Source organism: Ornithorhynchus anatinus, chromosome 8, assembly GCF_004115215.2.
Source record: "Ornithorhynchus anatinus isolate Pmale09 chromosome 8, mOrnAna1.pri.v4, whole genome shotgun sequence".
Classification (NCBI taxonomy): Eukaryota; Metazoa; Chordata; class Mammalia; order Monotremata; family Ornithorhynchidae; genus Ornithorhynchus; species Ornithorhynchus anatinus.
The window spans coordinates 20,878,182-20,939,129 of record NC_041735.1 but is presented as its reverse complement, the minus strand read 5'-3'; the positions used below and the strand labels follow the sequence as shown (position 1 = coordinate 20,939,129).

The following is a 60,948-nucleotide window of genomic DNA, read 5'->3' as shown; positions in this document are numbered from 1 at the left end:
CCCTGGAATTTTGATAAACAATCTCTTCCCCTTTTTCTACTGCCTCCCCATCCATTCTGGGCCGAAGGTGACACCTAAAGGGGCAGAGACTCTTGCTGATCCCCTGAATTTTTTTTAATAATAATTGCAGTATCCATTAAGTGCTTACTTTGTGCCAGGCTGGGGTGGATACAAGCAAATAGGGTTGGACACAATCCCTGTCCCACATGGGACTCACAGTCTTAATTCCTCCTTTACAGTTGAGGTAATTGAGGCACACAGAAGTTAAGTGATTTGCCCAAGGTCATAAAGCAAATTGCGGAGCCAAGATTAGAACCCAGTCACTGACTCACAGGCCTGTGCTCTATCCACTAGACTATGCTGCTCATATGTTGGATGCTTCACAGTAGATCTGTTTTACAACCCAAAACCTATTCACTCTCAAATCCTCAATAATCAAGAGACTGATTTGAAAAAAAAATCTTTTATTTTAAATCAAAATACCAAGCAGATACTGGCAAAACAATTTACAAAATAGAACTCAAAATATCCATTCTCCTTCTAGAATCATCTCTGAGCAGGCACTGTTAGGAAACAAGTACTCGTAGCAAAACTGAACTCTTAATCCTATCTTTTCTGGGAAAATGAAGAAGCCTGTCTTCATATTTATTTGTAGTGTGCATTTTCACTTTATTGCCAACCTGAGCTTTGTACATGGCTCCGCAGGGTCCTTGCTTCAAGCTTCAAGTCAAGAGGTTTGCTAGGTTTAGACCCACAGAAGAAAGAGCAGAAAGGAGCAAGCCACACCAAGCCATGACCAGCTCCTGAGGGACAACTTCTGGGACTCTGATAGTCTCTCACTTATGAGATTTTCCCATAACATTAACAGATCTGGGCATGAGAAGCCAGTGATTAGAGGATCAGCTCCATTGTTGGGAAATAAAATTATACAGCATAAACAGGGGGGTGGTTTGTGAGACACTGTAAAAAAGTTAGATTCAGTGAACTGTAGGAGCAACTTCGAAAGGCTGAGTTGTTTTGTTTTTCTGGGGGGGTGGGGTGGGGTGGGGATGTGGCTTTCTCTCCTGAAATATTTTCTGGCCATTGCAAGGACGTCCAGACCAGCCCCTGACACAATTATACTTATGTTTCTACCCCCATCCTCTGACAAACACCACCTTTCCCCCTTTCCCTGGCCTTGTACTTCAAGGTAAAGCTGAAGGACTATGTGGAAAAAAAAAAAACAACCAAAAAAACCTCCCAAGACTGAAAACGGCAGTGTTTTCTTCTCTTTTTCAGGTCAACTTTTATGATCCATATTAAACTTCCAGAACATAGACAAGGGATCACTGCCACATCTGGGGTTCAAAGATCATTGCCAAAAGAAACCCCTAATGGGACAATAACAGGGTCACCGAATTATTACTTCTTAATTCGAGCATTTTCCAGTTATGCCGAAAACACACACTTGCCTGCACTAGTCGGTAAGAATAGGAAGTGAAACCGAAACACCTAATGCATATCCGGCTTTCAAGTTTCATCTAGCAGACCGATGTTAAAAGTAAGTAGGCAGGATGAAAAGGTGCAGGGCAGTTGGTTTTTACAATTCAAATCCACCTGCGTCTAAATGGCTGTTAGTCCAAAAATAAGGATCATTTTTATTAGCATCGTTATTTTTACTCCAACAATGCCCTTTAGGAAATAAAATGTAAGGGCGGTTATTGTGCTTGATTTCCCATGAATAAACAGATTCCTGAGGACAAACAGCACCGGACTACAGGGGCTGAGCAAAAACTTTAGAGTGGTTGGTCCCTTAAATCAACGGTCGGGTGTATCTAGCGCAAGTGAATTGGAGGGTTGACAAATTACTCTTTGGATTGACTGGCTCTACGTAGACAGCACAGAGAGATCATTCTAGCCAAATGAAACTGTTAGGTGTCTTCTCTCGCCTACGGTACTGAAAACATTTAGCCTTTGGACTTGAGTTTTGTGTTACGTCATGCATTCGATCATTTGAGTCAATACCACCACACCCTGTTTGCTTTCTGCTCGTTATGCCGAATTCAATCGAGACCGCTGCTTCTAACATGACTCATGACCCGAACTAAGAAAAAATTAAAAAAGGCTCTAAATAAATAACAATATACAACTGGGAGAACAGCTGACTCACGGCAGCAGCACCAAGTCTGTGAGCCCCATGTCCGAAAGTGAAACCAGACCACCACGCAGGTTTCAGTAAACCGACCAAATTCTGAGGTAGCAGGACTAGGGTAAATCGAAACTAACACACACAAATTGGACCGTGGAAAAACCTACGGGTCCTGCTTCGGGCATCAATCGGACATCAAACAGGGATCAGAGTCGATCAGAAACATAGGGTGGCTCTCTCAGATACGCTCTTCTGAAACGGGGGCGGGGCAGGGGGGTTAGGGGGGCCTGTTAGACAGGTCCTGTTTTCCGAGGAGGCCTCTTCACCCAACAAAAATCAAAAGATGGAGCAATTGGGCCCTACATTATAGCATCACCTAGTGGGGACAATGAATTTGTTGGGTGATTTCAGCTGAAAGAGTAAACAGAGCATTTGATTTGGCCTGCATTATCTTGTAGGTATCAGGGCAGCAACTGGGCTATGATCAGTTTCTTTTTCTCTCTTTCATACACACACACACACACCCACACACCAGTTTCTCTCTCTCACACACACACACATTCTCTCCCCTGCCCCATCCCTTCCCCCCACGCTATTCACCACAAGAGAAGAGATAGGTAAGAAAAAAACCCCTTCAACTACTTCTTCTTTTCTTCCTCCTCTAAGGAAGTTACCTTCCTCTACGGAGTTACCTTTCGGCATCCTCATCAATAGGCTCCCTGATAGAGTATGTACTGTGTGGCTCCTGGGAATGGAAATCTCACTTCTGGTCTTTCCTGAAGAGGCCGGGGAAAGTAGGACAGCAAAAAGAGGCCCGAAAATTTTGGAAATACACACATCCCTAACACTTAGTTCCAAAAATTTCCAAATCTTGGTTTATTCAGTCTCTGTTTTCTACCCATTTAAATAACAACAAATTTATTTCCCAAATTTCCTTGGACTTCATCCCCACCTTCTAAAATCCTCTGAATTACCATCCAGTAAAAAAGGGTTGTGTGGATCTCTAGACTTACACGAAGTTTAAGGTCAAACACACCCACTGAAAAATGATTTTGACTTTTCCTTTCTAGTGCCAGTCTGTAATGCTGTAATGCTTTCCTTTATGGAAACTCCAGTATTCTGCAATTCCATAGCTCCTTTCCTAGAGAAAACAGCATTTCCCATTTTTGCTTCCCCATTCTACAGCAGGCTAAAGCCACAGAAGTAAACAGCACCCAGAAAATCAAATCCCATTTCTGGGCTCTTACCATGCTGCTCTGCTCTACTCTGGCATCCCTGACCCCACCGAGACTAAGGCCGAGGATATGCTCCCTATATCAGATGCTTCTGAGACCACCTCCTCATGATGCTTAGGATGGCAAATATATCCTCTTTCACTTTACTGACATGACAGGCAAATCCCAAGTGGACTGCTCTCTTGGGCAGGTCTTGGGGCATTTAATTGGTTAAATGTGGGTCTTCCCTGAAATCTGTATACAGAATGTGTTCCAGCTTCCAGGCTTTTAGTGAGGTGACTCACCACCCGAACCCCAACTCTGTGTGCAGTTCGGAATCCTTTTTAACCAACTGCATTTTTCTGCCCATCTTTTCGACAGGACCGGCCCTGGGTTGTTTTGTGCATTCCAAATCATCCGACTCCCGGAAGGATATGATTAAGGCTGATTTTTAGAGCACTGAGCTGTTCTCTCAAAGTTGCAACTTTACAAATAAAAAACTCGGACTAGAGTCAAAGTGCAGCGTCTTCCCAACTGTTCTGTGTTATGGTGTGGTAGAGGCCCGTCGGAGCAGTGCAGGGGAATCAGCAATGACTCAACCTTGTCTCTCAAGGATGATCAAAACTAAACATTCACACCTAGATTACAGTATTGGGATACGTTCCCGGGATCTATTACTGCTACCTCCAGAGTGCTGACCGGGCGCACTTGAAGAGTCAATGAGTAACTTCCACCTGAGATGCCATGGCGGAACTGGCTGAGGCCCAAGTCATAGTGAAGGGGAAGTTTAGGGTGACTGGAAATGGCTGTGATGAGACTCTGCACAGGATTAACTACATTAACAAAGCTGCGTGTGTGGGATAGGCAGCTGGTAAGACAGAAGCACCGGGAAAACTCTGAATTTGAAAGGTGTGTATGCTTTACACTAGCCCAGAACTGCACGTTGGACTTCGCTCTTAGCCGCCAGGTGTAAAGAAGTGAGGCGTCTGCCGCGACAAGATCAGGTTTTATTTACATTTTAGAGCAATCCTTCTGGAAGCTTTTTTATTGCTGTAATAACACGTTTGCTGCTCCTCAATGCCCTGGTGACAGGTGACCTTGCTGGGCCCCTAGATCTAGATCCAGATCTAGAACCCAGTTCTGCATAAACACAGGAATCTCCCGGTCTTTGTTTCTGCACCCAGTGCGGGCCGTGGGCTGCAGAAAAGTGAAACTGCCCCTCTACTTGGAATTTCCGAGATTTACCCAAATCTATTCATGAGGCTGAGAGAGAGCCTACCTCTTTTTTAGAAAACACAGAAAAGCCTAGGGTGTCTCCCTAGGAACTTGCTAATAATACATCAGCTTTCCCTGAACAATGGAGGATTGAGCCATCAGAGTGATTCTTTTTTCAAATTCTCCAACCACCTGTACAGTTAGAGTCAGAATGAGAACTCGAGTTTTCATAGCTGAGGGAACATCTGAACAGATGGGACTTTAAAGGGGTTGGGCCCCCCGGATTAAATTCACACATCCCTGGGTGATACTGATCAACTTTTAATAGAAGAAGAGCTGTCTGACCTAAGAGGTTTATTTTCAAGACCAGAGGGGACTAAGTCTGAGCATAGTCCCTTGTTATCACCTTGCTTTGATCTTGGAATCCCCTAGCCATGGCAAGGTCTCTCCAGCCAACCAGGACTACATCACCCCACTGTGGTCACCACGTGCCCCGCGTGGCTTGTTCGGGGTCTTTAGATTTCACCTGAATCTTGAAGCTCCCCTCTGCCGTTCTGGAAATCTTCTCCAGAACCTAACGATGTGAAAACAAAGCATCAAAAACTAACACTTATGGGAAAAAAAAAATATGTGGGAAGACACCAAATCCATAGGATCTATGGGTTTTCCACATCTAGGCATGGTCCCGACAACCTTCACCATCTCCCCATTTTCCCCTCAAAATTTCTCCAACTTCAAACTAGGACATCAATTTGAGTGGGGAAAATACTGGCACATCCAAGTGCCAACTTCCACAAGCACTGTGTTGCCTGTGCCAGTTACCCCAGGCACTAGTAAATGGCATACATGAAAGGGCCTTATGTGGTGTGGAGCTGCTTTAAATTCAACTCTCCCAGATACCCTTGCACACTTCTTTATTCTCTCAAATCTCAGCTTCGGCCTCTTTCCTTTCCGACTCACTCTACTATTCAAAGGAAAGGACGGGCGGCAATGTGCCTTCCATTGCCCCAAACACAAGAATTCAGGTAAAATTTCGGCCTGAGAGCGCCAAGGCAGATTCCCAGGCCCTTCTGGGGCTCCACCCGCCTGAATGCTTCCTTGATCTTTTATGTCCTCCTGCTTCTTATCCACCCTGATGTTTTATCTAGGTTTGCTTCTCGTATCACCTCTGTTTTTTCTGTGGTATCTAAACACGATACGGCGTTGACAAGCAATGGATGGAAAAGCATACGCTCCAGGAAGAGAGGGAGAAGAGCTTAGAATTTAAAAACAGGTTTTCCGTGTTAACGCCATTCATCTCCTCTCCCCGGTCCCGCTCCACCCCCCATCTCCCCTTTTTTGGTGTTTTTCTCTCTCTTTGGTTCACCAGCCCCATTTGTTACCCACATCGGTCGAGCTATTTCCAAGTTTCAATTCCGAGTACCCTCCCTTTCGCTCTTTCCCTGGTCCTCGGCACAAACTGCCACGAGGCGGCGTTCAGAGCCACAGTCTGCTGTCGCAGAGATCCTTCCCAGTTCGCCCTTCCTTCTCTTTATTTCTGGTCGGGCTCTTCTGCCACAGTGGTCACCTCGATGGTGGTGGCGTGCTCCTCTGATACCGCTGCACTTTCGACAGCGCTAGATGGCACGGTCACAATGGTGCTCCCGCTGGGAGACACCTGGGTCACGTTCTGAATGGTGGTGCCCAAGCCGGGCAGGGTGAGCAGTTGGAAGGGGCTCACCACTTTGACCACGGTGCTGCCGTCCTGCATGGCCGCTGTGCTGAGGACTGTGAGGTTGGAAGCGTCGGGATGGATCTCTACCGTGCCGGGGAAATTGGTGCCTGAAGAGGCCAGTACGGTGTAGCCGCCTAACAAAGGCGAAGCCGGGGAGTTGGCGGGAGAAACCTGGGTTGACCCTTTCCCCAGGATGGAGGACGGAAGAGTGGACACCACTTTGCCGAGTGGCAGGTTGGCAAGCTGAGAGACCGGCACTCCTTGGGTGAGGGCTATCTGTGCCGTCTGAGTCAGTACTTGGGAGGCTATGGCGGCCGGGCCAGACGTGGCTCTGGTGAGTCGGGGACGTTTGATGGGTGTTGGGAGGGAGACAGGGGTCAAAGTCATCAGAACGTTGTTCAGGTGTTGCGATTTGTGCTTCAGTTCCTTGGCTCGTTTCCGATGCTCATCACACTGCTGTTCCAGGGCTAGGAAGGGAAATGGGAAGAAATAAACCAAGAGACAGTGGCTAGTGGCAGAAAACTCCTCGTGGCCCTGACGGTTATCCTGATCTAATCTTTGACAGTACGCCGTCTACACGTAAGTTGTTTTTATTAACGTGGCGCTCTTTGGAGCTGGCTTCACTTGAGCTGATATGAAGAAGAGCTCGCTCTTTAGTTTCAATCAGAAAGTGACCCAAAAGCTTCGTGGAACAAGGTCAGGGGATAGGAGCACACAGTGTAATTAGATCTCTCCGATACAGCCAACCATATAGCACAGTGCCTGGTGCATAATAAATGTCATCATTATTATACGGAGTGGAAAAGACAATGACAGTCTACTGGGCCTCCCATAAGGGGAAGCAGAAACGCCAGAAAGGAAAGCCAGTGGTCCTTCACTATCTTTCTTCTTGAACGTTTGAGGCCTACTGCCCCCGAGTGCTGCAACACAAGTAACGTATGTAACAGCACCCAACAATGAGAAATAGAACAGCACACAATCCCAAACTAATAACCCACTTCTGAACTCCTCCACAGGTTTGGAAGGAAAGGTCCACTGTGCAGTTACTTAAACTGTGAGCCCCATGTGGGTCAAGGATTGTGCCCAACCTTATTAACTTGCATCTACCCTAGTTCTTAGAACAGTGCTTGCCAAATAGAACGCGTTTAACACATGCCATAATTATTATTTTAACAAAGTTTTCTTTCTAACAACGCTTCATGGACCTCCTCACCATTACAAGGCACGACACATCGGCTCGACAGCTGCATCATGCTTCAACTGTGCAACGTACCTGCCAGATCTCGGGTGTACTGTTCTCTGGAGCGGTCCATCTGGCACTTGTGGCTAGCCAGGACTTTCTTCACCAGGTCCAACATCCCGAAGTTTTGCACTATGTTGTTGAGTAAGATGGCGTCTTAAAAAAATAAGGCAAGAGGGCAACACTGATCTTTGATGGAGAAAGAGAACTTCCTACAGGAGACGTTCCTTCCCCAGGGTAAAGTAAACAGGAGTCAAACACACAGTTTTATTGAAAGCTATAATAACCAAATTAGTGATCTTGGCATGTCCCTAACAGAAGCAGCTAGCCAAAGAACCAACGAAAACTAACTGCCGAGTAATAGCTTCTGGGACACTAGCGATACTATAATAGCTAGGCTACAGCCTAGCCCCCTCTAAACTGTGAGCTTGCTGTGGGCAGGGAATGTGTCTACCAATTCTGTTATCCTGCATTCTCCCAAGCACTTAGTACAGTGCTCTGCACACAGTACTTGCTCAATAAATACAATTGATATAGCTGCTTTGTATTTTAAGGCTTGTTGTGTAGTCAGATGGGACTTGGATGACATTAATGCACTGCAAAAGACTTGACTGATAAGAGACAGAGAGAAGCAGGGTGCAGTTCTCCGTCCACTAGCAGAAAGCAGCTTAGTTCGAAGTCCTTCCCCAGCTGGCTGCACCAGTAGGCGTTCTTAGGAACAGCTGCAAAACTAATCAGAAGACAGTTTACTAATTCCAGATTTGCAGCAGAGGGTCGAGTGGCTAATTCACAGTGGGCAACCCCTAGCAACAGTGATCCCATATCCACCCTTTACCCAAGAGGGAAAATTGGGCCATCGGAGCGGAATTTACCAGGCATCTGGCAGTCCCTGAATGGCCATTCACTGGCTCCTGCAGCCTGGAATCGGGACCGAGTTCTCACCTCGGAGTTGTAAGGGAGGATCCTGAACTCGGTGCTGTAAGCCTTTCATGGTCTCCACCAACTCTTGGTGAAACTCCTGAATCACTTCTTCCAGCAAGCCAGCATCTTTAAGTCCACGCCAAAAGGAAAACGTATCATCTGGAAAAAGATAAACCATAAAACAAATCTCTAATACCTTGGGGAAATGGCAACATGTTTCACTTCAATCGTTAGCGTTTCCCAGCCCACAGGACTCAGTGAATTGGTCAGGCCCAACCCCAGCCGACCTGGAAGAGTGCCTTGGATTTACGTCCCGGAGGACACTTTCACTCACGCCCAGCTGTCTCTCGGTTGACCAACGGCACTCAGTCTCAGAAACCCTTGGGGACAACTGGGTAAATGCAGCGGTCCCTTAGTCTTCAAGGTCTTAAAGAAGGGTGAGGAGATCCGGTGAGACCATCTCATTTCAGTCGGAGGTTGGCCCGTACTCGACAGTTTTTTTCTGACACAACCCAGGCAGACTTATGACTCCCAGGCTGACCCAAATCTTTGTAGATTCTATTTCTTTGGAGTGGAGATGGGAATTTATCCAGGGGACAGATAATTGAAGACATTTCCTTTGGTTGATGGATCTGTGTGATGAGAATGGGGTATGGGAAAAGGAAGAAGCAAAACCACCTTGGGGAGTCCAGGCAATAGAATGGTTTCAGTCTAACAGGCCCTTGAACTCGCTGGCTTAGAACTCTCTTGTTAGTGCTTACTTTGCACACAGTAAACGCCCAATAAATATGACTGATTTGAATGACTGAATGAATGGAGATGTTTCATCCCAGCGAAGCTACAGAGCTTCCATGCACATAAGCCTCAGCACCAAACTAAACCAACTGAAACCAGCCTGGTAAAGATTCAGGTTTTGCAATACGCAAACAGCATACTAGCTGTACAAATTGGAGATAAAATAAGGTTTCTGCTCCAGGGGCTTACCATTGAGAATATTGCATAAAGTACTTTCCTTTTACTCTTCAAGTACCTTTCTCATGAGCCTTTCTAATTAAGAGATCAATGGAGAACACAACGGAAAACACTCGAAACCCTTTGTCCTTTGGGCTTCTTGCATTATACCTCCAATGGTGGTGGTCCAATCCCCAGCATCCTCACAGGTTTCTATGGTGATTGTCGCTGGAGAGCCATTCACTGTGGTCAAGAGTGAAACATCATCAATTACTCAGGTTTTCAAAACAGTTCCAAACAGTTTCAGATAATCCCTAGAGTTCATCGGAAATGTCAAGGAAAATAAAAGCTTCGCTGACTATATTAGTTTCTCCCTGCCCTATTGATTTTTAGAATTTCTACCACTGTATCCCTGTCTTGCTCTCTTGATACTGAGATGCTAAATTGACTTGGTCTCCCACTGACTAGTGTCTACTCCCCCATTCTGAAGTTCCTATTTCTGTAGAAATATTCCCACTCTGCTTCTGATTAGCAGTTGATCCCCCTCAACCAAGTATAATTGGCACAGAGATGGAGGAGGCAGAAACAGCAGGGGGAATTTCCAGGAACAGGACAGTTCAAAATCTTAGGGAAGATGTATAAATCGGACAACACCTGACTACTGAAATAGACAACAGAAGCCTCTTTAGGGGTTGATGCAGTCCAACAACAAAGTTGGTAAATATGAGCAGGTGCTGCTATATGTAGCTAAACTCACTGAAATTTTTAAATCTTAGGTCTTGGATTAGGTTATAGGAGAGGCCCAGGGTACACAAGCTATATTATTCCACTCTCTATTCAGTGGAGTTACTATACAAAAACAGGACTTTTTTTTTAAGACTTTTCAAGGCTTCAAGTCAAAGGGTCTTTGCCTAGTGATTCATTGGGTCACTCTTATTTCACTAACCTGATCTACGCATTCTTTATAATAGATAGACCACTCCATTTTAAACCAGGGCACACATTTTAAACATCAGTGTGCAACGTTTTCATCAGCTTTCTCCACACATACCAGAGTCACAGCAATAGCACGTACGATAATAAACAATATCAGTAACTTGAAGGACAGGCGAAGCAAGCAGTTTTCAAAATTTACTAAATCCATCGCTTGTTTAATAACCCAATTTCTTTAAGACCTGAACTGATTGCATTTGATCGTAGACTGATTTGTTACAGGCCTGCGGTTTGTGTGCACATCTTTACTTTCACTACTGTTACTGACAAACACCACTGAACAATCAAGCAATGGTATTTTTTGAGTGCTTACTAAGTGCAGAGCATTGTAATAAGCACTTGGGAGAACTGGCAGATACAATCCTCACTCGCAAGGAGCTTAAAATCTAGCAAGGGAGACAGACATTTAAATCAATTACAGATAAGGGAAGCAGCAGATTATAAGGCTATAATCATAGGTCCTGTGGGGCTGGGGTATCAAACTGCTTAAGAGATACCCACCCAAGAGCATAGGTGATGCAGAAAGGCGGGTGAATAAGGTGGGGAAATGAGAGGCTAATTAGGGAAGGCTTCTTGAGGGCGATATGATTTTAGTAGGGCTATGAAGGTGGGGAGAGGGGTAGTCTATCAGACATGAAGTGGGAGGGGGTGCCAGGCCAGAGGGAAGACACGAGCAAGGGGTCAGCCGTGAGGCAGGCAAGATCAAGATGCAGGTAAGTAGGCTGGCGTTAGAGGAGCAAAGTGTGTGGCCTAGATTACAGTGGGGGAAGAACAAGGTTAAGTAGGAGGGGAAAAGAGCTGACAGAGTGCCATAAAGCCAAGGGTAAGGAGTTTCTGCTCGATGAAGAAATAGATGGGCAACCACTGGAGGGTTTTGGGGAGACATGCACAGAGCGTTTGTTAAGGAAAAAATGACCTGGGCAGCAGAGTAAAGTATGGAGTGGAGAGGGGCAAGGCTGGAGGCAGGGAGGTCAGCGAGGAGACGGATGCAGCAGTTGAGCGACAAGTGGTCCAAGCAGTTTGGATGGAGATTAAAGGGATGATGTTTCCCCACTTGGTCTAGGGAATGGGGCTCACAGCGAAATTCTGGAAATCCGCTACAACTTGCTGAACTCGCTTAGTTAAATTTGGATAAGTCACTTAGTCTACCTCTATCTAGGTAAATAAATAAAACATTTTAAAATCCAATCAAAATTTCAGAGAAGAGTCGATTCTTCAGGGAAAAAAAAGGACAAATAACATAGCTCGGGGAACCCTGGGTGAAAAGTCTAAATTATTTAGTGGAACTCGACTGCTCGCTGTGAAAGGCGGCACAGCACAGAGGTTCCAAACTCTGACTTTGGCAGCGAGGAGATTACACTGCCCTTTGATATGGGCAATGAGCAGGCAACAGCTAGGAAGAGTCTGATGCTGAAAGAGAAACATATTGCGGAGTGGGCTGAGGCAGGAAGCTTCACCTCCGACCCTGCTTTTGCACAAATTCTGGAGAAAGAGAGTGCGCTGAAACTGAACACCATTTACCCATGATGCCCAAATGGTCTTAGACCTCACACTACAATGCTTTGGAAAAGCAAGCAACAGTGATGCAGAAACAAAATGACGGGCAAACCAAAAAATAGAGACCTGCAATAAGAAAACAACAGCAGCATACATTATAAGTATTGCTTATAAGACAGAGCATCTTAAATTGGTTCGGGTAATGAGGGTTGGGCAAAAAAAGAAACGTACCATCTGCAGAAGCAGGGGTTATAGGGATGTACTCTGTTGATGTCTGACTGCTAAGAGACACTCTGGCTCCCGACAGGTCAATTTTGGTGCTGCGGCAGGTGTTGGAACAGACCTTGTCATGCTGGTAGAAGTCTAGTTCCCCAGAGTCCATAATTTTCCTGTGGCGCAAAGATAGGCCATGAGAACATATTCCCCTGAGGGCAGAGAGAAGCAAACCCCCAAGGAGCTTTATCTTCCCCATCTTCACCTCCTCCCACTTACTTGCCTTCTTACCATCTCATAACCCAGACCTGAGGGAGAAAGAGTAGCATTTGATCAGGCCAGAGCAGCAGGGCGCCTGAGTGAGGAGCCAGTGAAGGTTTGATGGCTTGTTAAAGCGAGGTTCATACTGTTTTGCGTCACTTGGAATCAGCAAGTGAAACGGGCAGTAGCGCCTGATGGGAGAGGTGAGAAAATCTGTGGCTTTGAAGCAAATGAAGGACCCACCACTGTTTTTGAGGTGCGTACGTGTGCATGTGCATCTGTGAGAATGGTGAGAGGAGGACCAGGCCTCCGGAAGATTGGATCGAGACACAGATCCTGAAGAGTTATTGCCAAAGATAAATGATTCGTTTTTCAGTATCAATCAACTAATCAATCTAAGGCACTTATTGAGCTCTTACCCTCAAGGAATACAATCTAAGTACAGGATCCCTCTCCCTACACCCAACTAATGCCTCGCTCCTTTCTCCCTTGCCCACCAGTTTCCAAATCTTAAAACAGCTGAACAAAGATTGGCAGTAGTAATAATATTTACTAAGCGCTTAGCATTGTACAAAGCGCTGGGAGAGAATACAACATATGTGGGAATTAGATATAGTCCTTGTCCTCTGTCGGGGAGGGCCTCACAAACTGTTAGATGTAAGATCCGAGGACAGTCGTCTGACTTAAGCTCATGCCTATAAAAGCCTTGGAAGAACTGTGGCAAGGAACCCTCCTGTGATGTGCTCCTGAGAGTGAAGATGACAGTAATAATAATAATGATAATAATAACTGTGGTATTTTGTTAAGTGCGTACTATGTGCCAGGCACTGTACGAAGCACTGGGGTAGATTCAAGCAAATCAGGTTGGACACGGCCCTGTCCCACGTGGGGCTCACAGTCTCAATCCCCATTTTCCACATGAGGGAAATGAGGCACAGAGTAGTGAAGTGACTTGCCCAAGGCCACATAGCAGGCAAGTGGAGGAGCTGGGAAGAGAACCCATGACCTTAAGACTCCCAAGCCTGTGCTCTATCCACTGCATCATGCTGCTCCTAATGCTACTTACACCTCTAGTTTCAGGACATAAATTGGCACACGGTACTCATCGGCTACATTTCGCCTAGATTCTAATAAGCCAGTTTACACAGCAATGAGGATCCCTAAAGGTTCTTTGGCAGATGTTCTTTGACCCTACTTCAAAAAAGCCACAGCTGATATGTACTTCTGGCGTGGCCAGATGCCTTAGGGCAATTCTCTATGCCTCAGTTGCCTCATCCGTAAATTGGAGATTAAGATTATAAACTCCATGTGGGACATGGACTGGGTCCAACCTGATTTGGTTGTAACAACTACCCCAGTGCTTAGAATAGTGCCTGGTACTTAATAAGCGCTTAGTAAGTACCATAGAAAAGGGGTGAAAATAAAGAGTAACACTTATGGAGGAGTCCTTGGATGCCCTCCCCAGCGGAAACTCCTTTTTGCATGCTCACAAAAGTGTGCGGGAGCAAGCAGGCTTAAAATTAATATGTCAAAGAGACCCAGATATTCCTTATTACCCATTTCACGACTATAGATTTGGATTTGTCTGCTGGAAAAGGAGCATGGCCTAGTGGATAGAGCACAGACCTGGGAGCCAGAAGGACTTGGGTTCTAATCCCGGCTCTGCCACTTGTCTGCTGTGTAACCTTCGGCAAGTCACTTAACTTCTCTGTTCGTACAGTGCCTGGTACATAGTAAGCACTTAAACGCCATAATATGTATCTCTCTCTATATCTTTCTCTCTTGCTGTCAGATCCCACACCTATGTACTCATTTGAGAAAAAATTTTGGAATCTTTGGTCAAAACCTCTTCAGTAGAAGATAATCTACCCATGCCAGACACTGTCCAAATTGGTTTCGAATGTTCTGACTTGGGAACTCAATCGATCAATCGATTGTATTTATTGAGTGCTTACTGTGTGCAGAGCACTGTACTAGGCGCTTGGTAGATTAAAATGTAACACAGTTGATAGACACATTTCCGGCCCACAACAAGCTCACAGTCTAGAGGAGACCGACATTAAAATAATAAACAAATTATGTATACCTAAATGCTCCGGGGCTGAGGGAGGAGTGAATAAAGGGAGCAAATCAGAATGATGCAGAAGGGAGTAGGAAAAGAGGAAATGTGAGGGCTTAGGGAAGGCCTCTTGGAGGATGCTTCTGCATGACAATAAGACCAGGAAACATCAGGCTCCATTCAAAAGAGACTGAACTACATTATTGCTAGATGACCAGTCAGAAATTTGGATGAAACCCATGGTTTGAAAGGAGATGAATCGTACAAACTTCTTTAACAATTATAATATCCTTAATGAATGAGAAGTTATAAAAAAATCTCTGAAATGAGTGAGGTGTAGGGTCACCTTCCATTCTGAAGGTAGGCACCCCTTGTTCAAGGCTAAGAAAAGGAAATAAGGAGTTGAGAACTACCACTGGCTGGGTTATGTAATGAGAGAGAATTCTGGTTGCCACAGCAATTTGAAAATGATCAGAAGAGGAGAGTGAGGGTTTATCCAGGAACCCAGAAGCAGTTACACCCCAAGGAGCTTTAATGGGAGGGGCCTCTGGTACCACCTACTAGCCAGAAGATAATCTGGTAAATTGCCATAAACCCAAAAAGGGCATTTTGTGTCTTTACCCACATAGAAGAGCTGGGAAATACTGGAGAATCTAAGAAGTAGACACTTTTAGATCCATACTATTGTGAATGACCAAAGATGGGGAGGGAGAAACTGGCCAATAGGCCCCATAGACCCAGTTCTAAAACTGAATTTTAGTTGACAGATTCACACAAATCTAGATACCTAGAGGTCAGACAGATCCCAATTTTCAGAAATGCTAATTCCACCTTGAGGAAGGTGGGGATTTTTTTTTTTAATGGTATGTGTTAAATGTTTAAGTGAGCCAGCCACTCCACACTGGGGTAGATACAAGCTCAAGCTAATCACGTTGGACACAGTTCATGTCCCACATGGGGGCACAATCTTCATTGCCATTTTATAGATGAGATAACTGAGTCACAGAGAAATTAAAAAATTGCCCAAGTACACACAGAAAACAAGTAGTGCATCTGGGATTAGAACCCAGGTCCTTCTGACTCCCAGGCTCGTTCTCCTTCTGCTAGGCCATGCCGCTTTTCAAAAGGAACCCCTCGATCCACTAAAACCACAAAAGAAATTGAAGCACTCCCAACCTACTACTACTAAGAACTGGTCAGTAAAAATGATTAAAAATAAGAAAAAGAGGTCTTTGCGAAGGAAGCCAGGCAAATTTCCTTGACTTTTAACCAAGTAATCCTGGTTAATCTTTGCTCTTAGAATGAAATGACCTTAGACATAGGAGTTGGCCAATAAAGACTTCCTTAAACCTGCACTCTCAAAAATGGGAAGTAGTTCTCATTTACATCATACTTGTATAAGCTTGCACTTCCTAACCTTAGAAAGAGACGGAGTGGACAGATAGAGAGGAAGTGAAACCTTTTTAGGGAAAAACTGCAAAATGGGAATTAAGACTGGGCCCCCTGTGGGTCACGGACTGTGTCCAAACTGATTTGCTTGCATCTATCCCAGTGCTTAGTACAGAGACTGGCACGTAGTAAGTGCTTTACAAATGCCATAAAAAAAAAAGCTGGATGAGCTGTCTCCCGAAAAAGAGCAAAGAGGAATGACTCAAACAGCCAACTGATGGGATTGAAGAATAGAGGTTAGAGTCTATTGGCCAAAAGGGTGGAATTGAAGGCTACGTACACAAAGTGCCAGTAGGCTGGGAACAACTCTGTTTATCAAAGTTGAGGTCGGGTTGGGGAGGGGAGAAGGAGGGGCACTAGCAGGAAGAAAGAAAAGTACAGTCACAGGGATCCTAAACCTGGAAGCAGAATTTTAAAATAGAAACGGGGACAGCGCCACCCAGCTAAGTACTATATTTCCCAAACAAACCCCCAAGTTTTATGTGAATCCAAAGGTGTTAATGGGAGTACTAGTAGTAATGACATTTATTGAGTGCAATCCACTTGAACAAAACTCTTGGGAAATACATCAGAAGCCCAGGACACGGTCCCTGCCCAAAATGAGCTTACAAGGGAGATGGTCATAAAAAATATTTACAAACAGGTAGAATCAGGATAAATAACTGATGTGCATTTAAATAAATGTATATTCACCAATGTTGAGGATTGGGAACTTTTTGCAAGATGCAGTGCTGACAAGGCATACTTTACTGAGTTATGGCCTGATCCTTCTCCAGGCCTATTATATAAGTCTCTATCAACCCTAGAAATACTGACTGTAAAAAGGGAATGGAGGGGAGGGTTTGGGGAAGCAGCGTGTCCCAGGAGAAAGAGCACAGTCCTGGGAGTCAGAGAACTTGGGTCAGAAGACCGGGGTTCCAATTCCGGCTCCGCCATTTGTCTGCTGTATGACACTGGGCAAGTCCCTTCAACTTCTCTGTGCCTCAGTTTCCTCAACTGTACATTGGGGATTTAAATGCCTGTTCTCCCTCCAATTTTTTCATGGTATTTGTTAATCACTCACTATGTGCCACCATTTTAAGCATTAGCTAATCAGGTTGGACACAGTCCATGCCCCACATGGGGCTCACGGTCTTAATCCCCACTTTACTGATGAGTTAACTGAGGCATAGAGAAGTTAAGTGATTTGCCCAATATAACACCGAAGACAAGTGGCAGAGCTGGGATTAGAACCCAGGACCTTCTCACTCCCAGACCCAAGCTCTATCCACTAAGCCACACTGCTTTCCTCTTTAGACTGTGAGCCCCAAATGGGACAGGGACTGTGCCTGACCTAATTAACCTGTACCTACCCCAGTACTTAGAACAGTGTTTGACACATAGCAAGCGCTCCATGAAAACCAAAAAAAAAAAAAAAAACATGGACCAAAGGATGTAAATTGGAGTATTTTGGGATGCCAGTAGACAGTTGATCTGGGCAGGGGTGGGTCCAATCTCCCTATTTCTGCCTGTCAGAAGGGGTCCCTTGAGCCCAGGGGCAGAATGAATGAAAAGGCCTGTGCTAAGATACAATGCAAATAGGTCAGACCTTGTCCTGTCCCATATGGGGCTCACGGTGGAAGTTCAAACGCAAATACATTAAAGCCACCAGACGATTTTTCAAACAGACGTGAGTGCTCTACTCAACAACGGGGTAAAACGTGGATGAAGGGCGCCATAGCATCTGCTGCTGCAAAGGGCACAGGGGGATATTTTGTTCCACGGCATCGGGCAGCGATAACCTCTGACCAGCCATCTGTGCAGTAGCCCCTGCTGACCACAGGTGGGCCAGGAAAGTGTGTGGATGATTCTGCGTAATCCCTCACCACCACTGGAAAAACAAGTCAGGCACATTTCCCGCTTGATGGCAGGACACCCCTTCGTGCCTCAGGCAGCTCAGGATACTGGTCGTTTGATCGCTGATGTGGTAGAAGTGCTTAGAGATCATTCTGAGTGTTTGAGCAGCCCTATTTGAAGACACCCTAAACAGGAAAGGGGCTAAAAAGACACCTGAAATGTCACCTGACTCACCAAGCACAAAGCTGGCTCGCTTTGTTTAGCTTGATGAACTTTAATCTTGTGGTGTAATAATAAAACAGATTTATCCCTACTTGTAAACATTGCGGGAGAGTGTGGCAATCCCCCACCAAGAAACCAATCAATGGTATTCACTGAGCACTTACTGTGGGCAGAGCACTGTACTAAGCACTTGGGAGAATACAACAGCTAGTAGACACGCTCCCTGCCCACAGCGAGCACAGATTTTTCTAGCCGTATTCATCCCTAAGGTTAGGATTTCATCTTCATCTTAAAATATGAGGGAGAGTTACGTTGTACTTGCTTAACTCCTGTCAGCTGAAAGGACCGCCACCTCTCCTTTGAGGATTTTTTCTGAGAACAGAAATTCCAGGACACCAAGTTTCCCACATCTCACCCAATTCTTTCCTCCACAACATTTCAGGATCTGCTCCTCACTCTACATTCAAATGGCCACCATGCTGGTCCAAAGTGCTTGTTATATCCTGACTTCATTACTGCATCACCTTTTTTTTTAATGGCATTTATTAGGTGCCTTCTATGCGTCAAGTACAGGTTGGACACAGTCCCTGTTCCACATGGGGTTCACAGGCTAAATAGGAGGAGGAAGATTTAATCCCCATTTTACAGATGAGGTAACTAAGGCACAAAGAAGTTAAGAATCTTGCTAAGGTCACACAGAAGACAAGTGGCAGAGTGGTGATTAGAGCTCAGGTCCTCTGATGCCCAGGTCTGTGCTCTTTTTCTTTTTTTTGTGGCATCCGTTAAGGACTTACATTGTGTCAAACACTGTTCTAAGCACTGGGTAGGCACAAGTTAATAAGGTCAGACACAGTCTCTGTCCCACGTGGGGCTCATGGTCATTTAATCTCCATTTTGCAATTGAAGAAACTGAGGATCGGAGAAGTTAAGTGACTTGCCCAAGCTCACACAGCAGAGCTGGCATCAGAACCTAGATCCTCCGACTCCCAAGTCCACGTTCTTTCCACTATCCATTCATTCATTCATTCATTCATTCAATAGTATTTATTGAGCGCTTACTATGTGCACAGCACTGTACTAAGCGCTTGGAATGTACAATTTGGCAACACTGCTTCTCCTAAGACCTTTCTTGGTTTCTTTACTTCCAGACTTTAACCTCTGTCATCCCTACTTCATTCTGCTGCCTGGATTATTTTTCTAAAGAAGTGTTCTGCCCACATTTCCCCCATTCCTCAAAACCCCAAGTGACTATCCACTCTTCTCCACATTAAGCAGAACTTTCTGATTACTATCATAAAGGCTCTCAATCAGCTCTCTCCTCTGATTTATTCACTCTTTTCTCCCCCTACAGCCCAGCTCACACTCTTCATTCCTCACAAGTGAACCTGCTCGCCGTGCCCAGGTCTTGTCTCTCCCACTCTCTGATTTATTGCTGACATCCTCCTCCTGGAACTCCGCCCATCTTCATTTTCAACAGACCATAGTACTGCGCATTTTTTAAGTCCTTCTGAAAGAACATCTTCTCCAGGAGACCTTCCCAGATGAATTTCTAAACTCTCTTTTTATTCCCCAATATTGACTTTTAGCACTTCTTTGTTACTTAAGTTCTGCGGTCACAGATTCCCATAGCACTTATGTACGTCTTACATACTCTATCACTCAAGCACTTAGTCATGTACATATCTCCTTTCCCTCCTTCCTCCTATTTGCAATTTATTTTTATGTTTGTCCCCTCCAGTAGATTCTAAGTTCCTTGAGGGCACGGAACACGTCTATTAATTCTACTGCACCCTCCCATGTGCTTAATACAGTGCTGTGCACACAGTCTATCCCTGAAAAATATGACAGGCTGATTGCTTAAGCTCTCTGGAGTAATTCTTAAATTTTGGCCCCATAGCCTAACTGTTCTTTTTGTCTGGAGGAAAATAAAGGCATTGATGTCCGTGAGTTTCACCTCAGTATAATGCGCCCGATATAGCCACAACCCACCCTTGGGTAGCTAAGTGTGTGGAGCCAGGAAGAGGAAGATTGCCTGGAATTACCATAAAGCTGAAGGTCCAGGCATTTCCTGGAGATGGGGCTAAAAAGGATGGTCTCCCATCTCCATCCAGCAGCTGGAGAAAGGCCCAGGATGTCTGCAGTGAAGAGAGTAAGAGCTGAATTCCATGTGCTTGTGAGATGTTCAGGACCATTTCAGTCAGTAAAGAGCTTCTCTTTGGCTCAAAGGGGGACCCCTGGCTGGAATACTGAACATGACCAAGGTCAGACTGGGGATAAGTCCTGGTAAAAGGGTGAATATTTGTGTGTGTGTGTGTGTGTGTGTGTATGAGTGTGAGAGAGAGAGAGAGAGAGAGAAAGAGAGAGAGAGAAAGAGCGAGAGAGAGAAAGAGAGAAAGAGTGAGAGAGACAGAAGAGCTGACTTGACTCTTTTGAGTGGGGTTTCAACTGGTGAAGCCCCTGGTACATGGATGATAAACAAACTGCCCACTCACCATCAATAACAACTTTTTGTTGAATGAGTGTTGGAGGTTGCCACTGGTCAGAGTCTTTGATCAGACCTCCCCACCCCAAGCTTCTTCCCTATTTGGATTTCTGGTTATGTCACCTTTCTTGTCTTCAAAAGGTCATATCCTCAAAAAGTACCCAGAACAGAAAATGTATACTGTCGGGGGGGCGGGGGGAGCGGGCGGGGATGTCATCTGTCTGGCTCTTCATTGTTAATCTACACACCTGAATTTTCTTAAGAAATCTCTCTTCCTGCTTTCATTACAATGTAGGTACGTGATGGAGTAAGACTCTTAAATACACTGGGTCCTCATTTCCTAAAGGACAGATTTGGTAACCTCTTCCCATCTTCCAACTCTCCCTCAATCAGAACAAATTCTACAACTCTCCCACTGGGCTTTTCTCCTGTCTGCTTTTGTCCTGCCATCCCTTCTTTTCTACATCATATTTATTTGTTTAGATAAATGAACTTGTCCTCAAGCACCTCCCTAAACCAGGAGAACCGAGGAATGTTTGGGTCAGCTTGTTCCAGTGTAACCGGCCGCTGAATTTCCTAAACCAAGTGGGGAGGTGCTGCTCTAGTCAAAAGAAGGGTTTTTTTTTTAAGTGCTTATTATGTGCCAGGCATTGTATTAAGCACTGAGGTAGATACAAGCTAATCGGGTTAGACACAGTCCATGTTCCAACATGAGGATCACAGTCTTATTCCCCATTTAATAGGTGAAGTAACTAAGACACAGAAAAGTAAAGTGACTTGCCCAAGGTCTCCCAGCAAAAAAGTGGGATTAGAATCCAGGGGCTTCTGACTGCCAGGCCCAGGCTCTATCCATTAGGCCACGCTGCTTCTCAGCAGCTGCCTCGGTGGCCAGAGTCATGGAGAAGCAGCGTGGCTCAGTGAAAAGAGCCCGGGCTTGGGAGTCAGAGGACATGGGTTCTAATCCCGGCTCCGCTGCTTGCCAGCTGTGTGACTTTGGGCAAGTCACTTAACTTCCCTGTGCCTCAGTTACCTTATCTGTAAAATGGGGGACAACCTGATCACCTTGTATCCCCCCCAGGGCTTAGAACAGTGCTTTGTACACAGTAAGTGCTTAACAAATACCACCATTATTATTATTATATCCAGATATGGACAAGGAAGATGAAGGAGAAGGAGACGAGATGAAGAAGGAGAATGGTCAGGTGACTGCTAGGAGCTTGGGGTTTCTTTTCTGGCATTTTGGATGGTGAGTGTTTGGATAATTAACAGCAATTTTGGATGACCGAGACCGAGGCAGCTGAATGACTGCTCATCCTCCCAAACAGAGGGTGCCCTGAGCCAGGGGTGGGCAAGCAAATGATCTAACCTGAGCATGATCCCATTCATGCGGATCGCCCTCTTCCAATCCTTCAGCGTGGACTTGCCAGCCAGGTGGACAAACTCCTTCGGACTTAGCACGTGTTCACCGTACTGTAGAGGGAGAGAAGTCAGAACCATCAGTATCTACTAATTACAGGAGGCAGCCTAGATCCACCACCATTGTCATCAACCAGCACCCGTCTGCTCTTCTGGGGTTTACATAGTCCTGGTTTGATGTCGGCTCTAGCGTCACTGAATTTATAACCTAGTGGGGAGGTAAAAACCACTAAATGTAATATAAAGTTGTTGAAAAGAATGGCGCATTGCCAATATAAAATGCACGAAAAACAGAAACAAACTACTACAGTACCAAGTTCTGAACTAGAGTACTTAGTACAACGCTAAGTGCTCGGCACACAATAAATACTATTCATTGACTACAGAGTCAGAAGTGAGAGATGGAGGTAAAGACGTCATGTGCAAGAGTTATATGTGCCCCTAGGTTACTTTTTTTTATGGTATTTGTTAAGCACTTACTTTGTTAAGCGCTTACTATGAGAAGCAGTGTGGCTTAATGAAAAGAGCCCGGGCTAATGAGTCAGAGGTCGTGGGTTCTAATTCCGGCTCCAACACTTGTCAGCTGTGTGACTTCGGGCAAGTCACTTAACTTCTCTGTGCCTCAGTTACCTCATCTGTAAAATGGGGATGAAGACTGTGAGCCCTTCGTGGGACAACCTGATTATCTTGTATCTGCCCCAGAGCTTAGAACAGTGCTTGGCACGTAGTCAGTACTTAACAAATACCTTATAATTACGTGCCAAGCACTATTCTAAGCACTGGGGTGGATGCAGGTTAATCTGTAAAACACAGAGTCTGTCCACTGTCCCTGCCTACATGGGTCTCGCAGTCAAAGTAGGAGGAAGAATAGGGACTGAATCCCCATTCTCTACTTGTTTGATTGGGTGGCAGGACTTTGAAGGGGGGGCTGGGATGTAACTGAGTTGGCAAGGGTAGCGGTGCCCACCCTAGCTGCAGCGTGCTGAACGTCTACGGCTGCAGCAGGGAGGAGGAGGAAGAGATGGAAAGACTAGGAGGATAAACAGAATCCAGGGAGTACCAAGCTAGGCCCCTCGACGTCCCAGCTTGTGGAAATGGATCCTATTGGCATGAATGATCTCTTGGTCAGTTTTGCAAAGCCAGTAACTAAAAGTACCAAATAGTCAAAACAAAGGCAGGGCATTTTGTTTACTTAGAAAACCACAAGAGGCAAGAGACTGGAGATGAGTCACCTAGTCTTGGCAGGAACTGGAATAAAAACTCTAATCCCCGGCTCCTGAAAACAGCTAAGTACCAGCGAAGGAAGCGGTGTGGGTTATTTCCTAATAAAGTTGAGGCCAAATGTGAAATGCATAGAAATATCTTCCTTCCCGATTCCCATTAAATTATATTTCACATCTGTTTCTTTTAACCAAAACACTCGCCTGCAAAATAAGGTTACGCCACCTCCCTCACACACTCCAAGTCCCATAAAAGCAACGAGTGATTCACAGTAAAAGACATTTTTTATGGCATTTGTTATGCACTTACAATATGCTAGGCACTATTCTAAGCACTGGAATAGATATAAGCTAATCAGGTTGGATACGGTTCCTGTCCCATCTCTCACGGTCTTAATCTCCATTTTAAAGATGAAGTAATTGAGGCACAGAGAACTGAAGCGACTTGCCCAAAGTCACACAGCAGACAAGTGGCGGAGCCGGGCTCAGAATTTAGGTCCTCTGACTTCAAACCTCCTGCTTTCCCAAAGGCCAGGCTGCTTCCTTAAGGAAGGCTACTTAACACCTCATTATTAAATGCTTTCTTTGTAGTCACACAACTCATTAAACAAGGGCAAGAGATTCCTTATCCAAAAGGAGGATCAATTTTTTTCATTTTGGAGGGCTCTGAATTTTGCACCTCTTTAAGATCAGATGGAGAATGAACTCACTGTCACTGAATAGAGGGCCCCCAGATGACTTCTGTTGTTCACTTAATTGGGAAGTTCCCTCTTGAATCCATCAATCAATTAAATTTACTGAGTGCTTACTGTGTGCAGAGCACTGTGCTGAGTGCTTAGGAGAGAATAACACAACAATATAACAGACACAATCTCTGCCCACAACAAGCTTAGAGTCTAGAGGGGAAGACAGACATTAATGTAAATAAATAAATTACGGATATGTACATAAGTGCTGTGAGGCTGGGGTGGTGAATAAATGGAACAAGTCAGGGTGACACAGAAGGGAGTGGGAGAAGAGGAAAGGGGGTCTATTCAGGGAAGGCCTCTTGGAGGATATGTAGCTTCAGTAAGACTCTGAAGGTGGGGAGATTAATTGCCTGTCGGGTACAAAGAGGGTGGGTGTTCCAGTTCAGAGGAAAGAGGTGGCCGAGAGATTGGCGGCAAAATAAACAAGATTGAGGTGGAGTGAGTAGGTTGGCATTAGAGGAGTGAAGCATGCAGCCTGGGTTGTAGCAGGAGACTAGCGAGGTGAGGTAGGAGGGGGCAAGTTGTGTGAGTGCTTTAAACCTGATGGAAAGGAGTTTTTGTCCGATGTTGAGGTGGATGGGCAACCACTGGAGGTTCTCAAGAAGTGGTGACATTGGACTGAATGTTTTTGTAGAAAAATAACCAGGCAGCAGAGTGAAGTATGTACTGCAGTGGGGAGAGACAAGAGGCAGGGAGGTCAGCAAGGAGGCTGATGCAGTAATCAAGGCTGGACCGGATAAGTGCTTGGATTAACGTGGCAGTAGTTTGGATGGAAAGGAAAAGGCGGGTTTTAGCGATGCTGTGAAGGTTGAACCGAGAGGATTTGGCGATAGATTGAATAGAGATCTACATAAGAGATCTACCAGATTTCTTTGTACTGTACTTGAATTGGTATCACCTAGTCATCTCATTGCAGCAGAGAGTGGATTATGTCTCCTGGTCTAACTGGAATCTGTATCTCCAAGCTTCTGACATATGGAGTGGTATCACATCCTGACAATTTAGACCTTGAGCTCCACGTGGGAAAGAGACTGTGTCCCATCTGATTATCTTGTACTTATCCCAGCACTTAATACAGCGTGTGGCACATAGTAAGTGCTTCATGAGAATCGTTAAAAAAAAGAGTGTAAGTTATTATCCTGGGCTTTTAGATTGACAGCCTGGCTCTGACCTGTAGCTCCTTGTGGCTTTGTATCTTTATTATTGAGACTAACTTTGCTGAGGTTTCACTCCTCCACTCAATCAATCAATCGAATGTATTGAGTGCCTACTGTATGCAGAGCACTGTACTGAATAACAGAGTGGGTAGTCATAATCCCTGTCCACAGTGAGCTCACAGGCTAGAGGGGTAGGCAGACGTTAATTTAAAAAATGCATAAATTATGGATACGTACAGGAGTTCTGTGGGGCTAAAGAAGGGAGCAAAAGGAGCAAATCAGGACGATGCAGTAGGGAGTGGGAAAAGAGGAAATGAGGGCTAAGTCAAGCAAGGAGCTCATAAGCGCCTGCTTCCACAGTGACCTTCCATGCCACCCCGAGGGGACCCACTCTCACCTGGACACACTTCACGTTGATGCCAGGGCACACAAACTTCCTCCATATCAGGTTGGCTTTGCTATCTCCACAGGTGATGGGATAAACAATCTCGGCCTCCAGGTTCTCCTCTTCTTCAGCCATCTTCACTTCTCACCAGGCGGGAGGATAAGGAGAGGGGAGAAGAGAAATTATCAGTTACAACCTCTTTTTACTATCACCTGGAAAAAGGGGAGGAGCCAGAAACTAAGTGCTTTTAATCGCAGCTCGAAAATAAAAATCAAAACAATGAACTTAGTAGATCTAACAGGGATTCTCGATGGCCTGGCAGTGGGAAAGCCCAGGAGCACATTAAGAACCTTTTAGAGAAAGGAAAATCAAGGTAGGTCTTTGGTTAAAATAAGTGAAACATCTTCATACTTTTTTCCAGGGTGGGGAGCTTTTAACCTTGACAGGAAAACATAATAATGAAACCTGGCTGACATTCTTGGATAGATAGGATTTGATGGTGCCACTTTAATAATAACAAATACCAACATTATTATTATTGTTAAGTGCTTACTGTGTGCTGTTCTGTCTAAGCACTGGGGCAGACACAGGGTAATCAGGTTGTCCCACGTGAGGCTCACAGTTAATTCCCATTTTACAGATGAGGTAACTGAGGCACAGAGAAGTTAAGTGACTTGCCCACAGTCACACAGCTGACAAGTGGCAGAGCTGGGATTCGAACCCATGACCTATGACTCCCAAACCCGGGCGTTTTCCACTGAGCCACGCTGCTTCTCTGAAGGTGCTCAATAAATAATAATAATGATGATGGTATTTGTTAAGCGGTTACTATGTGCAAAGCACTGTTCTAAGCTCGGGGGGGCGGGTACAAGGTGATCAGGTTGCCCCATGTGGGGCTCACAGTCTTAATCCCCATTTGGGAACTGAGGCACAGAGAAGTTAAGTGACAGCTGACAAGCGGCGGAGCCGGGATTAGAACCCATGACCTCTGTCTCCCAAGCCTAGGCTCTTGCCACTGAGCCATGCTGCTTCTCAATACAATTGGCTGAGTGATAAACATAGACGAAATGGCAAAGATACCTCCAAGCTCTGAGGAATAAACTACAAAACAGGAGAGGGCAGCAGAGTGCTAATTCTAATTCCTTTCCCCTTGATCACGTAGCCCGGTAGAGGGAAGGATTGCAATTCTTCCACTCAAATTCTCAGAGTAAAAGAAGGCTGCTAGTGGAGACAACAGAAAACACAATCTGGGCTGGACACTACCAATCTGGCAGCGTCTCTCAGTATACACAGCACAAAGCTGGGAGTCAGAAGGATTTAGGTTTTAATCCCCACTCCGCCATATGCCTCCTGGGTGACCTCGGTCAAGTCACTTAGCTTCTCTGGGCCTCAGTTACCTCATCGGCAAAATGGGGATGAAGACTGTGAGCCCCACGTGGAACAACCTGATTACCTTGTATCTACCAAGCGCTTAGAGCAGTGCTTGGCACATAGTAAGCGCTTAACAAACACCATCATTATTATTACTGTTATGTGCAGAGCACTGTACTAAGCACTTGGGAAAGTAAAATACTACAGAGTTAGCAGGCACGTTCTCTGCCCAAAGTGATCTTACAATCCAGAGGGGCAGGCAGACATGAATATCAATAAATAGTCAATAATATGATAATATATAATTTAATGTATATTTAAGTGCAGATCTACATCTCCGCCCCGTCCTCTCCCCCTCCCTTCAGGCTCGCATCTCCTCCTGCCTCCAGGACGTCTCCACCTGGATGTCGGCCCGCCACCTAAAACTCAACATGAACCAAAACTGAGCTCCTCATCTTCCCTCCCAAACCCGGTCCTCTCTCAGACTTCTCTATCACCGTCGATGGCACGACCATCCTTCCCGTCTCTCGGGCCCGCAATCTCGGTGTCATCCTTGACTCGTCCCTCTCGTTCACCCCACACATCCTATCCGTTACCGAGACCTGCCGGTTTCACCTCTACAATATCGCCAAGATCCGCCCTTTCCTCTCCACCCAGACGGCTACCTTACTGTTACGGGCTCTCGTTATATCCCGGCTAGACTACTGTGTCAGCCTTCTCTCTGACCTCCCTTCCTCCTCTCTCGCCCCGCTCCAGTCTATTCTTCACTCCGCTGCCCGGCTCATCTTCCTGCAGAAACGATCTGGGCATGTCACTCCCCTTCTTAAACAACTCCAGTGCTTGCCTATCGACCTCCGCTCCAAACAAAAACTCCTCACTCTAGGCTTCGAGGCTCTCCACCACCTTGCCCCTTCCTACCTCTCCTCCCTTCTCTCTTTCTTCCGCCCACCCCGCACGCTCCGCTCCTCTGCCGCCCACCTCCTCACCGTCCCTCGGTCTCGCCTATCCCGCCGTCGACCCCTGGGCCACGTCCTCCCGCGGTCCCGGAACGCCCTCCCTCCTCACCTCCGCCAAACTGATTCTCTTTCCCTCTTCAAAACCCTACTTAAAACTCACCTCCTCCAAGGGGCGTTCCCAGACTGAGCTCCTCTTCTCCCTCTACTCCCTCTGCCATCCCCCCTTTACCTCTCCGCAGCTAAACCCTCTTTTTCCCCTTTTCCCTCTGCTCCTCCACCTCTCCCTTCCCATCCCCACAGCACTGTACTCATCCGCTCAACTGTATATATTTTTGTTACCCTATTTATTTTGTTAATGAATTGTACATCGCCTTGATTCTATTTGGTTGCCATTGTTTTTACGAGACGTTCTTCCCCTTGACTCTATTTATTGCCATTGTTCTTGTCTGTCCGTCTCCCCCGATTAGACTGTAAGCCCGTCAAACGGCAGGGACTGTCTCTATCTGTTGCCGACTTGTTCATCCCAAGCGCTTAGTACAGTGCTCTGCACATAGTAAGCGCTCAATAAATACTATTGAATGAATGAATGAAAAGTGCTTGCAAGGTGCCAGGCACTGTACTAAATGCTGGAGTAGATACAAGTTAATCAGGTTGGGCACAGTCCATGTCCCACATACAGCTCACAGTCTCAATCCCCATTTTACAAAGGTAACTGAGGCCCAGAAGTGACTTGCCCAAGGTTACAGGCAGACAAGACTCCCAGAGTGCTCTCTATCTTCCAGGCCCAACTGCTTCCCTGCAATTTAAGCAGTGCTTAAGTTGAGGTGAGGGAGTGACAATCCATCATTCAGTGAAATTTCCTGAATGCTTACTGTTTACAGAACACTGTACTAAGTGATTGGGAGAGTACAGTACAGAGTCGGTAGATGTGTTCCTCGCCCACAGTGAGCTTACAGTCTAGAGGGGGAGACACAAATGCTATGCGTGGACCCTACCTAAGACTGCTTCTTTCAGTTGAGAGGAAGCTGTGAAGGCAGCAGCTGCTGCAGCCGCTGCATTTTCAGTTTCCATGTTGTCTTCTGTTAGGTCTCCCCTGGTAAGCAAGGAAAAAGAAAAAAAGTTAGGAAACAGGACCCAATTTCTGCATTATCACAGTAAATTTTACTGTTCTTCTCACCAGGCAAAGGGGGAAAAAACCTGATCGATTATAACCTCTAGTTACTATCACCCAGCTTAAGTGCCTACCTACACCTGGGGTGGGGGGGGGGGGGAGAAAAAAATCAAACAATGAACTTAGTATAACAGGGATACTACAATACTTTTGGGATCTATTTCCACAGTTCTCTAACACACTGAGACACCTGTGTTACATAAAGTTGTCCATGGTCAAAGAGGACATTCTCAATAGCAGACTTTACCCAGGCATAACTAAGTCCAAACTTCTAGACTGTTCATGCTTCAATATCGCTTTTAGCTGTGTATTTAATTTTTGTTATTTTCAGCTGTCTGGGATTCAAGTCTCTTCTCAAAGGGAGCTAGTCTTTCCTCAGGGCAACACACCAGGTAGATGTGAACTGTGTTACTGTCCAAGTCCATATCTCTTGTGGGTTTAAGGTATTTTGCATTACTTCCCTATTTATGCCCATCCCTCTCCTCTTCATCACAGAACAGTTGCTTCAGTATCATAATGCCATCCCATCTCCTCACGTGACCCTTCCAGTAAAGTTGTCTCGTGACGCGAATTGCTTTGGGGCTAGTAGACTGTCCTGAAACTTGTTTGTGACCTCGTTTTTGCCATCTGATGGAGGGAGATGTGTAGACCAAGCTGGTGAGCCTCCTTGAGAAGCCAAATGCGACGTTTGTTTAGGACCAGATTAAATAGCCAGAGGGAAGGCTGACGTCAGTACTGCTGGGAGAGCTTCACTTGAGCCCTGTGCTTCATTTCTTGTCATCACCATATTTTCTGTCTCCCACAGAATATGCTGGTTTTCTTCATTTGGTTTCCTACTTCTTTGTCTTCCAGCTCACTGCTGAAGAGTACTCTGACTAAATGGCAGAATGTGCAGGGACGGCCTTTGGTTTTGTGTTGCCGATTAAAATTTCCATACGCGTGCAATCCTGGAACCTTGCTAGTCAGCAGGGCTGGGCAACTGCTTTGGTTATGGCCTACCACAAAGTGCAGAAAAATGAAAATATAACTCACCTCTAGGTTTTTGGGACCGATGTCTGAGGCACCCAAGCTTTTTTTTTTTTAATGGTATGTGTTGGGCACTTACTATGTGCCAGGCACTGTACTAAGTCCTAGGGTAGATACAAGCTAATCAGTTTGGACACCATTCCAGGTCCCACATGAAGCTCACAATCTTAATCCTCATTTACAGATGAGGTAACCGAGGCCCAGAGAAGTGAAGTGACTTGCCCAAGGTCACAGCAGACAAGTGGTGGAGCCGGGATTAGAACCCAGGTCCTTCTGACTCCCAGGCTCGTTCTCTATCCATGCGTTAACTGAGGCACAGAGAAGTGAAGTGACTTGTGCAAGGTCACCCAGAAGACAAGTGGCGTTAGAACCCAGGCCCTCTGACTCAGAGGTCCACACCCTTTCTTCTAGGCTACTTCCTGACCCTTCAACCACCTTCTTCCACCCACTCCCGCTGTCTTCCTACTCTGTACTCATCTTCTACATAGGCTTCCCACTTCCTACGGGATTGGAGATAAGTCATGGTAGGGGCTCAACAATCAGCTCCCTCAACTCTGTGGACGTTGCCATCATGGCACTGCCATTGAGGCAGGGAGGGTAAAGCAGCAGAAGCAGAGCCTTTGGGCTTGGGAAGGAGTCTTCCCAATAGGCTAACAGTAACCACAGGACACCGAAGCCAAGGCAACTCCAGCTCTGGATCCCACCTCTTACTATTTGGCCACAGGAGCTGCTCTAAGGCCCTTCAGAAGATGTCCTGCAGTGGTCGAAGCGGGTGACGTGGAGCTGGAATATCCCAGCTGTAGTGCTGGCTCTGAGCTCTTTGCTGGGGGTGGGGGGCCCACCCAAGCTTAGGGAACAACCTGGAGGCCACCCCTTAATTTCCAACCACGGTGGAGGCAGTAGGGAAGGGCAGAGAGGATGGAGCAGGAATGTCCACAGGACTGGGGGGGATGGCGGGGCTTGATTTGTCTACGATTAGCCCGGGGCCAAATCCTGGCTCTTTCTACTTCTGCTCTTCCCTCTTCAGGATAAAGGATAATCTCTGGCCACTTGGGAGGGGTCTCATGGACTTGGGGGGAGAGGCAGAGGATGTGGAAGTGCATATAACTACCAGCACCTCTCTCCGGTCGAGGATCGATCGATCCGTCGTATACATTGAGTGCTTTCTGTGTGCAGAGCCCTGGACTAAGATCCTGGGAGAACAGAATTGGTAGGCAACGAGCTTATAGCCTAAAACCAAAAGGGTCATACCTTGTCCCAGGAACAAAAATTTGAAGAGAAATAGCTGGATGAGTACATGAGATTTTCCGAGCGTTGGCTGATACTGAACCGTTCAAGGCTTGTCATCTGTTCACAGTGCTGTGCTGACTACACAACTGTTCATAATGATCCGAATGCCTTTTTGTAGGTTTGCCTCCAGAGCCTGGTCACGGTCGACAGTGGCTCCTCTGATTCTCTGGAATTTTTGATGGTGAAAGTAGCCAGATGAGTTGGCTGCTTCCCATAGGATTAGAAACTCTTATAGAAGCAACCAATCAGTCACTGGCATTTATTAAGCACTTGCTGTGTGCACAGCACTTGTAATAGACACTCCAAAAAAACAGTAGAGTTGGTAGACATGTTCCCAACCCACAGTGAATTTACAGCCTAGAGGGGGAGACCGTTATTGACATAAATAAATGATTTATACTTATGTGCGTAAGTGATGTGGGGCTGAGAGTGAGGTGTATACCAAATGCACAAAGGACACAGAGAAAACCTAATTGCAATTCATGAACTGAATTCAAAAGTGGGGTTCAATGTAGCTCAGGTGTGGTGATGATGTGTGGGTAATTTTTAAGCTAAAAGGTTTCTGCTCTCTCTCTACAGGAAGTAGGAAACCACTTCCCTCCCCTAAACCAGCACCCGATCTGTGTCAGAATCATGGGGGGCTTAGGGGACATCATTTTTTATTCTGAACTTCTAGTCAGCCAACTCTGAACTCCAGGGAAGAGATTCCCAGGATAACATCGAGAATGAGAAGCAGCGTGGTCTTGTGGAAAGAACACAGACCTGGGAGTCAGAGGACCTGGATTCTAATCCCGGCTCTGCCACTTGTCTATGTGACCTGGCACAAGTCACTAACCTCTCTGTGACTCGGTCACCTCCTTTGTAAAACGGGGATTAAGGCTGTGAGCCCTATGTGGGATAGGGATCGTGTCCAACTTGACTAGTTTGTATCTTCTCCCGCTCTTAGTATAGTGCCTGGCACATAGTAAGAGCTTAAATACCATAAAAAACTGAAAATTATTAAATTTAAAGGATAATAGTCAAACTCAACATGCAGCATTTTCTTTCCTAAATTTAAAGAAGTTCTGGGAACGTCAGGTAATAGGTCTAGGAACCCTCAGAAAAGGGAAGAGCTTTAGAATGAATCCATTGTAACCAACTCTTGGAAAACCCTATTGTTAGCAAAAACACTTTGGTGAGGTCTAAAATCCAGAATTATGAATTTGATCAAATTGCTCTGAGATTGTCACTGCAGCCTGGAGACCCTGCCGACATCTTACCACTCATTCTAAAATGGGGAGTTGGAAAAATCAAGAGAGACCAAGCAGGAAAATATTAGACAGAACACACCGCTACAAAATTTTGCTTGAGCTTTACGGTGTTTGTAGTACAGCATAGTGACCGTGCTGACTTTTTTGCATTGAGGCAACAACCAATGATACAAAATAAGATATTTTTTTCCAATTAGTTACAGGGATACATTCTTTTTCTGCAATCTCGCATTTGCTTCTGGTTTCAGGACATCTCTATTTGGGATGTCCCATTGACAGCTCAAACTTAACATGTCCAAAACAGAACTCCTCCTCTTACCACCCAAACCCTGTCCTCCCCCTGTCTTTCCCACCATTATCCTCCCTGTCTCACAAACCCGTAACCTCGGCATTATCCTTGACTCTTGTCTTTCTTTCAACCCATATATTCTATCAGTCATCAAATCCTTCCAGTTCTACCTTGACAGCATCCCCCAAATCCACCCTTTCCTCTTCATCCAAACTGCTACAGTGTTGATTCAAGCACTTATCCCATTCTGCCTTGACTACTGCATCCGCCTCCAAACTGACCTCCCTGCCTCTCCCCACTCCAGACAATACTTCACTCCACTTGCCTGGGTCATTTTTCTGAAAACAGTTTAGTTCACATTTCCCCACTCCCAAAGAACCTCCAGTGACTATCCATCCACCTCCGTCTCCAACACAAACTCCTTAGCATTGGCAATCAGCTCTGCCCTTGGCTGACTGTAAGCTCCTCCTGGACAGGAAAAAGTATCTACCAATTCTGATGTATTGTGCACTCCCAAGGGCTTAATATAGTGTTCTGCACACAAGTAAATAATAAATACCACTGACTATCCATCTAATACATGGTTAGGTTTTTTTTCTCATAATGGGACACATCAGAGATGGGAATCAAGGAAAAGAATATGGCTATTCTGAGATTAATCCTTCTGCTCATCTGCAGAGCATACTGAGCAACAGGGAGTTCAATCTCTTGCTTTCTCTGCACACAGAAGTTACAGCTAAAGCCTCTTCTAATAGACTCTGAGTTGCTCATGCAGATAATGTGAATTAGAGCCCTACTTAGAGCTCACCTCCTCCAAGAGGCCTTCCCAGATTGAGCTCCCCCTTTTCCCTCTGCTCCCCTTCTACCCCCCCTTCACCTCCTCTCAGCTAAGCCCTCTTTTCCTCCCTTTCCCCTGCTCCCCCCATCCCCTTTCCCTCCCCTCAGCACTGTACTCGTCCGCTCAACTGTATATATTTTCATTACCCTATTTATTTTGTTAATGAGATGTACATCACCCTGATTCTATTTATTTGCTATTGTTTTAATGAGATGTTCATCCCCTTGATTCTATTTATTGCTATTGTTCTTGTCTGTCCGTCTCCCCCCATTAGACTGTAAGCCCATCACAGGGCAGGGACTGTATCTGTTACCGATTTATACAACCCAAGTGCTTAGTACAGTGTTCTGCACATAGTAAGCACTCAATAAATACTATTGAATGAATAATTTAATTTTCAAGAGCTACAGTATCAAATCTCACTCCAATAAAAACATTATTCTTTTTGTTCCTCTGTATTTCCCAAGATGGAAAGGATTTTATTAATGATTTTTGTAATCTTTATAACCTTGCCTCCTAAAAGTGGTCAAGTCTTTAGTTAGCTTGAATGTTTGGGAAAATGCTTGAGTATGTCATCAATTAATTAAAATCAATTAAATATGACACCAGACCCTCCCATTTTTAATTATACTGGTGACTTAACCCTGTTCTTGGTCATTAAAAAAAAATGTTGACCATCTGTTCAACAGAGCCTTTAGCATCATGTAAAATCTTATTTTTACAGTTTACATGCAAATTCAGGGATCGGATACCTTCCAACTGATCCCATACACCTTTGTACATCCAAGAAAACTGAAGCAGCTTTCCAAGATTAAGGAGGCAAGGTACTAGCAAAACCAAGAATAGAGTTCACACGTCCAAATTTCTAACCTGTCGGTGAGCTTGCTGAACCATGCTGGTTGTATGTAAACCACTGTATGCTATTTGATCCCAATCCCAAGATCCTGTGTGATGTCCACGTTCTAATGGGTGCCTGCTGAGAAATTAGAAAGCTAGAGGACAGAGAGAATACGATACCTTATCTCTGGTGAAACTCGCTACTCTAAAGGGAAGCTACCACAAGGCAAGCCGGTATTGCCTGGTGGGTACCACTTCTTAAAAAGAAACTACTTTTCCACCAAGGAGGGAGGAACAGGCGGGCTGACTCTAAAGATCTTGTGCGACAAAAAAGACTGTAGGGTCTGCCTTTCCAGGGAACATTAATGACCTGGGTTACATAATGGGATGCATGGGTCCAAGGTTAATTATCAGAGAAACAATTCTTCCGAGCCTGGAGACACCGGGACGGTAATGGAAAGGAGAGTTAATCAGTCCCCAACACTGCAGAATTTTGCTCCATTTTAAACCAGGTTACAAACCAGAGTTTATTAAAACCATAACTTGGAATTTGATATGCACTGGGGCTCTGGGGTACATGTAGGTGATTCATCAGTTGGTACATATTTCAAAATAAACTGTTCTTTGGCTTCTACGTAAAGGACAATGAGCAGGTAAGTAAAGCCTAGGGAGATAATGCTCACCGTTCTTGCCGCTGAGATCTTGATAGGGAAACTGAGGAGTTTATGAAGCAGGGTAGAAAGATGGCACTGGACATAAAGGTGAGAGAAACCCCCTTCGCCCCATTGTTAGAACTGGATGCTACTAACTTCATGTGGACATGAAGTGTGCACTCTGCACCTCGGTTCCCTATACACAAAAAATCAGGATTTAAAGAAACATCTCTCAAAGGGTTATTGGGATGAATTACAAAGAAGATTGCAGAAATGGTTTTCGAATAGGAAGATCTCTCCACTGGGTTTCAAATATACTTCTGCAGAAACTCTAGCAGCTCAAATAGAAATCCAAATGCAGGGAAATAGGACATGGTCATCTGGGACTCATCACTGGGAATTGCGTTAAGGAACTGTGGCGTGGCCAGCCCTGCCTTACTGATTTTACCTTCTAATTTGATATTCTGGCTAAATTTGGAGATTTTCCAAGAATACGGTGGACAGATGGGCAGTATCGGAGCCAGGGTGGCTGACAAATGACTCTACAAACCAGCTGTAAGAGAATTCAGAACCATGACCTATTTCTCCACCAACATACTTTAACTTTTCTTTAATCCATTAAAGGAGAGCAAGCAACTAGTAGACCATGTCAGCTGAATGTAGGAAGGAACAGAAAGAAAAGCTGAAAATCTGTGCCTGCTTGCCAAATGCTAGCTCATTATCTAGTATTGTGCTAAATGTTCTGTGGCAACTCTAGAAAAGAGGGGACTTTTTTGGCATTTCCTAGGCACTTACTAAATGCCAGGTGCTGTACTAAACATTGGGGTAGATCCAACTAATCACGTTGGCCCAGAGTCCATGTCCCACAAGGGTCTCACAGTCCTAAGCCACATTTTACAGATGAGGTAACTGAGGCACAGAGAAGAGAAGTGAAGTGACTTGCCCAAGGACACACAGCAGACGGGTGGTGGAGCTGGGATTAGAATCTAGGTTTCTTTTGACTCCCAGGCCCATGTTCTATCCACTAGGCCATGCTGCTTCTCAATTTAATTAATTGGAATTTGCTCTTCATCCTCCGTTTGAAAAACATCCACTTCCTTTGGAGAAGAAGACTGTGCACAATGCTGAGAAATCTAGAAAAGGCTACTTTTCTATTTATTTCTCACAGATGTTCAAAGAGGCACCTAAAAAGAGAGTTGGCTAATTCTGTGGATTTCTCCTCTCTATTTATGGGTCCCCAGGCAGATAACTGCAGAATGACTCCGCATTCTTAATAACAGAAGAGGAGAAAGGGGAGAAAAAAAAAAGGTGGGGGGGAGAGACAGAGAAATCAAGCCTTTCCCGTCCCAGTGGTCTGTCCCACCACCCAACAAATATTCACATTAGCTAGTTGCCATGACAAAGCCGTGGGAGGGAAGCAGAGTTGCTAGCATTTCGTCAGAGAGGAATGCTCTTGAGTTTCTCCCCAGGAGAATCCATGAAGCAGACAAGAAAAGAAAGAACTCAGAGCCCACAGAGTGATTAGCGTCTCTGCTCTTTTCCTGCACAATGCTAGATTAAATCTCAATCTTAGGCAAGCTACCTTACTGACGGCTAACAGCAAGCTCCAACCCAAATACAGGCAAATTATTTGTCGGCTCTTTAAATAGCCAGCTGCCTGCTGTCTGTTTGCTTGTTTTTTAATGGTATTTGTTAAGCGCTTACTATGTACCTGGCACTGTACTAAGTCCCAGGGTAAATACAAGCTAATCAGGTTGGACACATGTCCCACATGAGGCTCACAGTCCTAATCCCTATTTTATAGATGAGGGAACTGAGGCTCAGAGAAGTGAAGTGACTTGTCCAAGGCCACACAGCAGATAAGTGGCAGAGCCGGGATTAGAACCCAGGTCCTTCTGATTGAGTGCAGTTCTGTAGTAGATTCTGTTTCAGAGTAACATCCAGAGAGAACAAAAGGAACAGTTCACTGCTCTTCCATATCATACTGACCTCCCTGACAAACAAGACAAGCTGGAAATTGTCAAGCATTTGCTTTTCTAAATATTTATCGGCTGCTTTATAAGACTTAAAATAAAACAAAAAACAAAAACTCTGTTTTCAGTTTGGAGGAGTACTTAAGACTTAAGAAGGAAACTAAAAAATCACAAGAAAAATAAGCAGATTATGTTCCCAGACACTTGATAGAGTGTTCTAACCACAGTTGTAGATGACAACCTATTTAATTCATGGAGCTGTTTCTAGAAAGCAATTGGATCGAGTGGGAAACTGACAAACTCTTAACACAACATGGAGGTATGGAAACTAGCAAACTTCTTATAACCCTCTAGATACACATGAAACTGTATCGCGATAGGCTAACAGGAATAGAGTCAGAAACATGTATGTGGAAGAGGAGAAACACAGTTTTCTCCTTCTGAAAATTGTACCCTCCTTGTGGGCAAGGGATCATGTCTTCCCAGACATGCTGATTACGTACTTTACCAAGGGCTTACTCTGCACACACTTTGTGCTTCAGTAAATATCATCGATTGACTGATTTTGTAAAATCAATTGACTGATTTTGTATTTCTAATTACCACCTTACTGCACCTCTCTGAATTTTATCGTGGGTGTCATTTCAACAAAGAAAAAAATACTTCCTGTGCTCAAGTCTGGATTGTTATGGGCAGGACCGTGTGGAAGAAGGCGAGACAAGAGATGGGAGGACAATATGTCTCAGGATCTGTTTTGGACACGAAGGGTTTTAAAATATTTTCAAGGAAGAAAAGAAGCAGCATGGCCTAGTACTACAGAGCAGGGGCCTGAGAGGCAGAGCACCTAGATTCTAATCCTGTCTCTAACACTTGTCTGCTGTGCGATCTTGGGCAAGTCATTTAACTTCTCTGTGCCTCAGTTTCCTCATCTGTAAAATGGGGATTAAATCCTACTCCCTCCTATTTAGACTGTGAGCTCCCAAGTGGAACAGGGACTGTGTCCAACCTGATCATCTTGCATCTACTCCAGCATTTAGTAGTACAGTGCGTGGTACATAGTAAGCACTTAACGAATACCATTTTTAAAAAAAAAGGCAGGGTGAAAAGAGGCAGGGGAGAGAGATGGGTTAAGAAATACAGTTTGGGATGAGGTTAAAAATCCCTAGGTGCAGTGCAGTATACAGCTTTTGAGGTTTAATTTAGTAACTTAAGCAAGAAGGAAAGAAGTTATTAGATTTGCTGCTAAACTTCAGTTACAGACAATGCCATAAGACATACGTACACACACTTTATATGTCCTTCATTTCTGTCTAGGATCTTACTGACTGCGATTTGGCTGAAAAGACCTATATTTTGATTATGAGTCCTCCAAGGAACAGGAACCATATCTAATTCCCAGCTGTGTATTTTCTCCCAGGGCTTAGTACAGTGGTCAGCACATAGACGGTGCTCAAGAAATACTTCCACCTATACATGGCCGGCAAGCCCTTCCAGATGTTGAGCATGGGAAAGCAGCTTGTTTCTGCTGTGCTCTGCCTGCCGCCTGCAGGGTTTACTGCCTCTTGGAAGTCTTGGCTCAAGGATGGCAATCTTCTCCTTATGACTACCTGCCAAGCTAATCTATCTGTGGCTGCTGCTGTTGCTGGTTTAGAGTGCTTACTATGTGTACAGCACTGTACTAAGCGGTTGGGAGAGTACAATATAACAGAATTAGTGGACACGTTCCCTACCCATAATGAGCTTACTACGGTCTAGAGGATGACTTTTCTTCATCTTAACTTTAATTATAGCACGGTGTAATTAAGGGTAAAATTCAAAACAAGAAAACATTGGAGCATGGAAAGGAGGAAGAAAGGAACACAGGGAAGAGGTCCCAGGAAAGCCACTGAGAATAGGAGAAGGGACAGGGCGAGGGGAGGGAATTACAGTGTAATTTTTTATTTACCTCTACAATGCAGTCTCCATAACAGGACTATCTCTGGAATGGATCCTAATCAATTGCTTGTAACATCAATCAATGGTATTTATTGAGCTCTTACTGTGTACACAGCATTGTACTAAGCGCTTGGGAGACCACAAGACAACAGAGTTGGTAGATGTGTTCCCTACCCACAACGAGCTTACAGCCTAGAGGGGGAGACAGACATTAATACCACCATTCAATTAATGGTATTTTTAAAAATCAATCAGGGGTATTTATTAGGTGTTTACTGGGTACAGGGTCCTGTACTAAGTCTTTGGGAGAGAACATTACAACAGAGTTGGTAGACATGTTCCCTGCCCACAGGAGCTGACAGTCTAGGGAGACAGACAGACAATAATGTAAATTACCACTGTTCACAAAACATTTTCAAAGAACATAACCAAATTTTCTTGTGGGACATACTTTTCATTGCTTGAGATTATGTTCCAGTATGTCTTTAAAACATTTGCTCTGCCTTCCTTGCTTAGGCCCCCTTTCAATTGCTTTAGTGTCCTATCAGTCATTTTCTCACATGTCCTACCCTGTGAAACTTTATTGCAATAAATATTGTCCCACCCATGGAGGCAGATTTGCAGACGCAGAGAAGTCAAGTGACTTACCCAAGGTCACACAGCAGACAAGTGGCACAGTCAGGACTGAAACCCAGGTCCTTCTGACTCCCAAGCCAATGCTCTATCCACTAAGCCACACTGCCTCTCAATCTTGGCTCTGCCGCTCAGCTGCTGTGTGACCTAGGGCAGTTTACTTCACTTCTCTTTGCCTCAGTTACCTCATCTGTAAAATGGCAATTCAGACTGTGAGCCCCATTTGGGATACGGACCATGTCCAACTTGATTTGCTTGGATCTACCCCAGCACTTAGCACAGTGTCTGGTACATAGTAACCACTTAACAAATACCATTAAAGAAAACTAGCAAAACAGTCTTCATTAAGGTCCTTAAGGAAGCAGTGTAGCCTAGTGGAAAGAAGATGGGTTCTAATCATAGCTGTACCACTTGTCTGTTGTGTGACCTTAGTAGGCAAGCCACTTCACTTCTCCATGGCTCAGTTACCTCATCTGTAAAATGAGGATTAAATCCTTTTCCCTCTGATTTAGACTGTGAGCCCCATGTGGGACAGCGGTTGTATCTAGCCTGATTTGCTTGTACTAGCACTTAGTACAGTGCCTGGTACATAGTAAGCACTTAACAAGTACCACCAAAAAAACCCCCAAAAACTTACAGAATGTCTGACCTTCACCTCTGACTCAACCCACCATACTGTTCTTCAGGGTACTACATCAGTACACGAAAGTGTTCACAGATATTACTGGATATATGTCTATAGGTTTTTGTTAATTACATAAGTGTTTTTTGTCTCCCTTATTCAATTGTGGTCAACTAAAAAAGACACCCTAGCATCTGTTCAGGCCAGACTTGGTCCATAGGTTGAGTCCTGGGGGATTTGTGTGACATGATGTGATGTGTGTGACATGTGTGAGATGCTACCTAGTTAATCTGGCCCTTAGAAAGTGAAACAGAATCCCTTAGAGGGTCAGGTTTAAATGGCCTCAAAAAATATTTGCTGCTGCTGATGATGTAAATTAATGTATGTAAATGTTGTAAATGCTATTTGTTCTAGAAGCAGTTTCCAGAAGCAAATACATCCATCCAAAGTACTCTACCCTTAGATTTTGGGTTAAATTACATCTAAGAGAAGGTAATTGGGGTCAACTTCTCCCAAGTGAAGTTTTACCCAGCAGCTTTTTGATTTCACGTCTGACTATTTTTCTGTCAAGAGGTGGTGGATATGAGTATTGGATGAAATAGTTTTTAATATTTTCATGCTGTTTGTCTCCCAATCACCACCTAATAAATTTCCTTCTCTTCGAGAGGGTGAGGGGGAATCAAAAAGCTTATCACTGTCCAGGAATAATTACGAAGGTTACTGGAAGGAGTCCCAAAACTCAGATCAAGCTTCGTTGTGAGTTACAAGTGAATAGGTGTAAAAAAATATCTGGTACAAGTTCAGATTTCCTGATAAAAAAGATTTCTTATTTTGAGAAACAAAGTTCTTAACAATCCCTTCTTCACATCCATTTGCATGTTTATAACTACATACTAAACAGGATGTAAGTCAGCAGCTGCTTAATTTTTGCCAGAGGTTCATGGAAATAATAACAGAGATCAAGATCAGAATTCTTGTGCTTTTTCTCCAAAGAACCCCAAACACATTCCGTCTATTATCTCACTTGCCATCTCAAAACCCCTGATATGTAGATAAGATAAACTGAAGCAAAAGTACTTAAGTGTTTAGCCCAAAGTCACATAGAAGCAAACCGAAAAAGAATGTGGAGCTTCTGACTCTGGAGTCAGTCCACTTTCCACTTTCCCAGCACTTAGAACAGTGCTCTGCCCACAATAAGCGCTGATTCCCCCATCTTATTACAAACTAACATCCTTGTCCAGAGCCTGGGAGAGAAATGTGAAATGGTTTTGATGCACTTGTGGAAACCAAATAAAAGGTCTTTTCAAGTGGGCTCGAAGCTGTGGGCTTTCTAAGTCTGCTTCAAGAAAGGGAATGTCTAAAGAAAAAAAAAATCCTAAGAGATTCTGGTGCAGATGAGCAAGATTTTTGAATCTCTGCCCACAGGAAGAGCAGAAGTTGTGGGAATAGCTTGTAAATCTCTATATACCAGTGCTCTCCATAACTCCAATGATCACGAGCAACTCAAAAGGTTTTCTCTGTCCAAGTTTCATTTGATAAAAAAGCTGTTTTCACTTTGGAACATAGTTTACCACTTAATTTTCCCTAAAACCTGAAATTTATAATGGCAAAACAATTTTATTATTTTTAAAACCTGAAAAAAAGACAGCATGCAAATACTAATCAAGCTCTGACTGACTGGGGATAACATTTTTGAAGCATGAATTTATTTCAACCTTTGGAATTTTCCCTGACATCCTTTCTTTTTTTCTTCACAAAAATTAAAAGTCAATTAGTAATTCCCAAAGCAGTGAGGCTATCAAAAACACCAAACTCAAGCAAGAATATAAACAAACCAAAAAAAAAACCAACTTTTCCTAAATCTTGGAACATGCAAAAGCCTTGGATTGGTTTACAATTTTGGCAAGGTAGAATGTTATGATTCCCCATGTAAAGAAAATCGGTAGAGATACAGTAGCTCTCTCTTTAAGGAACAATGTTCATTACCCTAAAACTACACACACAATTCCAGAGAACTCCCAAAAGCTAGGTCTGCAAAGCTCAAGTAAAGTGGAAGACTGGGCAATTCTCCAGTTGATCTGTCCCACAGATAATAGATAATTCAGGTCAGAAGTATCCTCTTTGAGGCCTGAATTATACATCTGGGCTGTCTACATGGCACAAATCCACATCATTTCTGCTGGATACAGCCGCCACAGACTCAGTTCTTGAGCACAATCTTATTTTCAATTTTCATTAGCCAGAGAGCTAAGTAGTTTAATGGTGAAATAGTGAAGAAAGATCATTTTTAGGCATAGGCATTTAGGAAATTCCTAGTAAAAGATATGATAGGGAGTCCCTGCGCCCATACACCTTACAGTCCAGTGTCTAAGTTCCTTAGTTAGCTGTGGCAGTTCATAAATGGCATTCCTGCCTGACTTTACAATTCAGAGAAATCATGTTTAGGAATTCTCGATAAGATACGATAGGGAGTCCCTGCCCTCATAGACCTTACAATCCAGTATCTGATAAAGTTCCTTAAAATAGAGTCAGGTCTCATAATGTGGGACTGCATTCCACATAATCTGAAGTTTCAGAGAAATCATGTTGTAGCATGCATGCCTTGATAGCACACATGCCCACAACTGTTTTCCAACAGCGTACTGTGTTCTATCCAGACAGATGCTCGCCATCTGAAGAACATTTCCTTATTCCTCACTAGCATCCTGTCCAAACCATAGAGTGAAAACGCACGTTATGATGGAACTGACTGTACTAAGCAGAGCATAAACAGTCTTCTAGTCTCTAAGGTCCATGTGTGGAGGGATTGTTTCTACCAACTCTACTATAGTGTACTCTCCCAAGCTCTTAGTATAGTGTTCTGCACAAAGTAAGCACTCAATAAACACCACTGATTGACTGTGTAAAATGGATGCTGACTGTCAGTCTTAGGCTTTGAAAAGGCAGCCCAAGCTGCAAACCTACTAAGAGTTTGAACTTTTTAATTTTTTCAATTTTGCACCATCAAAAATGTGTTTTAGGCTTGTTGCTCTGGGACACAAAAACATTATCTCTGAAGTAGCTGACAAAATCATATTGATCTGCTCCTCAAATTGTGTTCCTTGGGCTAATTTGTTTGAATTGCTTCATAACTTCCTTGTGACTATTCTATTGAATTTTATTAATTTGGATGGACAGGAAAAATAAAACAATCCTGACTTGTGAGCAGAATGTCTTCTGGGAATTCATAGTAGGCAAGCAGAAGTACGCGAATCGAGTACGTGACCGTTCTTTTGTGTTTTTACCACTATATCTACTTATAGATCCCAAGGAGAAAGCAATTATTGCAAAGTCATTGACCACAGCTGCATGGGACACATCTGTCGGCTGGTTGAAAAAAAGTCCTGGAGTCCATATTCATCTTCATAAGTCTAATGATGTCACATTAGTCAACTAATATCAAGAGAATTGGATACTAGGACGTTTTGTCACAAAACAGCAGAAAACTGGGCGGAAAAGACATTTTTTTCCATAAAACTACATTGTCATGCATCCCTCTTGACTGACCTCTAAATCTACTTGACTGTAAACTGGTGCCCAGAGACACCACCCTCCACCCTGCCACCCCAAAGACAAACTGCCTAGATTCTAGGGACTATCTCAAGGTCCCTCAGTCACAGGGGTATGGCAGACTGAGCTGGGGAACAGAACGGCTTTAATTAAGTGAGGTCCGACAAGCTAATGTCAGTACTTTCTGGGTAGTTTGGTACGTGGGCAAATGGTACCTGGATCTAAAACTATTAATATTGTCTTCAAAGAGCAATCTCTTCCGTTGCCTAAAATTAAGTTTGCTCTGGGCAGGTTGGCAAAAAAACGAAAAAAATGAGCTTTCAAAATAGTATGTGTCCTCTGCACACATGATTACTGGATTCCTATGACCAGGCCCACTGAGATGGAATTATCAAACAAACCTGGAAATTGTATTTTCAATTAAAATGAGCAAGCCGGAGGCTCAGAATATCAAGCCTCCTTAAAATGTCTAACCTCGACTCGGCCTGGAAACGTCCTGCTCTGCTCAAAAATCCTTACAGACCTCTTAAGCTCCCTCTTGGGTCATTCTTGATGTGAGAACCGGCAGTAGAATATCCACCTGATGTTGGCAAATGGCATGGGTCAGAAGTATTATCACTGCGTTTTAGCAGGATCTCCTTGGTAGGTTTCACCCAGAAGATAACGTCTCCTATTTTCTTTTCTTAACACACCACTCTCACTGATATTTTATTCAAATTCAAATCCAGATCCATTTCTTGTAAAGAAAACCAAATCCCAAATCCCTTCTTCTCATTACCAAACTTTAACAACTGAATGAAGGCCAGAGTACCAACTCTGATTGTTCTACCGAACAGCAGAGCCAAACCCCGAGGTCAGTTTCTTACCCGTGAGGAGCTAGATTTGTAGTCACCAGCACGGTTTTCACTTCTTCCACGCCACTGCCATCAACTGCATTGTCAGGTGTTGTCACGACAACCACCTCCTCCATGTGAACACTCACATCGGGGGTCGCCATGGTCAGTCAGAGAAGGGTGCCAATTACCAGCAATGCGGTGAGACTCCTCCAGGGTTAGAAGTCCTGGCCAAATAAAAAATAAGAACAAAAAAAACGGCACATGGGTGAAATGAGGAATCATTTTGGGGACAAATAACTACATAGAAAACAACCAATTAAAAAAACCCAGGAATTCAGAGCTACTTGAAGGGAAAATGATTCTTAATGCCAATCCATTCCATTTTAAAAATGGTTGGAGCAAATTGATCACTGTCTGAATGAATGAAGAGTTATAAACCTAATTATTTATTGCTGTTTCAGCTTGGGTGTCCATACATAGTAAAAAGCTATTAACTGACAGAATTAGATTGCCCTGGACAAGTGTTTTTCCAGTTCAAATGAGGAAAGGTCCTTAAATTCACTCGGAAAAGTCTCCTCCTATTAAAGGGGATTTTTTTAATGGTATTTGTTACACGGTCACTATGTGCCAGGCACCGTACTAGGGACTGAGGCAGATATGAGCTAATCAGGTTGGACACAGTCCACGTCCCACAGGGAGCTGACTTTTTAGAGGGCTGAGTCCTTTCCCTGGACCTAAAAACTGCAGGAACACATCATCAGGGCTCAGCAGTAAAAGTCTATTTTTCTGGGATTCTGATCTATTTAGGATCCCCTAGACAGGTTGTCACAGCTTTTCTAGGAGATGTCACATGCACAACAACTTCAATGTTAAGAGGTAGCTCGGGATTTTCTTCACCACCAATGAGTTTCCCAAATAAGCTATATGGGGAGTTGGTTAAAGAATATTGGGTTGGCTACACCAGAATATACCAGCTGTCTCAGCTCTGAGAAGCAAAATCCTTCAGCAGCCTACAAAAAAAAAAAAAAAAGACCGGAGAGAGAAAACCAGCTGGAGATCCTTTCCTGCTTCCTCTCAGTTACAAACTGAACAGGAAATAAACTATGACTGAACAAGATGGCTTCTTTCTCTTTCTTTATATTTTTCAATCCTCTTAGTAAACAACCCACATTAAAAAAATAATGAGTGGTCCACAGATTTTTTTGTTTTTTAAGTCCCAGGTCAAGTTTTATATTAAACTCCCTTCTCTTCGAGAAGTAGCATGGCCTAGTGGAAAGAACACAGGCTTGGGAGTCAGGGACTTAAGTTCTAATCACAGCTCCACCTCTTGTCTGCAGTGTTGTCTTGAACATGTCATTTAACTTTTCAGTGCCTCAGTTACCTCATCTGTAAAATGGGGATTAAGACTGTGAGCCCCAGGTGGGATACGGACTGTGTCCAACCTGACCGCCCTGTATCTACCCCAGAGCACAGTACACAGCCTGGCACATAGTACGCCCTGACAAATACTGTTTAATAAAAAACAAAGGAAAAAATAAAAACTCCAATGAGTGCTGAGCCAATATCATCCGCTTTCTTCGCTGATTCACGGTAACCAACCTGCTAAACATTACTCTGCACTAAAAACTCTTTCAAGATTGAGCAGTTTATATGAAAACATTAAAGAATTAACTCATAAAATTCCGGAGAGGTAGGGACAATCTCTCAATTTTACATGCAAGAAAAACTGAAAGAAAAGGTATAAGGTGACTTGCCTAAAGCCACAGAGGAAGCCCCTGTCAGGGTTGGTATTCTTGGCTCCCATTCTTGTGATCAAAATCATTTCACATGTGAGCAGGCTCTGCACTGACCAAGACTGGGCTGCAGTAACCATACCCCGCTGAGGCTTTCAAGCTGCAAATGTTAATTTATTAAACAAAAGTCATTTTTTTCTGCAATAGGAAGAGGTTTGGGTTGGAGGCCCCCTGCCAACCATTAATTCTTGGTCCCACAAAAAAAAAAAACAAAAAAAAACCCAACCTGGAGAGAGAGGACCTATCTGGACCTACGGAATCTCTTACAGCTTTCCGTCACCACCCTTTCTTCCCTGGGATGATTTTTCCAATCATTCTGACTCAGCAAATGGCATTGGGTCAGTCTGGGAACAACAAGAAGTAAAGGAATTTGGCTGGCTGTGTTAAGGTTTCTGGATATGCCAGACTTCGGCCAGCAGGACCGCTCCGGGATCCTTATATACAAACCGCAGGCTCGAGGAATTCTATATGGCTAGATAAGGAACAGCGGTAGATAATGTTGTAGCTCAAGCATTCCCCCGGACCGCCCAGAGAAGAAGCAGACCTGATTAACATTTATTTTTATGTGGGTTCAATAATGTTGGAGCCCAACTTGAGCCAAGTGCATCATAAATAAGGAGCATAAATGAGGTCTGTTTTATTAAGTAATGGTCTGCTTTGTCCCAGATTCCCCATTCCTAATTACTTTTCCCACCAAGACTTATGCTGTAAACACATACCCCATCTCTCTGCTCTCTGCATGTTCCCCTAGGTTTGCTCTCATCTTGACCTCAGAACCGAAGACTCCCAGTCCCTGTGTCCCTCAACTTTCCTTTGCCAGGGGCACATCCAGTTCCATCTCCTGGCCTTCAATTAACTTTTGGTTTCTCCTTATTGGATTCATTGTGAAGATGTGACCCACGGCAAATCCCCAAGAAGAATAATCCTCTACATATGTACTCTAGACTTTCCACCTTGTTTCGATCCATGGTTGCCCTTACATTTCCCTTTTCCTGCCATCATTAACAAGGCAGTTATCCAGCTATGTGATTTTTCACCCTGTGTCTTCGGAGGGCTCAAAAATGCCAAGTTCTCCCCCAGAAAAAAAAGCATGGAAAAAAGGTGATCAAATTGGACTTATGCCAGCAGGTGAAGACAGCAAAATGCAAATTAATGAGATGGTAATGGTGATAATAATTATAGTATTCGTTAAGTGCTTATTATGTGCAAGGAACTGTACTAAGAGCTGGGGTGGATACAAGCAAATCGGGTTGGCCACAGTCCCTGTCCCACGTGAGGTTCAGTCTCGACCGTCATTTTGCAGATGTGGTAACCGAGGCACAGAGGAAGTGAAAAGACTTACCCAAGGTCACACAGCAGACAAATGGAGGAGCCAGGATTCGAACCCATGACCTTCTGACTCCCAGGCCCGTGCGCTATCCACTATGTCATGCTGAGTGTCCAGTCAGAAACTGGTTGAACCTTGGTCCTGAGACTTCGGGACCGTGCAGAGGAAATGAATCTAGATTCAAGTGGCTTGTGTTGTCCTGCTCACACTCTCATCCTTACCACTTCTGTTCTCACTGGGGCATGGACCATGGCATTAATTCTACTAGCAAGCAAGTAGGGAGATAGGGGATATATGGCGGAATGGATAGAGTAAGCGCCTTGGAGTCAGGTCATGGGTTCTAATCCTGACTCTGCCACTTATCTGTTGTGTGATCTTGGATAAGTGACTCTAATTTTCTGGGACTCAGTTACCTCATCTGTAAAATGGTGTGAGCCTCACGTGAGACGGGGGCTGTGTCCAACCCAATTTGCTTATATCCACCCCAGCATTTAGTACAGTGCCTGGCACACAGTAAGCGCTTAACAAATGCCACAATTACTATTATTATTATGTATGGTCTTTGTCCATATTAGCCCAGCTCCAGGCTGAACTAGGACTAGAACCCATATCTCCTGTTTCCCAGTGGACAGTATGGCAGGGCTACTAATGAGATAAGTATCTGAGGCAACTGTGAGCGGGATGTAAAACAGGATAATATCCTGCCACCGGTACAAGAAAGAATAAGATAGGTTGGAGGTTTTGAGGGGGTTTAATGGTATTTAAGTGCTCACTATGTGCCAGATACTGTACTAATACCTGAGTACAAGTTAATCATGTTGAAAACAGTCCACGTCCCACATGGGGCTCACAGTTTTAAACCCCATTTTACAGATGAGGTAACTGTGGCACAGAGAAGTTAGGTGACTTGTCCAAAGTCACGCAGCGGACAAGTGGCAGAGCTAAGATTAGAATCCAGGGCTGGAGAGGTATATATGATATTCGGAAGCTAAGAATGAGGGAATGCAGATTAACATTTCAGAAAAGATTCTAAGAATATTAATGGGAGAGATATGACCTAAAATAAGATCTTGGAGACTGGGAGACAAATTCTAGAGGTAGAAAAAAGAGAAGATATTAGCTTAGGGACTTGGGAGATACAAGTGAGAGAATAGGAAAGACTGGGATAACAACAGTTAGTTAAAATATTAAATACTGTGCATAAAAATAAGAATCTGGTCAAAAATGCTCTTACATAATACAGTGTTTTTTATTAATATTCCAATTTTAAACACAGCAGCAATACAATACAATGCCTGGATGCAGTGGGAAGGAAGTGTTCGCTTGGGAGGGAGGTTGTCCTCAGACTGCTGCCTGGGACCAAGCCTGGGTCAGGGTCGACAAAAGATACGGATTCGCCATTCACTGAAATGTCCACCCAAGAGAAGGTGCACAACTGGACTCAGAAATTTGTTATTTTCAAATTCCGTTTCCTATGACCTAATAAGCACCCGATTTTACAAATCTAGCAGCTTCCAAATGTGTTTTAAAATTCACAAGGGCATCCTGCGGCTTCTAGGTAGAGGGCTTTAAAAGAAATGGCTAAGGAAGAACACCACATTTTGAAAAATCCCATTTAACAATAGTTCTTTAAAGACAGCACACTGCTGTCTCTGACTCCAACTTTCAGCTCTTCCAAATTTCCCTTCTTTTTGTTGGCTGCCCTCCCAGCTGGAAACACTTAAAACAAAGCCAGGGAAAAACTCAATAAGGAATAAAATGCTTTTTCTCCTTTATTAAGGGTTCACCTGGGGGAACCATTTTGTCTATTTTATAATACAGTACTTTGTTTGTATCGTGTTGTAAAACTGAAACAGGCACACCCACCACAAACTAACTCCTCTGCTGCAGGTGTGTAGGCAGCAATGCTCATTTGAAATTGTTTCCAAATAAATGAAGCATTGGGCATTTCAGATACATTGCATTACAGGTACACCTCTTCAAAGGACGCTAGAATTGTGAAAATTTGTACCCACAACAGTCAATTTCTAGAGATCTTTGAGCAATCATCCTTAAACATAAAATAAGGCATATAAAATAAGAGAAAAATTAACTCGAGCATACAGAACAGTATCAGATCCAAAGAATTTGCAATTGGGACCAATATATATTTCAAGGGACAAAAGAAACCTCAGACAACATAAATTACTTGAAGGAATGAATCTTATACTTTTGAACTAAGTCACTGTGAACACAAGGAAAAGTTGCATGAACCTAAAAATGTTTTCAATTCATTTGATAGATTCACACAGAGGCCTGGTTGGAATTTCCATTTCTAATGGACAAACAAAATAGATGAATCAGGGGAAAGATTTTTCAGCTCTACAAAAATGTAAATTGTCATAATATTCCACTAGTACACAAGGGGCCTTCCTGATTAAAAAAAAAAAAAAGGACAACATTGGTTATTCAAATAACCAGTTTGAAGGTGACCTTAGTAACTGAATAAGTCTGAATTTGGTATCAGAACCTTTTATTGCGGATTCTGGTGAATCGAGCAATCTGTGGAATTGGAATTTTTTGAGACTTTAGGTAGAAGGGTCACAGGTTATTGTCTGAATATACCATACCATAATAAGAGAAAAGAGAAGGGAGGAAGAAAAAGGAGAGGAAAGAGGAAAAAGGGAAGGAGGATAAAGGAAAAGCAAGAGGCAATAGCTGGAGCAATCCAAACAAGGGGCAACCAGTGATCAAATGGGGTCATGAAGAAAGCCAGTGTCCAAAAAGAGAGGCTTCAAGGGCTGGGCTGGGGGGCGAGGGGATCTAATTATTTAACAGTGTGGCCATAGACAAATTTTCTGTGAGAAATACAGCCCTTAATATTTACTGTAATTATTGTATAGCACTTACTTGAAAGAGTGGGAAGTAAAAATATATACCTAGTTACACCTCTGGACTTGAATATGGATTTTTAATGCCTGTGAAATTTAGATGTACAGATTTTCAGTATGATGATTCAAAATCCAAACCTAGACAAGCAGGAGTATCCCACCTGACAGAAAATCAGTTATGCAAGCTAACTTAAACTAAAGCCAAATCAAATTATCGAAAGTTCAAGTAACCAAGCAAAATTGGATTTTGATCTTTTGGTCTAAATGGCCAGTTTTGCTTGGTCAACCAAGATCATCTCTAACTTTATCACCCTCTAAGATCAACTTTGGAATTGGCTAATCAGTTGGTTCTGATAACATGTTGGGATAATCGGTTTTTTATTGTCTTTTGGTTTCCCTTCACAAAAAGTTTTGAGAAAGTTGTAGAATAAAGTTCTAAACCATCAGATTACTACAGTTTCTTCCTTTATGATATATTTCATAGCTCTGCTACCATCAGTTTGTGTTTCCCCTTTCTTGAGATGACTAGTCCAGTCTAAAGTCTACATTTAGATTTATGACTTGGCAAGAAGCAGAAATTTAGTTTGAACAGGGGACAATTAAATAATATAGTGTAAGGGTAGGAAAAAAACCCTCCTTGTAAAATATGCTAGCATTACGCTTGTGTGGATCTGTGCAATTTTATACTTCGCCTTTTGGTGGGGGGGGGGGGGGGGGGGGGGGGGGGGGGGAAACAGATGTACGTCAGCTTCTCTTACTTCTCTCTGTCTCAATATAGACACACCACGAAATCAGGTTCAGGGCTTTGTTTTTCTTAAGACCTGTAAAAATTTAATATCCTTTTCTCATTACTACCAACATTCGGTATTTTAAATACAAATATACTGTAGAATTTTCGAGCTTTAAATATGATTCAGACTTCATTGGAAATTGAACAAGCCCACATGATTCACTGTCCAGTCATCCCCGTTATTAAATTCTTCTTTTAGCGCTCTTTTGCAATGGGCAATTGATTTTTAGTGCTGGTATTTCTTACAGCAAGCTGTCAGTGAAATAACTGCTGCAGAATCTTTGGCTTCAATACCTCCCTTCCTCTCCCCCTAAACGTTTGAGGTATTTAGACTGAACTGAATAGAGTGGTTACAGTCCATTTCATATTGGCAGTAGATAAGGGAAGATTTCATAACAGATCTGTAGCAAGTTAACACAAGGTGTCTTTTTGCTGAACAGGAATAACACCCTGAAAAGTACTTCCATATGTACACATTAAAACCATAATTAAAAATCCTTTATTACTGGTACATACATAAAATGCTACCTTGTCAATACTGTGTTTTTATCTCTGAGTTTTAACATTTATATCAGTATGACTTATTTTTTGGATCTTGGGAGCACATTAAAACATTTTAACATGAAGATTCCCTCGGGAAAACTATATATCTGTGGCAGTCTTTTGCTCAACACTTATTTTCATGGAACCAATTATGAACACTAACCACGTTAGAGCAGTATTACTATTATCCCAGCAAATCGATCAATTTGGAAAATTGCTTGTTTCCTTGGAATGTGGAATTAATCTTCTCACATTAAGACGATTTTAAAAAACTGGTAAATTCTGCAACAATATGAGTGATTATTTGGAAAAATATAATAAAGGTCACATTGCCACCTAACAGTCAACCAACCCATTTCACATCCTACACTGATTCTCTTCCCCTCTTCAAAACCCTACTTAAAACTCACCTCCTCCAAGAGGCCTTCCCAGACTGAGCTCCTCTTCTCCCTTTACTCCCTCTACCACCCCCCCTTCACCTCTCCGCAGCTTAACCCTCTTTTCCCCCCCTTTCCCTCTGCTCCTCCCCCTCTCCCTTCCCATCCCCTCAGCACTGTACTCATCCGCTCAACTGTATATATTTTCATTACCCTATTTATTTTGTTAATGAAATGTACATCGCCTCGATTCTATTTAGTTGCCATTGTTTTTACGAGATGTTCTTCCCCTCGACTCTATTTATTGCCATCGTTCTTTGTCTGTCCATCTCACCCAATTAGACCGTAAGCCCGTCAAACAGCAGGGACCGTCTGTATCTGTTGCCGACTTGTTCATTCCAAGCGCTTAGTACAGTGCTCTGCACATAGTAAGCGCTCAATAAATACTATTGAATGAATGAATGAACGTCAACTCTTGAGGTTTGGGCTTTCCAAGATTCAGAAGAAGGTTGTCAATTCCATTCTGCAGATTTTGAGTAAATATACAGACTAAGAGGATATGTAGTTCTCCACTATTCAACTCAGCAACGGTGCACCCGAAGCGTATCTTTTCACACAGTTGCACCACCAGTCCATGGTTGTGCAAACATCATATGCACCCACAATGGTGTGTACTGCCCGACGCCCACACAACCACAAGCAAACGCATATCCTTGTGCTTTGCTCTGCTCGGTTCCACCGTCACTCCACACCCACACATGCACTCGAGTTATATGCATCCGTCCCTTTCTCAGCAGCACACCTACACTTTCACGCACATGGCTAAAGCTTTATAAGACAGAATCGTGGCACAAATTCACCTGACACCTTCACGCCCACTCCACATCTACCCAATAAAGTTATCTCACATTCCTCCTAGTCCTACCACACATTCCCTCTGACATGTGTACATATGCTACATGTGTTGAAGTACCCTTTGACCCTTTGATTTTCTTTTTTGAATTTTAAAAAAAAAACAACTTTAGATCAGAAACCAACACAGGAAATGGTCAGCTGTTCAGCTTTCTGTTTCCTACGTAATTTAAAGCATAAAGGCAAGACGACACAGCCGAGTGGAAAGTCAGGAAGGGCCAGATAAATCTACGTTTAATTGAAAACAAAAGTGTCTCAATCATTCATTCAATCGTATTTATTGAGCACTTACTATGTGCAGAGCACTGTACTAAGCACTTGGAATATACAATTTGGGCAACAGAGACAATCCCTGCCCAATAACGGGCTCACCATTTATTGTAGTACAGATCCACAGTAAATTTAGGGCCTAAAATTACTCAACAATGGCTCTCACACCTGGTTTTACCGTATAAGTGCATCACAATCAAATCTCTACCTTAAACTTGGTGGCTGTGAATTTTTTGCATTAAGGAAATATATTTTCTTCAACAATTACTTCCCCGCGCTCTTTTCTTCTAAGTATTATTATTATTACTTGAAAGTAAAAATAATCATCAGTGGTATTTATTGAGCACTTGTGCAGAGAACAGAGCACTGTATTAAGCGCTTGGGAGAGTGCAATACAAAAGACTTATTAGACATATTCCCCGTCCATAGTGATCAAAATTATAGTATCTGATAGATGCGTACGATGTGCCATGCACTGTACTAAGCGTTGGGGTGGATACAAGATCACCAGATCACAGTCCCTCTTTCGTTCCACAGTTTTAACTTAAAATATGTGTTCTTTTCATTCTGCAGTAGTGACAGTATTCCGCCGCTCCCAAGTTTCTGTAGACTGTGGGGAGAGGGGTAAAAGAGAGCACTCGTTATGGACAGGGAACTCGTTCACTAATTGTTGTACTCACCCAAGCGCTTAGCACAGTGCTCTGCACACAGTAAGCACTCAATAAATACCATTGATTGGTTAATCGGCAGGAAAGGCTCTTTGGATTCGGGAACATTTGGGGCAACTTGGCCCATCCAACACCCGGTGCCTTCCGAGGGAAGCGGCCTGGCCCGGTGGGGAGGGAAGGCGGCTCGCCCAGCCCCCGCCCAATGGGTTGGCACAGTTTATTCATTCATTCAATCGTATTTATTGTGCGATTACTATGTGCAAAGCACTGTAATAATAATAATGTTGGTATTTGTTAAGCGCTTACTATGCTGTTCTAAACACTGGGGTAGATACAGGGTCACCACGTTGTCCCCCGTGAGGCTCACAGTCTTAATCCCCATTTTACAGATGAGGTAACTGAGGCACAGAGAAGTTAAGTGCCTTGCCCACAGTCACCCAGCTGACAAGTGGCAAAGCCGGGATTCAAACCCATGACCTCTGACTCCCAAGCCCGTGCTCTTTCCACTGAGGCACACTGTACTAAATGCTTGAGTACAACATATTCATTCACTCAATCGCATTTATTGAGCGCTTACTTTGTGCAAAGCACTGTACTAAGCGTTTGGGAGAGTACAATACATTAATTCATTCAATCGAACTTACTGAGCACTCAGTGTGTGCAAAGCACTTGAGAGAGTACAATACATTCATCCCGGCTTTACCACTGGGCAGCCGTGTGACCGTGGGCAAGTCACTTCACTTCTCTGTGCCTTAGTTACCTCATCTGTAAAATGGGGGTTAAGTGTGAGCCTCACGTGGGACAACCTGATTAACCGGTATCTACCCCAGCGCTTAGAACAGTGCTCTGCACATAGTAAGCACTTAACAAATACCAACGTTATTATTCAATCGTATTGACTGAGCGCTTACTGTGCGCAAAGCACAACACTAAACACTTGGGAGAGTACAATATATTCATTCATTCGGTTGTATTTACTGAGCACTTACCGTGTGCAAAACATTATATTAAGTGCTTGAGGGAGGACAATGTAACAATAAACAGACACAATCCCTGTTCAAAATGAGTGGACAGCGTCTCAGAGAGAGACGGGGTCCCCCTCCCCGACCCCGCATGGCGTAGGGGATAAAGCATAGGCCTGGGAGTCGGGTCATGGGTTCTAATTCTGCCTCCGCCACTTGTCTGCTGTGTGACCTTGGGCATGTCACTTCACCGCTCCATGCCTCAGTGACCTCCTCTGTAAAACGGGGATGAAGACTGTGAGCCCTACGTGGGGCAACCTCATGACCTTGTATAATAATGTTGGTATTTGTTAAGCGCTTACTATGTGCCTAGCACTGTTCTAAGTGCTGGGGTAGACACACGGGAATCAGGTTGTCCCACGTGGGGCTCAGTCTTAATCCCCATTTTACAGACGAGGTAACTGAGGCACCGAGAAGTCAAGTGACTTGCCCAAAGTCTCTCCCCCAGTGCTTAGAACAGTGCTTGGCACGTAGTAAGCACTTAAATACCAACGTTATTATTATCATTAATAATAATAATGGGGATTAAAATGGTCAGCCCCGTGGGGGGTGCCACTAGCTGGCCTAGGGTTGTTGTTGTTTTGTTTTTTGCCTCCCCCTTTAGCCTGTGAGCTTGTTGTTGGGCAGGGCCTGTCTCTCTCTGTGGCTGCATTCATTCATTCAATCCTATTTACTGAGCGCTAACTATGTGCAGAGCACTGGACGAAGCGCTTGGAACGGACAGTTCGGTAACAGAGACCATCCCTGCCCAATGACGGGGCTCACTGTGCCTTCCAAGTGCTCCGTCCAGGGCTCTGCCCATAAAGAAGTTAGAGAAGCATAGTTAGCGAAGCAGCGTGGCTCAGTGGAAAGAGCCCGGGCTTGGGAGTCAGAGGTCATGGGTTCGAATCCCGGCTCGGCCACTTGTCAGCTGTGTGACTGTGGGCAAGTCACTTCACTTCTCTGTGCCTCAGTTCCCGCATCTGTAAAATGGGGATTAACTGTGAGCCCCACGTGGGACAAGCTGATGACCCTGTATCTACCCCAGCGCTTAGCACAGTGCTCTGCACATAGTAAGCGCTTAACAAATACCAACATTATTATTACTCCAAAGCTTAGAACAGTGCGTTGCACGTAGTAAGCACTTAAATACCAACATTACTATTATCATTAGTCAGTGCTCAATAACTACAATTGAGTGCATGCGTGAGAGTGCATGCGTGTGAGTGCATGCGTGTGAGTGCATGCGTGTGAGTGCATGCGTGTGAGTGCATGCGTGTGAGTGAATGCGTGTGAGTGAATGCGTGTGAGTGAGTGTGAGTGAATGAGTATGAGTGAGTGAAGGAGTGAGAGTGAGGGAGTGAAGGAGTGAGTGTGAGTGGATGTGTGAGTAGATGTGAGTGGATGAGAGCATGTGAGTGGATGAGAGTGAGTGAATGAGTGTGAGTGTGTGGGAATAAGTGTGTGTGGATGTGTGAGTAAATGCATGAGTGTGAGTGAATGAGTGTGTGAGTGAATGAGTGAGTGTGAGTGAGTGAGTGAGTGTGAGTGAATGAGTGAGTGTGAGTGAATGAGTGTGAGTGAATGAGCGAGTGAATGAATGAGAGTGAGTGAATAAATGAGTGAATGAGTGAGTGAATGAATGAGTGAGAGTGAGTGAGTGAATGAGTGTGAGTGAATGAATGAGTGAGTGAATGAGTGAGTGAGAGTGAATGTGAATGAGTGAATGAATGTGAGTGAATGAGTGAGTGTGAGTGAATGAATGAGAGTGAATGAGTGAGTGTGAGTGAATGAATGAGAGTGGGTGAATGAATGAATGAGTGAATGAATGAGTGAGTGAGTGAGGCGGCCGGCCATCGGTCGCCCCCCATCGCCCTTCCCCCCGTCCGTGGACCGGCCGATGGCCTCGGCGTTGCCCGCTCCTTTCTTCCCCCGGGCCGGGAGGCCGAAGCCACGGCGGTCGGACGGAGGCCATGGCGGGCGGGCGAGCGAGCGAGCGAGAGGACGGGCGGGCGGCTGAGGCGAGGGGGGGGGGAGGGGAGGGACGCGGAGCGCTTGACGCAGGCGGCGGGCGGCTCCGTCTCGCGCCGTATTTACGCTGCAGCCGGCGGCCGTGGCGGCCGTTGCCGCCGTCGCGCGCGCGCCCCCCCCCCCCCCCGCCCCCGCTTTGCGCGCGGCCCCCCTCCTCTCGCGCCGTAACGTCCTGACGCTCCGCAGGGACCCCTGACTGGACGGCCGGCTGCGTGAGGGGAGCCGGAGCGGCCTCGCCGCGGGAGGGAGGGGGCGGGCAGGGCGGAAGGGCCCGGCCGGGCGGCGAGGCCGCCTCTTACCTCGAGGGGCCCCGGCGAGGACGGCGAGGCGGCGGCGGCGGCCACGGGGCTCCTCGGCCGAGGCGGCGGCCGCGGGGCTTCGCTCCTCGGTGGGGATTCGGCGGCGGCCCCGGGCGCGCGCATCCCGGGTGACGCAGGAGGCGGGGGCGCGCACGCACGCGGGCCCCGGCCCCGCGACTTATTTGGCGCCGGGCTCGTAGGCCCTGGCGGGGAGGCCGGGGGGCCCGGCGGGGCTGAGAAATAAGTCCCGGAGGGTCCTCGGGCGCCTGCGCGGAGGGGGAGCCGGGGTGGCCGCCACTCGCCCCGGGCTACCCGGACCCCTGCAGCCGGGTTTCCTTCATTCAATAGTATTTATTGAGCGCTTACTATTAATGGCCGGGTTTCTTCAGCGCTCACTATGTGCCAAGCACTGTTCTAAGCGCTGGAGTAATGAGAGTGTGGGCATGTATTAAGCGCTCACTCTGTTCTAAGCGCTGGGGCAATGAGAATGTTGGTATTAAGCGCTCACTATGTGCCAAGCACTGTTCTAAGCCCTGGGGCAATGAGAATGTTGGGATTTATTAAGCGCTTACTCTGTTCTAAGCGCTGGAGTAATGAGAATGTTGGGATTTATTAAGCGCTCACTATTTGCCAAGCACTGTTCTAAGCGCTGGAGTAATGAAAATGTGGGCATGTATTAAGCGCTCACTCTGTTCTAAGCGCTGGGGCAATGAGAATGTTGGTATTAAGCGCTCACTATGTGCCAAGCACTGTTCTAAGCCCTGGGGCAATGAGAATGTTGGGATTTATTAAGCGCTTACTCTGTTCTAAGCGCTGGAGTAATGAGAATGTTGGGATTTATTAAGCGCTTACACTGTTCTAAGCACTGGAGTAATGAGAATGTTGGGATTTATTAAGCGCTCAGTATGTGCCAAGCACTGTTCTTTTAAGCGCTGGAGTAATGATAATGTTGGTATTTATTAAGCGCTCAGTATGTGCCAAGCACTGTTCTAAGCCCTGGGGCAATGATAATGTTGGGATTTATTAAGCGCTTACTCTGTTCTAAGCGCTGGAGTAATGAGAATGTTGGTATTTATTAAGCGCTCACTAATAATGCTGGTATTTGTTAAGCGCTTACTATGTGCAGAGCACTGTTCTAAGCGCTGGGGTAGACACAGGGGAATCAGGTTGTCCCACGTGGGGCTCACAGTCTTCATCCCCATTTTACAGATGAGGTAACTGAGGCCCAGAGAAGTGAAGTGACTTGCCCAAGGTCACACAGCAGACAAGTGGCAGAGCTGGGATTCGAACTCATGACCTCTGACTCCAAAGCCCGTGCTCTTTCCACTGAGCCACGCTGCTTTGCCAAGCACTGTTCTAAGTGCTGGAGTAATGAGAATGTTGGCATTTATTAAGCGCTCACTATGTGCTAAGCGCTGGAGTAATGATAATGTTGGTATTAAGCGCTCACTATGTGCCAAGCACTGTTCTAAGCCCTGGGGCAATGAGAATGTTGGTATTAAGCGCTCACTATGTGCCAAGCACTGTTCTAAGCGCTGGGGCAATGATTATGTTGGTATTTATTAAGCGCTCACTGTGTTCTAAGCGCTGGAGTAATGAGAATGTTGGTATTAAGCGCTCACTATGTGCCAAGCACTGTTCTAAGCGCTGGGGCAATGATAATGTTGGTATTTATTAAGTGCTTACTATGTTCTAAGCGCTGGAGTAATGATAATGTCGGTATTTATTAAGGGCTCACTATGTTCTAAGTGCTGGAGTAATGATAATGTTGGTATTTGTTAAGCGCTCATAATGTGCCAAGCACTGTTTAAGCCCTGGGGCAATGAAAATGTTGGTATTAAGCGCTCACTATTTGCCAAGCACTGTTCTAAGCGCTGGGGCAAGGATAATGTTGGTATTCATTAAGTGCTTACTATGTGCCAAGCGCTGGAGTAACGATGTTGGTATTTGTTAAGCGCTCATTATGTGCCAAGCACTGTTCTAAGCGCTGGAGCAATGAGAATGTTGGTATTAAGCGCTCACTATGTGCCAAGCACTGTTCTAAGCTCTGGAGTAATGATAATGTTGACATTTATTAAGCGCTCACTATGTGTCAAGCACTGTTCTAAGCCCTGGGGCAATGAGAATGTTGGTATCTATTAAGTGCTTACTATGTGCCAAGCACTATTGTAAGCACTGGAGTAATGATAATGTTGGTATTTATTAAGCGCTCACTATGTTCTAAGCACCATTCTAAGCCCTGGGGCAATGAGAATGTTGGTATTAAGCGCTCACTATGTGCCAAGCACTGTTGGCCCAGTGGAAAGAGCATGGGCTTTGGAGTCAGGGCTCACGAGTTTGAATCCCAGCTCTGCCACTTGTCGGCCGTGTGACTGTGGGCAAGTCACTTCACTTCTCTGTGCCTCAGTTCCCTCATCTGTAAAATGGGGATGAAGACTGTGAGCCCCACGTGGGACAACCTGATTCCCCTATGTCTACCCCAGCGCTGAGAACAGTGCTCGGCACATAGTAAGCGCTTAACAAATACCAACATTATTATTATTGTTCTAAGCGCTGGAGTAGTGATAATGTTGGTATTAAGTGCTCACTACGTGCCAAGCACTGTTCTAAGTGCTGGAGCAATGAGAATGTTGGTGTTTATTAAGCGCTTACCATGTGCCAAACACTGTTCTAAGCGCTGAAGTAATGATAATGTTGTTATTTATTAAGCGCACACTCTGTCCCAAGCACTGTTCTAAGCGCTGGAGTAATGATAATGTTGGTATTTATTAAGCGCTCACTATGTGCCAAGCACTGTTCTTTTAAGCGCTGGAGTAATGATAATGTTGGTATTTATTAAGCGCTCACTGTGTGCCAAGCACTGTTCTTTTAAGCGCTGGGGTAATAATAATGTTGGTATTTGTTAAGCGTTTACTATGTGCAGAGCACTGTTCTAAGTGCCGGGGTAGATACAGGGTCATCAGGTTGTCCCACGTGAGGCTCAGAGTTAATCCCCATTTTACAGATGAGGTAACTGAGGCACAGAGAAGTGAAGTGACTTGCCCACAGTCACACAGCAGACAAGTGGCAGAGCTGGGATTCGAACTCATGACCTCTGACTCCCAAGTCCGTGCTCTTTCCACTGAGCCATGCTGCTTCTCATAATGTTGGTATTGGCTAAGCGCTTACTATGTGCAGAGCACTGTTTTAAGTGCTGGGAGAGAGACAGCGTAATCAGGCCGTCCCACGTGAGGCTCACAGTTAATCCCCATTTTACAGATGAGGTAACTGAGGCCCAGAGAAGTGAAGTGACTCGCCCACAGTCACACAGCTGACAAGTGGCAGAGCCGGGAGTCGAACCCATGACCTATGACTCCGAAGCCTAGGCTCTTACCACTGAGCAACGCTGCTTCCCGCCCTTTGCCGGTGTCTTCATGATAATGGGAATGGTAATTGTGGCATTCGTTAGGCACTTACTATGTGCCGGGCACTGTGCTAAGCGGTGGGGGCGGATACAGGCAGATCGCCTCCCTGTCC

General features: G+C 44.6%; 1 protein-coding gene across 3 annotated transcripts; it reads right to left on the bottom strand.

The window, feature by feature from the left end:
• Positions 1 to 447: 447 nt before the first annotated feature.
• On the bottom strand, positions 448 to 57,556 carry GMEB2 (glucocorticoid modulatory element binding protein 2). 3 transcript variants are annotated; one of them, XM_029070724.2, is made up of 10 exons: positions 57,433 to 57,556; positions 44,582 to 44,775; positions 28,645 to 28,742; positions 25,335 to 25,462; positions 21,762 to 21,865; positions 12,105 to 12,262; positions 9,555 to 9,626; positions 8,454 to 8,591; positions 7,545 to 7,667; positions 448 to 6,738 (listed from the first exon to the last, which is right to left on the bottom strand). In XM_029070724.2, exons 2-10 carry the CDS (start codon positions 44,710 to 44,712, stop codon positions 6,089 to 6,091), a joined length of 1,602 nt encoding a protein of 533 aa, XP_028926557.1. In that variant the 5' UTR covers positions 44,713 to 44,775; positions 57,433 to 57,556; the 3' UTR covers positions 448 to 6,088. The 3 variants fall into 3 exon arrangements, with proteins under 3 accessions (XP_028926557.1, XP_028926559.1, XP_007666978.1); XM_029070726.2 differs by lacking the exon at positions 57,433 to 57,556 and adding an exon at positions 31,098 to 31,302 and having other exon boundaries at positions 44,582 to 44,640; XM_007668788.2 differs by lacking the exons at positions 44,582 to 44,775; positions 57,433 to 57,556 and having other exon boundaries at positions 25,335 to 25,457; positions 28,645 to 28,732.
• Positions 57,557 to 60,948: the final 3,392 nt, after the last annotated feature.

Bases quoted from the DNA above. Each gene is read 5' to 3' on its own strand.
- GMEB2 (XM_029070724.2), bottom strand. From the start codon at position 44,712: ATGGCGACCCCCGATGTGAGTGTTCACATGGAGGAGGTGGTTGTCGTG. The intron at 21,866-25,334 runs GTGAGAGTGGGT...CTCCCTCTACAG, and splicing joins TCAACGTGAAGTGTGTCCAG to TACGGTGAACACGTGCTAAG. The intron at 9,627-12,104 runs GTACGTTTCTTT...TCTTGACCACAG, and splicing joins AACCCCTGCTTCTGCAGATG to TGAATGGCTCTCCAGCGACA.